The sequence below is a fragment of the Tamandua tetradactyla genome, chromosome 14, assembly GCF_023851605.1.
Source record: "Tamandua tetradactyla isolate mTamTet1 chromosome 14, mTamTet1.pri, whole genome shotgun sequence".
Taxonomy (NCBI): domain Eukaryota; kingdom Metazoa; phylum Chordata; class Mammalia; order Pilosa; family Myrmecophagidae; genus Tamandua; species Tamandua tetradactyla.
In genome coordinates this window covers 94,367,004-94,439,092 of record NC_135340.1, presented here as the reverse complement: position 1 = coordinate 94,439,092, position 72,089 = coordinate 94,367,004, and the positions used below count along the sequence as shown (strand labels likewise).

The window sequence follows — 72,089 nt, the reverse complement described above, 5'->3', positions numbered from 1 at the left end:
GAGATGAAGGAAAATGTATATTAAAGAATATTAAGAAGACACTGAGTGAACATATAAGAAGAAGTTGAAAACCTGGAATAAAACTAACAAAGGCACAATAGATGAGATTAAACATGTTAGAGGCAAACAGCAGCAGTTTTGAACAGGCAGAAGAAAGAATTAGTAAGAATTAGTTCTATAAGGCAGGACATCTGAAATAAAAATGAGAAAAAAGTAAATAGAGATAAGAATGGAAACATTTGAGCAGCATCTCTGGGAATTGGGTGATAACATGGAACTCACAAACATAGATGAAATGGGTTTTCCAGAAAGAAAAGAGAAGGGAAAAGAGGCAGAAAGGATTTTCAAGGAAATAATGGCAAAAATTATTCCCAAGCCTTATCAAAGACATAAAGATACAAATGCATTGGAATCCAAACAGAATAAACTCTACTAAACCCACTCTGAGACGCATACTAATCAGAATGTCAACTTCTAAAGATAGAGGATTTTGAAAGCAATAAGAGAAAAGCAATTCATTACATACAACAGAATTGGAATTAAATTAAATGCCAACAACTCTGTAAATAAACCCACTACTGTCCCCCATCCATGAGACATGACTTCCAATGGTATAAGCCTCTGTAGCACTGTGGGACATGACAGCCAGGGATGATCCTTGCCTTGCCCACATGAGTTGAGAGTTACTAAAAGTGGAGAAATAAATGGAATAAAATAAAGTTTCAGTAGCTAAAAAAAAAAAAAAAAATCAATGATGTTTTTTCGATTACCAGCCCATGCACTCCCCCCCAAAACAAACAAGCAAACAAAAATTCAACAAATGGTGCTACAATAACAGGATACTCACATGGAAAAGAATGAAATGTGACCCCCGCCAGACAGCATACAAAAAAAAAAAAATTAGTGGTGTTTCTATACATTAGTAATGAGCTATCCAAGGGGATCCAGAAAGTTCCATTTGCAATAGCAACTAAAATAATAAAATATCTAGAAATGAACTTAACCAATGATGTAAAGGACCCATACGCAGGAAAGGACAAAACATTGCTAAAAGAAATCAAGGAAGACCTAAATAAATGGAAACACATTCTGTGTTCATGGATTGGAATACTGAAAAAGTCATTAAGATGTCAATTCTACCCCAATTGATCTAAAGGTTCAAAGCAATACCAACCAAAATTTCAACAGCCTACTTTGCATAAATGGAAAGGCAAGTTATCAGATTTATTTGGAAGGAAGGGGACCTTGAATAGCCAAAACCCTGAAAAAGAAGAATGAAGTGGGAGGACTCATCCTTCCTCACATTAAAACATATTATAAAGCCACAGTGGTCAAAACAGCATGGTGTAGTGATCAATGGAATCAACTTTAGAGTTCAGAAATAGACCTTCAGATCTGTGGTTAGTTGATTTTTGACAGATCTCCAAAGTTTACTCAACTATGACAGAACAGTTTCTTTAATAAAGGGTTTTGGTAGAACTGGATATTCATACCCAAAAGAATGAAAAGCGACCCCTATCTTAAATCTTATATAAAAATCAACTCAAAATAGATCAAAGATCTAAATATAAGAGACAGTACTGTAAAACTACTAGAAGAAAATGTGAGGAAACATCTTCAGGATCTAGTGATAGGAGGTATTTTCCTAGACCTTACATCCAAAGCACAAGCAGTAAAATAAAAAATAGATAAATGGTACCCCCTCAAAACTGAATACTTCTGTAATTCAAAGGACTTTGTCAAAAGGCTGAAAAGGCTGCCAACTTAACGGGAAAAAATATTTGGAAACCACAAATCTGATAATGGCATGACATCCAGAATATACAGAAATCCTACAACTCAACAATAAAAAGTCAAACATCCCAATTATAAAATGGGTAAAAAATGTGAATATACATTTTTTCTAAAGAGGAAATACAAATGGCTAAAAAAGCACATGAGAAGATGCTCATCATCATGAGCTATTAGGGAAATGCAAATGAAAACCATGATTAGATATCATTTCACACATATTCGAATGGCTGCTATGAAACATACAGGAAACTACAATGTTGGAGAGGTTGCGGAGAAAGAGAAACACTTAGTCACTGCTGGTGGGAATGTAAAATGGTGCAGCTGCTGTGGAGGACAGTTTGGTGGTTCCTCAGGAAGCTAAGCATTGAGTTGCCTCATGACCTGGCAATCCCATTGCTAGGTATATACCCAGAAGAGCTGAAGCAGTGACACAGACATTTGCACACCAATGTTCATAGCAGCATTTTTCACAGTTGCCAAAAGATGGAAACAACCCGAGTGCCCATCAACAGATGAATGAATGCATACAATGTGGTCTATACGTACGATAGATATTTTTCAGCAGTCAGAAGGGATGAAGTCCTGAAGTATGTGACAGCATGGATGGACCTTGAGGGCATTATGTTGAGTGAAATAAGTGAGACACAAAAGGACAAATATTGTATGAGTTCACAAATATGAACTAATTGTAGGTGAACTCTTAGACATAAACTCTAGGATATAGGTCACCAGGAGATAGAAAGAGGTTAGAGAATGGGGAGTGGTTGTTTAATATGTGATTGTTTAACGAGCTCAAACTTTATCATGTGAAAATGAATAGAGGTGGTGGTAGCACATTCTTGTGAGTATAATTCACTGTGCTGAATTGTAGGTGAATGTAGCAGAACAGAGATGTTTAGAGTCATGACTGTCCCAGAAGGAAAGCTAGTGGTTAAAACATGCAAATGTATGCCATAGTGAATCTTGTGGTGAATGCACAAATATAAAAAAGTTCTTTCATGAACTAGAACAAATGTATGACCCTATCACAAGGAATCAATAATAGAGTGGTATATGGGAATAAAGGTGCCTTTTGCAAACTGTGCACTATAGTTAACAGTAAATCCTAATATTCTTTCATCAACAGTAACAAATATATCACATCAATAATGGTGGGAGGGGAGTGGATAAAGGGTATGGGATGATTTGGGTTTCCTTTGTTATTTCATTGTTTTGAGTAATGAAAATGTCCTAAAATTGATTGTGGTGATGAATGCACAATGAGGTGATGATACCATGAGCCATTGATTATATGCTTTGGATGGATTATTGGTGTGTGAACATATCTCAATAAAATTGCATTTAAGGAGAGGAGCCAAGATGGCGGCTTAGTGAGGTGTGGGATTCAGTTCATCCTCCAGAGCAGCTAGTAAGTAACCAGAAACACTACAGAACAACTTCTGGGGCCATGTCAGTGACCAGACACACAGTGTACCCCTGTCTGAACCAGCTGGACCGGCTGCAAGCGCCCCCAGAACCATGAGTTCCCCAAGCCACAGTGGACGGCACCCCTCCCCCACAGGCTGCCTCCCAGAAGGGAAAGGAAAGAGATTTTACTAATAGCAAGGGGCTGAGCTCACCAAGCTCTAATTGTGGAATTAATTCACAAATTCTGATTAATAAAAATAGGCCCCCAGCTCAGCTGAACCTCAAGTAAAAGCAGAGGTTTCTGGTTTTTGCCCTGGCACAGAGGGGACAGGGCTGACAGAAAAAGAAAAAAGACAGGTTTTTTGGATCTGAAAAGATCTGGGTGCTGAAGGAAAGGAGAGGGCACAGAGGACTTGGAGATACACAGAGCAACATACCAACTTAAGCTCTTGATTGGCAAATCCAAGGAACAGGGTCCTGCTCTGAAAAGGATTTTTCTTTTTCTCTTTTGTGGCTGTTTCTATGGCTTGATTACTCTTTGGATACAGCTGCAAGGCTTCTTGGGCTCCATTGCCCCAGGCATAGGCAGAAACAGGCTTGTTTGAGAGCTTCTCTGGAGTCTGTACCTTCCCAAGGAGAGGGGTGAGGCCCAGCTCAGATGGAATCCCTCCATCAAGGAGTACAGACCCCAGGGTCTGGAAAAGTGAAAGATTAAAGCCAGCCTACAACCTCTCCTGTCTTCACCATGCCCCCAGAAGGGAAAGTCTGCTGAAGTTAAAAGTACCACATCACCTTATGCTGGTGGGACCTGCAGGCAGACAAGCACCACATACTGGGCAGGATAGGAAAAGCGCACAGTTCAGAGACTTCATAGGAAAGCTTTTAATCTTCTGGGTCTCACCCTCAGGGAAAACTGATGCAGGTGACTCTTTCCTCCTGACAGGAGACCAGTTTGGTCTGGGAAAATCTGACTGGGGTCTATAATCCCTAAGCAGACCCTCCTAAGGGGTGGGGGAAAGGCACCATACAGGCAGGGCAAGAAACAGAAAAACAAGAACTGAAAAATTCTGATCTATTAAACAAAACCTAAGCTAGCAGACTAGAATAAGTGGAACTAAATGTCAAAGGACAGATAGATGACAAAGTCATCCAGCAAGAAAATACTAGGAAAAAAAAGTGAAAATCTCCAGAATAAAATAATTAAGGTAATTAAATGCCTAGAGGCCAGCAAAAAATAACAAGTCACACTAGGAAAATTGAAGAAATGGCCCAGTCAAGGGAACACACCAACAACTCAAATGAGATACAGGAGTTGAAACAATTAATTCAGAATGTTCAAACAGACATGGAAAACCACTTAAAAATCAAATCAATGAATTGAGGGAGGATATAAAGAAGGCAAGGAATGAACAAAAAGAAGAAATCGAAAGTCTGTCTGAAAAGACAAATCACAGTACATATGGGAATGAATGGCACAGTAGAAGAGATGAAAAAACAATGGAAACCTATGACATCAGATTTCAAGAGGCAGAAAATAGGATTGTGAACTGGAGGACGGGACACCTGAAATCCAACAAGCAAAAGAAAATATAGGGAAAAGAATGGGAAAATATGAGCAGGGACTCAGGGAATTGAATGACAACATGAAGCACATGAATATACGTGTTGTGGGCATCCCAGAAGGAGAAAAGAAGGGGAAAGGAGGAGAAAAACTAATGGAGGAAATTATCAGTGAAAATTTCCCAACTCTTATGAAAGACTTAAAATTACCAATCCAAGAAGTGCAGCATACCCCAAAGAGAACAGATCCAAATAGACATTCTCCAAGACACTTACTAATCAGAATGTCAGATGTCAAAGAGAAAGAGAGAATTTTGAAAGCAGCAAGAGAAAAGCAAACCATCACGTACAAAGGAAGCCCAGTAAGACTATGCATAGATTTCTCAGCAGAAATTATGGAGGCAAGAAGACAGTGGGATGATATATTTAAGATACTAAATGAGAAAAACTGCCAACCAAGAATTCTATATCCAGCAAAATTGTCCTTCAAAAGTGAGGGGGAAATTAGAACATTTACAGACAAAAATTCACTAAGAAAATTTGTGACCAGGAGACTGGCTCTGCAAGAATACTAAAGGGAGCACTAGAGACAGATAAGAAAAGACAGGAGAGAAAGGTGTGGAGAAAAGTATAGAAATGAAGACTATCAATAAAGGTGAAAAGAAAAAAAATAAGATATGACATATAAAATCCAAAAGGCAAAATGGTAGAAGTACTTCCCGTACAGAAATAACACTAAATGTTAATGAATTAAACTCTCCAATCAAAAGACATAGACTGTCAGAATGGATTAAAAAACAGGACCCATCTATATGCTGTCTACGGGAAATGGATCTTAGACCCAAGGATAAACATAGGTTGAAAGTGAAAGGTTGGGAAAAGATATTCCATGCAAATAACAATCAGAAAAGAGCAGGAGTAGTTATACTAATATCGAACAAATTAGACTTCAAATGTAAAACAGTTAAAAGAGACAAAGAAGGATGCTATGTACTAATAAAAGGAATAATTCAACAAGAAGACATAACAATCATAAATATTTATGCACCGAGCCAGAATGCTCCTAAATACATGAGGCAAACACTGAAAAGAGAAATAGACACCTCTACCATAATAGTTGGAGACTTCAATTCCCTACTCTCATCAATGGACAGAACATCTAGACAGAAGATCAATAAAGAAACAGAGAATTTGAATACTACAATAAATGAGCTAGACTTAACAGACATTTATAGAACATTACACCCCACAACAGCAAGATACACATTTTTCTCAAGTGCTCATGGATCATTCTCAAAGATAGACCTTATGCTGGGTCACAAAGCAAGTCTCAATAAATTTAAAAAGATTGAAATCATACAAAACACTTTCTCATATCATAAAGGAATTAAGCTGGAAATCAATAATAGGCAGACTGTCAGAAAATTCACAAATACACGGAGGCTCAACAACACACTCTTAAACAACCAGTGGGTCAAGGAAGAGATTACAAGAGAAATCAGTAAATATCTCCAGGCAAACGAAAGTGAAAACACAACATATCAAAATTTATGGGATGCAGCAAAGGCAGTGCTAAGAGGGAAATTTATTGCCCTAAATGCCTATATCAAAAAAGAAGAAACAGCAAAAATCAAGGGATTAGCTGTCCACTTGGAAGAACTAGAGAAAGAACAGCAAACTAACCCCAAAGGAAGCAAAAGGAAAGAAATAATGAAGATTAGAACAGAAATAAATGAAATTGAGAACATGAAAACAATCGAGAAAATCAACAAAATCAAAAGTTGGTTCTATGAAAAAATCTGTGAGATTGATGGGCCCTTAGTGAGGTTGACAAAAAGAAGAGAAAGGATGCAAATAAATAAAATCAGAAATGGAAGAGTAGACATAACCACTGACCCCACAGAAATAAAGGAAGTCATGAGAAGATACTATGAACGATTTTATGCTAATAAATCCAACAATGCAGATGAAATGGACAACTTCCTAGGAAGGCATGAACAACCAACAATGAGTTGAGAAGAAATAGACAACCTCGACAAACCAATCACAAGTAAAGAAATTGAATCAGTCATTAAGAAGCTCCCCAAAAACCGAAGTCCAGGACCAGGTGGCTTCACATGTGAATTCTACTAAGTATTCAAGAAAGAATTGGTAGCAGTACTGCTCAAACTCTTCAAAAAAATTGAAGAGGAGGGAAAGCTACCTAACTCATTCTATGAAGCCAACATCACCCCCATACCAAAGCCAGACAAAGATATTACAAGAAAAGAAAACTACAGACCAATCTCTCTAATGAATATAGATGCAAAAATCCTCAACAAAATTCTAGAAAATCTAATCCAGCAGCACATTAAAAAAATTATACACCCTGACCAAGTAAGATTCATCCCAGGTATGTAAGGATGGCTCAACATAAGAAAATCAATTAGTGTAATATACCATATCAACAAATCAAAGCAGAAAAACCACATGATCATCTTGATTGATGCAGAAAAGGCATTTGACAAAATTCAACAACCTTTCTTGTTGAAAACACTTCAAAGGATAGGAACAGAAGGGAACTTCCTCAACATAATAAAGGGAATATATGAAAAACACACAGCTAACATCATCCTCAATGGGGAAAAACCAAAAACTTTCACCCTAACATCAGGAACAATACAAGGATGTCCACTATCACCATTGTTATTCAACATTGTGTTGGAAGTTCTAGCCAGAGCAATTAGACAAGAAAAAGAAATACAAGGCATCAAAATTGGAAAGGAAGAAGTAAAACTCTCACTGTTTGCAGATGATATGATAGGTCAAAAACCCTGAAAAACCCACAGCAAAATTACTAGAGCTAATAAATGAGTACAGCAAAGTGGCAGGTTACAAGATCAACACTCAAAAATCTGTAGTGTTTCTATACACTAGTAATGAACAATCTGAGGGGAAAATCAAGAAAAAAATTCCACTTACAATTGCAACCAAAAGAATAAAATATTTAGGAATAAACTTAACTAAAGATACAAAAAACCTATACAAAGAAAACTGCAAGAAATTGTCAAAAGAAATCACAGAAGACCTAAATAAATGGAAGGGCATACTGTGTTCTTGGATTGGAAGACTAAATATAATTAAGATGTCAATTCTACCTAAATTGATTTACAGATTCAATGCAATACCAATTAAAATCCCCAAAATTTACTTTTCAGAAATAGAAAAACCAATAACCAAATTTATCTGGTGGGGCAGAGTGCCTGAATAGCTAAAAATATCCTGAGAAAGAAAAATGAAGTTGGAGGTCTCACGCTACCTGACTTTAAGGCGTATTATGAAGCTACAGTGGTCAAAACAGTATGGTACTGGCATAAAGATAGATATATTGACCAATGGAATCAAATAGAGTGTTCAGATATAGACCCTCTCATCTATGGACAGTTGATCTTTGATAAGGCAGTCAAGCCAACTCACCTGGGACAGAACAGTCTCTTCGATAAATGGTGCCTAGAGAACTGAATATCCACATGCAATAGAATGAAAGAGGATCCATATCTCACACCCTTTACAAAAATTAACTCAAAATGGATCAAAAACCTAAACATTAGATCTAAGACCATAAAACTTCTAGAAGAAAATGCAGGAAAATATCTTATCAATCTTATAATACGAGGTGGTTTCCTAGACCTTACACCTAAAGCACGAACATTGAAGAAAGAAATGGGAACTCCTCAAAATTAAAAACTTTTGTGCATCAAAGACCTTCATCAAAAAGTAAAAAGACAGTTCCAATTACCCAATATCTACTGTATTTCCATCTCCTGGTGGTCTCTGTTACCAACTGAAATTCTCCAAGTTCATTCGCTAATGTCAGTTCATATCAGTGAGACCATACAGTATTTGTCCTTTTGTTTCATGGCGAGCAGATGTCTCTACTGAACTATGTGCAGAGGACTTTGAATGCAGCTGGACAAGACGTCAGAGAATCCGTGTTTCTTCACTCTTTTCCTGAGTCAATCCATTAGTCCTAAGTAACACAGCATAAGACATGTTGGAAATAACAGCTGCAAACAAGCCTGTGACCTGGAAAGAAACCTTTAGCCAAGAGTATGCTAGGTAGATAGATGTAGAGGGAGCTGAGACTGGTCAGAAATCTCTGGAAATCTAAGGCGGTAGAGCCTGCACCAGGCTGTTTGCAGTGAGAGAAACAGGGAAGCGTTGGGTCTAAGAGACATCAAAGAATTAAAATCAGTGGAACTTGCACACACACACAAAAATTTGGAAATGATATAACAGATAAAGGTCTAGTATCCAGAATATATAAAGAGATTGTTCAACTCAGCAACAAAAAGACAGACAACTCAATTACAAAATGGGCAAAAGGTATCAACAGACACTGCTCCGAAGAGGAAATGCAAATGGCCAAATGCACATGATAAGATGCTCAACTTCCCTGGCCATTAGAGAAATGCAAATCAAAACCACAAAGAGATATCATCTCACACCCACCAGCATGGCCATTATCAATAAAACAGAAAACAACAAGTGCTGGAGAGAATGTGGAGAAAGAGGCTCACTTATCCACTGTTGGTGGGAATGTAAAATGGTACAACCACTGTGGAAGGCAGTTTGGCGGTTCCTCAGGAGTATAGAATTGCCATGTGACCCAGAAATACCATTGCTAAGTTTCTATCTACTCAGAGGACACGAGGGCAAGGACACAGACATTTGCACACCAATGTATATAGCAGCATTATTTACAATTGTGAAGAGGTGGAAACAGCCCAAATGTCCAACAACAGACGAGTGACTAAACAAACTGTGGTATATACATACGATGGAATATTATGCAACTGTTTTAAGACAGAATAAAGTCATGAAGCATGTAACAACATGGCTGGACCTTGAGGACATTATGCTGAATGAGATTAGTCAGAAACAAAAGGACAAATACTGTATGGTCTCACTGATATGAACTGACATTAGCGAATGAACTTGGAGAATTTCAGTTGGTAACAGAGACCATCAGGAGATAGAAATACAGTAGATATTGGGTAATTGAAGCTGAAGGGATACAGATTGTGCAACAGGACTAATTTTAAAAGTTCAGAAATGGACAGCACAATACTACCTAACTGTAATACAATTATGTTAGAATACTGAATGAAGCTGAATGTGAGAATGATAGAGGGAGGAGGGCTGGGGGCACAAATGAAATCAGAAGGAAAGATAGATAATAAAGACTTAGATGGTACAGTCTAGGAATGCCTAGAGTGTATAATGATAGTGACTAAATGTGCAAATTTAAAAATGTTTTTGAATGTGGAAGAACAAAGGAATGTCAATAATGCAGGGTGTTGAAAATAGTAATTAATATTTTAAAACTTTAACGTATGTGTGAGACAAGCAAAAAATGTTCATTTGGTACAAAATTTATATTTTGACTAGTGCATTTCCTAATATAACTCCTGTGGACAGCTTAATTGAACACCATCGTACTTGGAACCTTGCGTAGGGCATGAGATTTTGTAGATTTGTCCAGAGTGATGCCCTGATAAATCCCAGAGTGATTTGAACAGTGAATAGGGAAGTAGTTCCAGAGTCCCCTAGGGGGAATGGTGAGAAAGGGGGAAAATTCAACTTCCCCAAGTGGAGAATTCTTGATACTCACACAGGCAGTGGGGACAGCCAAAGCAATAGGCCGAACCCCCAATCTTGGGGTTTGTTCTTAATGAAGTTTAATCCCGCAAAGGATAGGCTAAGCCCACTTAAAATTAGGCCTAAGAGTCACCCCCCAAGAGAACCTCTTCTGTTGCTCAGATGTGGCCTCTCTTTCCCTCAGCCAACACGACAAGCAAACTCACCACCCTCCCCCTGTCTACATGGGACATGACTCCCAGGGGTGTGGACCTTCCGGGCAACGTGGGACAGAAATCCTAGAATGAGCTGAAACTCAGCATCAAGGGATTGAGAAAATCTTCTCGACCAAAAGGGGTAAGAGCGAAGTGAGACAAAATAAAGTGTCAGTGGCTGAGAGATTCCAAACGGAGTCAAGAGGTTATCCTGGAGGTTATTCTTACGCATTAAATAGATATCACCTTGTTAGTTAAGGTGTAATGGAGAGGCTGGAGGGAAATGCCTGAAAATGTGGAGCTGTGTTCCAGTAGCCATGTTTCTTGAAGATGATTGTATGATGATATGGCTATCACAGTGTGACTGTGTGGTCGTGAAAACCTTGTGTCTGATGCTCCTTTCATCTACCTTATTGATGGACAAGTAAAACATATGAATTAAAAATAAATAAATAATAGGGGAACAAAGGTTAACAAATTTAGTAGATTGAAATGCTGGTGATTGGTGAAGGGGAGGGGTAAGTGGTATGGTATGTATGAATTTTTTTCTGTCTTCTTTTTATTGCTTTTTCTGAATTGATGCAAATGTTCTAAGAAATGATCATGATGATGAATATGCAACTATGTGATGATATTGTGAATTACTGATTACATATGTAGAACGGAATGATCATAAGTTAAGAATGTTTGTGTTTCTTTCTTTTTTTTTTTTTTCCAAACACATGGAGACCAAAATGGACTGATAATTTAAAAGTATTGGTAGAGGGGGTGAATTAGTAGTTCAGTGGTAGAATGATCCCCTGCCATGTGGGAGACCCAGGTTTGATTCCCAGCCCATGTAATCCATAAAAAAAAAATCAACAAATGTGCTGTGATAATGGGATATTCACATGGAAAAGAATGAAATGTAATCCCCACCACACAGCATAAAAATAAATAAAAAATACTGGTAGAAAAATCACATGATCATCTCAATTGATGCAGAGAAGGCATTTGACAAGATTCAACATCCTTTCCTGCTGAAAACACTTCAAAGATAGGAATACAAGGGAACTTCCTTAAAATGATAGAGGGAATATATGAAAAACCCACAGCTATCATCCTCAATGGGGAAAAATTGAAAACTTTCCCCCTAAGATCAGGAACAAGACAAGGATGTCCACTATCACCACTATTATTCAACATTGTGTTGGAAGTTCTAGCCAGAGCAATTAGGCAAGAAAAAGAAATACAAGGCATCAAAATTGGAAAGGAAGAAGTAAAACTATCACTGTTTGCAGACGATATGATACTATATGTAGAAAACCCAGAAAAATCCACAACAAAATTACTAGAGTAATAAATGAGTACAGCAAAGTAGCAGGCTACAAGATCAACATTCAAAAATCTGTAGCTTTTCTATACACTAGTAATGAACAAGCTGAGGCGGAAATCAAGAAACGAATCCCATTTACAATCGCAACTAAAAGAATAAAATACCTAGGAATAAATTTAACCAAAGAGACAAAAAACCTATATAAGAAAACTACAAAAAACTGTTAAAAGAAATCACAGAAGACCTAAATAGATGGAAGGGCATACCGTGTTCATGGATTGGAAGACTAAATATAGTTAAGATGTCAATCCTACCTAAATTGATTTACAGATTCAATGCAATACCAATCAAAATCCCAACAACTTATTTTTCAGAAATAGAAAAACCAATAAGCAAATTTATCTGGAAGGGCAGGGTACCCCGAATTGCTAAAAACATCTTGAGGAAAAAAAACGAAGCTGGAGGTCTCGCGCTGCCTGACTTTAAGGCATATTATGAAGCCACAGTGGTCAAAACAGCATGGTATTGGCATAAAGATAGATATATCGACCAATGGAATCGAATAGAGTGCTCAGATATAGACCCTCTCATCTATGGACATTTGATCTTTGATAAGGCAGTCAAGCCAACTCACCTGGGACAGAACAGTCTCTTCAATAAATGGTGCTTAGAGAACTGGATATCCATATGCAAAAGAATGAAAGAAGACCCATCTCTCACACCCTATACAAAAGTTAACTCAAAATGGATCAAAGATCTAAACATTAGGTCTAAGACCATAAAACAGTTAGAGGAAAATGTTGGGAGATATCTTATGGATCTTACAACTGGAGGTGGTTTTATGGACCTTAAACCTAAAGCAAGAACACTGAAGAAGGAAATAAATAAATGGGAGCTCCTCAAAATTAAACACTTTTGTGCATCAGAGAACTTCATCAAGAAAGTAGAAAGACAGCCTACACAATGGGAGACAATATTTGGAAACGACATATCAGATAAAGGTCTAGTATCCAGAATTTATAAAGAGATTATTCAACTCAACAACAAAAAGACAGCCAACCCAATTACAAAAATGGGAAAAAGACTTAAACAGACACCTACCAGAAGAAGAAATACGGATGGCCAAGAGGCACATGAAGAGATGCTCAATGTCCCTGGCCATTAGAGAAATGCAAATCAAAACCACAATGAGATATCATCTCACACCCACCAGAATGGCCATTATCAACAAAACAGAAAATGACAAGTGCTGGAGAGGATGCGGAGAAAGAGGCACACTTATTCACTGTTGGTGGGAATGTCAAAGGGTGCAACCACTGTGGAAGGCAGTTTGGCGGTTCCTCAAAAAGCTGAATATAGAATTGCCATACGACCCAGCAATACCATTGCTAGGTATCTACTCAAAGGACTTAAGGGCAAAGACACAAACGGACATTTGCACACCAATGTTTATAGCAGCGTTATTTACAATTGCAAAGAGATGGAAACAGCCAAAATCTCCATCAACAGAAGAGTGGCTAAACAAACTGTGGTATATACATACGATGGAATATTATGCAGCTTTAAGACAAGATAAACTTATGAACCATGTAATAACATGGATGGACCTAGAGAATATTATGCTGAGTGAATCCAGCCAAAAACTAAAGGACAAATACTGTATGGTCCCACTGATGTGAACGGACATTCGAGAATAAACTTGAAATATGTCATTGGTAACAGAGTTCAGCAGGAGTTAGAAACAGGGTAAGACAATGGGTAATTGAAGCTGAAGGGATACAGACTGTGCAAAGGACTAGATACAAAAACTCAAAAATGGACAGCACAATAATACCTAATTGTAAAGTAATCATGTTAAAATACTGAATGAAGCTGCATCTGAGCTATGGGTTTTTTTTTGTTTTGTTTGCTTGTTGGTTTGTTTGTTGTTGTTGTTTTTTACTATTACTACTACTTTTATTTCTTTTCTTTATATTAACATTTTATGTCTTTTTCTGTTGTGTTGCTAGTTCCTCTAAACCGATGCAAATGTACTAAGAAACAATGATCATGCATCTATGTGATGATGTTAAGAAATACTGAGTGCATATGTAGAATGGTATGATTTCTAAATGTTGTGTTAATTTCTTTTTTTTCTTTCCGTTAATAAAAAAAAAAAAAAAAATACTGGTAGAATCCCTTGAGGAACTGGAGGAAAAATATGAACTATTAAACCTTCCCATCTGGGAAATCCCTGGTGCTCTCTCAAACATTAGGGACTGCCAAGAAAATAGGTCAAGCCCTTGATTTTGAGGTTTGCCCTTATGAAACTTATTTCTGTAGTGGAGAAGCTAAGACTACCAATAATTTTACCTAAGAGGTGCTTCCGGGAAACCTCTTTAGTTGCTCAGATGTGGTCTCTCTCTCTTAACCCAACTCTACAAGGAAAATCCTTACCCTGCCCCCTACAGGGGACATGACATCCAGGGGTGAAAGTCTCCCTGACAACGTGGGACATGACTCCCAGGGATGAGCCTGTACCTGGCACCATGGGATCAATAATACCTTTTGGACCAAAAGTGGGAAAAGAAAGGTAACAGAACAAGATATCAGTGGCTAAGAAAGTCCAGATAGAGTCGAGAAGCTATTCTGGAGGCAATTTTTTTTTCCTAATTGGTACAGGGTTTCTTTTTTCTTTTTTTCCTTTTTTTATTAATTAAAAAAATTAACAACAAACAAAAATAATAACATATCATCCCATTCTACACATACAATCAGCAATTCTCAATATCATCACATAGCTGCATATTCATCATTTCTTAGAACATTTGCATCGATTTAGAAAAAGAAATAAAAAGACAACAGAAAAAGAAATGAAACGATAACAGAAAAAAAAAGATTATACATACCATACGCCTTACCCCTCGCTTTCATTTATCACTAGCATTTCAAACTGAATTTATTTTAACTTTTGTTCCCCCTATTATTTATTTTTATTCCATAGGTTCTACTCATCTGTTGATATGGTAGATAAAAGGAGCATCAGACACAAGGTTTTCACATTCACAGAGTCACATTGTGAAAGCTATATCATTATACAATCATCATCAAGAAGCATGGCTACTGGAACACAGCACTACATTTTCAGGCAGTTCCCTCCAGCCTCTCCACTACGTCTTGAACAACAAGGTGATATCTACTTAATGCGTAAGAATAACCTCCAGGATAACCTCTCAACTCTGTTTGGAATCTCTCAGCCATTGACACTTAGTCTCATTTCACTCTTCCCTCTTTTGGTCGAGAAGGTTCTCTCAATCCCTTGATGTTAATTCTCAGCTCATTCTAGGGTTTTTCTCAGTCCCTTGATGTGAGTCTCAGCTCATTCCAGGATCTCTGTCCCACGTTGCCAGGAAGGTCCACACCCCTGGGAATCATGTCCCACGTAGAGAGGGGTAGGGTGGTGAGACTGCTCGTTGTGTTGGCTGGAGAGAGGGGCCACAACTGAGCAACAAAAGAGGCTCTCTTGGGGTGGCTCTTAGGCCTAAATTTTAAGTAGACTTGACCTATCCTTTGTGGGGTTAAGTTTCATATGAACAAACCCCAAGACTGGGGGCTCTGCCTGTAGCTTTGGTTGTCCACACTGCTTGTGAGAATATCAAGAATTCAACTTGGGGAAGTTGAATTTCTCCCCACTCTCACCACTCCCCGAAGGGGGTTTTGCAGATACTTTTCCACTCACTGATCAAATCACTCTGGGATTCATCAGGGCATCACTCTGGACAAACCAACAAAATCTCATGTCCTACCTGAGATTCCAAGTACTTATGACGTTCAATCAAACTATCTACATAAGTTATATTAGGAAATACTCTAGTCAAAATATAAATTTTGAAACAAATAAACATTTTTTGCTTTAGTCTCACACATAAGGTGACATTTAAAAATATTAATTGCCATCTATTTTCAGCACCCTGCAATAATGACATTCCTTTATTCTTCCTCATGCAAAAACATTTTTAAAATTTGTACATTGTACATTTCACTATTGTTATACACTCTAGGCATTCCTAGATTATACCATCTCAATCTTTAACATCTATCTTTCTTTCTGATTTCATTTATGTCCCCAGCCCTCCTCCATCATTCTCACATGCAGCTTCATTCAGTGTTTTAACATAATTATATTACAGTTAGGTAGTATTGTGCTGTCCATTTCTGAGTTTTTGTATCCAGTCCTGTTGCACAGTCTGTATCCCTTCAGCTCCAATTACCCAATATCTTACCCTTTTTCTATCTCCTGATTGTATTTCTTTCTTGTCATATTTAAAAAAAATTTTTTTAATTAATAAAAAAATTGAAAAAAAAAAAAAAAAAGGAGTCAAGAGGCCTGGACAATATGTTTTGCTTGCATAACCAGGAGACCTGATGTAACTGGGCCCCTGGGGAAGTGAGGTTTTCACAGAGCCCGGCAGTCAGGATCTGACCTGCCAGATTGCGGGGTGGGGGTGGCCAAGGTGGCTCCAAATGGGTTTTCTTGGGCTGCAACTGCCCCTGGAGAGGATGCGTTCGGTGGAGAAGCAGGGGACCTCTCCCTTCTCAGGCTTGGTGGTAGGAGACCGCCGCTGATGCAGCAGCCCGGGTCAGCAGCAGGGCAGCGAGCCTGTGTCACCACTAGCCATGCTGGGGCAGTTCAGCGGCCAGCTCACAATCTGTCTCCCAGGTTGGAGGTTGGCAGTGTGCAGCTTACAACCAACCCATGGACAGGTCTGTTCGGTGGACATGGTATTAACACTTCTTAACCAAACATTTGCTGATATTTTAAAATTAGGGGGTTTTGCTTAAAATCCAGATTTCTGCTTCCTTTTTAAATAGAGTGAGAAAATCTGGGGGTCCTGGGCTTGTGTGCGTTGCAGTGACTGTCCCTTCACATCAGGTCCAAGTACTCCAGCCTCAGGGCGTACCCCGGAGCCGTCGGCCAGGACGAGACAGTCAGTGGCAGACTGGGAGTGGGGGCCTTACAGCCATATTTAAATCCTTTCTCAGCCAAACAAGAAATGCTTTTCATAAGCCCCAGAAAATGAAAAGTCACGCCAGGACCTTGTCACCTGACTGTGGCATAAGAGTAAAAGCGGACGCTGGTGCCAGGCTGCCTTTCATTCTTCCAGCTCTGCCGTGCATTAGCTATGTGACGTTGTCCAAGTTACTCAACCTCTCTGTGCCTCTGTTTCCTTATCCGTATGATGATGATAATACCACCACCTCCTTCCCAGGGTTGTCGTGAGGCTTACACTACAGACTTAGGAGAGCACCTGGGACGTGACAAACGAGAAGGGGTCCTGGAAGACATGACTGTGGTAGGGGTAATTGGAGGCTTAGAAAGCGTCCAGGCCTGCGGTGAAGGCCAGCTCTGCCACTTGTTACCTGTGAGGTCTGTGAGGCCCAGCCGGGTCTACTGAAGTGCCTCCACAGATCAGTGCCGCCACAAATGGCAGCTCTTCCCACTAAGTGCTGGCTAAATGTCTTGGCTTGTTTCCTCTGCTCTCACCAGCACCTCTGCCTTCCACCCTCCCTTAAGAATTGGAGGATGAGTACGATCTGGAAGACAGCTGGGAAGAATAGAGCCTCTGCCAGGCCCAGTGGCTCCACCATGCATGGCTGAGGCTCGGTCTCCTTCCTCTCCTTCCATCCTGCAGGGGCAGGGCTGCCCTTTGGGGGCTGGATGGGAATGGCCGGGGATCCCACCCAAAGTTCTGCAAACTGGTTAGAGGACAGGCAAAGAGTCACAGGGCACCAAAGGAGGGGCTTCCCTGAAGGATCCTTCTTATGTGGATGGAGAGTCTGGGGGCAGGAGAGAGAAAGAGACTTGCTGACATTCAGCAAGACAGGAGCTGAGCAGGGACTGGAGCCCAAGTGTGGGGGGAGGGGGAGCCCTACGAGACCCAGTTGCCCAGGCCTTACATTTCTAAGAGCATTTTACACATGTGATCTTTTCTTCAGATGAAACTGATATTCTCTCACTGAATACACTAAGATGCAAAAAGCAGATGTTCATGTTGCAACTTAAACATTTAAGATATATCTCAAGTGTTATCATCTTGATTTAGTGTTATTATTTTTCCTCCTACTTTTCCTCCTCCTTCTTCTTCATAACAACTTTATTGAGATATAATTCACATACCATAAAATTTACCCTTTTAAACTGTACAATTCGGTGGTTTTTAAAAGCTCACAGAGATGTGTAACCAGTACCTGATTTTAGAACATTTTCATCAATCCAGAAAGACACCTACACCTTTTAACAGTCACTACCAATTCCTTCCTCTCGTCAACCTTTGGCCATCATTAATCCACCTTCTGTCTGTATGGATTTGCCTATTCTGAACATTTGTATGTACAAAATCATATATTATGGGATCTTTTGTGATAGCTTGTTTCACTTAGCAAAATATTTTGAAGGTTCATCCATGTTGTAGCATGTGTCAATACTTCACTTCTTTTTATTGCCAAATAATGTTCCATTATATGAATATACCATTCAGACAATATACAATTCACCCATCTTTATCCATTCATCAGTAGATGGACATTTGGGTTGTTTCCAGCTTGTAGCTATTATGAATAATGCTGCTATGAATATTTGTGTATAGGTTTTTGGATGGACATGTTTTTCGTTTCTCTTAGGTTTATACCCAAAAGTGGAATTGCTGGATCACAGGGTTACCAAATGCTTAAAATATTGTGGAAATGACAAACTGTTCTTGAAAGTTGCAATACCATTCCACATATCCTTTAGCAATTTATGAGGGTTCCAATTTTTGCACATCCTTACCAACGCTTGATATCATTTTGTAACCAGTGCCTGGCTGGCAATGGTGCCAGCTGAGCCCCCATCCAGATTCGGGGGGTCTCACCACTAAAGGAATTCAGACAAATGAGAGGGCCAGTAGGAACAAGTAGTAAAGTTTATTAAAGAGAACCAGAGAGAGCACACGTTAAAGAGGGTAATGAGGACGTGCCCCAGGAAGGGACATGCGCTGATTGGAGGGGGCCAGCTTGTTTTATAGGAAAGTTTTGTTGGTAGCAGGTTTCCATGGTAACCTTTGAGCTCCAGGTGTCTTCTTTGTGCAGGTTCCCATGGGGGCCTTTGGGTGCCAGACTTCTTCTTTCTAGGAGACAACCGGTGGAATTTGTGGTTTGTTGTCACATACATAAAACCTGTCTTTGGGCAGATGGTTAGCAATCTTTATGGCCTCGTGCTTCCTATCATTAACAGAGAATTTGCTTTGGGCTCAGGTTTTTATAAGTTTTTATGGTTTGGGGAGGTTTCAGTGGTTTTGGGAAGTCTCAGGGCTTTAGGGAAATTCTCGTTCCAGGAAGTTTGCAGCTGAAATCTGTAGCTCTGGACGAACTCTTTCGAAGCTGACTAGAAGACCAGGGACTACAGTCTTGATGTCTGTTCTCTCCTGCCTCAGTCTCTCCGCTGAAAGAGTAGAACACCTTTAATCTTAAGGGGTGCTGAGGGGCGAAGGGCCATCTTCTGAAATTTCTTCCTACCGTTTGAAGGGCTGCAGACCCTGCAAGGGTGTAAAACTCTCCCTATTCTAGCAAAGGTGGGGAGAGGCTGACCCTGTTTGGAAGGGCTTCATATCTGTAGGGGAGCATGGGCTTAGTGGGGAACACTTGCAGCCTGTTGGAAACAACTTCGACAGGTAGGTTAACTGTACCTGGGCCAAGCATCAGGATGAGAAGAAAAGGAATGAAAGGACCCAGAAGAGGGAGAATCCAGGTACTCAGATTAGCAAATGTGCAAAAGGATTCCAGTCACTGCCAGCATTGTTTTCAATTCACTGGGACTGTTCCCAAAGGGCCCATGTGTTTTCTTGAATGTCACCCTAGTGGTTGACATAAAAGCAGCACTCTTCTTGTAAGAAGAGGCAAGCTCCCCCTTGGGCTGCAATGAGTGCACCTTGGAGCACTACAGCTGCGGGGACTCTATTTGGGTCTAGGAGGCAGCCTAGAGCTCGTGCAGTGGGTTCTACCCTACGTGTGAGCTCTAAGGACAGGCTGTGGTAGAACTGGTGGCTGGTAACACGTCCTCCCACACCAAGCCCAGTGGCTGCAAGTGCGGGCCCAGGAAAACAGGGATTAGGAGAGGAAGTGCACGCTGTGGTTGGGAAAGCACTGAAAGGAGGGGAAGGAACTGGGTTAGAGCCTGGTAATTAGGATAGTTCTGGACTAAAGGTCAAAGAGCAAGAACCAGTCCAATAGCTGGGTAAAGTTAGGTAGGTTTATTTCCACAGAGAAAGAACAATCCTTCCTCAGATTTGAGGGTGACACCAGAGTGCCGAGTAACTAGATGCCTGCAGGGTGAAGTAATACAGCTGCTGCTTGCTCAGAATCGATTTGGGTTACTCCACAGGTGTTTTTTCCATCATCTGCCTCAGGGGCGTGAAAGCATATTTTGGAAAGACTCATTCGAATGGCAGTTATGGGTGAAAGAAGGGGTGATGATGCTTTAGGGTGTTCATAGAAAAGAACGCCAGGTGGCTTTTGATTTTGCCAGGTCATATTAATGCAGGGGACTGCCACTCTGGGGTCTACTTTACAGCACTCTGGCTGTTGAGCAGTCGTTTTTAGAAAAAACTTGGGTTTGGCCTGTTTTGGCAGAATTGAGTTTTGTTTCAAGAGTTAGTTAAGGATTGGTTTAAGAAAATAGCTGCTGCTTCATCTGACTTAGCAGTGAGGAAATGGTTGGGGTTGTTGCAGGAAGCAGGGCTTCCTGGGGTTTCCCTCGGACTTGGTTTTTGGGGCTTGTGGCTATTACTTCGGGTTCCAAGTTCATCCATTTGAGTGGACGTAAATTATGGATTTGCATAAGTTAGGTGGTATTTCTCCTGAGGATGGACCCATGGTAGAGTTTGATTGGTGCAAAAAGAGACTTTGGTGTTGGGCTCTTAGGTCTTGGATAAGATTTGTGGGGCTCTGAGGGAAGTGAAGTACTTGGTCAGATTATGGATTTCTGGATCCAACACCAAATCCTAGGTTAAAAATGGTCTCCCATACATCATTTCAAAGGACTTCAGCTGGAGGGGTCTTTAGGTACTAAATACATCCTGACAAGCGCGAAGAGAAGATTTGGTACTCACGGTGGATGGGTCTCTTGACATCAGTTTGCTCATGGTTGTTTCAAGGTTCAGGTTGTCTATTTTGCCTTCCAGGAGGATTGTGGTCTCCAGGCGCAATGGAGATATTTTATGCCACAAGCTGTTGCTCTCCTGAGTTATGTGGCTAACAAAGACCAGCCAATTGACACTTAGAAGGAAATGGGCAACCCAAATCTAGGAACAATTTCTTTAAGGAGAAGCTTAAAGACTGCATTGACTGTTTCTGTTTGAGAAGGAACAATTTCTATCCGCCCTGTGAGTGCATCTACAAAGACCAGTAGGTATTTGAACCCTTGGCAGGGTGACATGTGGGTGAAGCTGACTTGCCAGTCTCCTCCTGGGCACACTCCTTGCACTCAACTGGGGGTGTTAGGGCTGGTGGCCGGGCAAGTTGCTAGAATTTGGGTTGTTATAGCACACAGAGCACAACTTTGAGTAACTTTCCTCATGGTTTTGGCCAAATTTTTCCCCTCAACTGCTTTTCATGCTAAGGTGGTAAGAGCCTGTCTGCCTAAGTGGGGGGCTTGGTGGAGAACTTGGAGAACTTTCCACTGAGCTTCACTAGGCAGGAAAATTTTTCCTTCTTTAGTAAACCATCCATTCGCTTCACACGTATACCCTGATCCCTTTGCTAGTTTTTCTTCCTTCTGTATGTAAACAGGAGTAGTAGGGGAGAGAGAAAGGTCGGGGCTAACATTAGCAGAGAGATTGGGTTCTTGGCAGCCTCTTTAGTGGCTGTTTACCTGTCATTTCCTTTGGCCCCTAGAGAGTTAGACTTTCGGTTGCAGTTAGAATTACTGCAACCACTTGGGGAGAAATACAGCTTCTAGCAGGTTGAGAATTTCCCGTCTGTGCTTGACGGAGTTTATCATTAGAGAGCAGCCCTCTCCCTCCAGATCGCTGAGTGGGAATGCAGCACAAGAAAGGTCAGTATAGTGATCTTTCTAACTGCTGATGTTAAACCCCCAGTGAGGACTATGAGCTCGGCCTTTTAGGCTGAGATCTCAGGGCGTAGCGGCTTTGCCCGTATGACCTCCTGCAGGGAGACAATAGCATATTCTGTTTTTTATTCCTTCTTTCACAAAACTGCTTCCATCCATGCATCATTCTACTCTGGGTTATCTACTCTGGCCTGCTAGAACAATTCTGAGCTCGTGTCTCTGTGCCCGAGTGCTTGAGGGGTGCCCTTTCCTGATCTGAACTTACAGACAACAGGGTAGCGGGTTCAGGGGGGCAGAGACTTGGATCTGAACCTCTGGTGTGTCTGAGAGCTCGGCTTGACCTTCTGGGAGTCTGTTGTTAGAAAACCACAGATGTCCTCTTGCCTCCAGGGTGTCTCTGACCTGGTGGGAGGTATACACTGTTAGAGTTTGTCCCCGCGTCAGCTTGGGGCTTGTTCTATAAGTAACAAGGTGGTGGCCCCGACTGCTCTAGGCAGGGCGGCCGTCCCTGGGCTGCGGCATTTAATGGCTTTGAAAAATGCACCACAGGATGGGGATGTTTACAAGCTTTTGAACTAAGAGTCTTAATGTTCTTTCTTTCTTTTCAGTTGCATGCAGACGAAAGGGCTTGTCTAAGTTTGGCAGGCCCAGGGCAGGCAGGCTGGTATGAGTGCCCTTGAGACCAGGGAAGGCAGTCACCTGCTCTGCTCCCCTCTCTAAGGGGGCACTAGCTAGTCCCCGATGGCTTTACACAGAGGCGGGGCCCTCTCTCCAAATGGGGTACCCACTCTCAGCCATATCCTCCCGTCCCCAGGAAAGCTCCTAATTGCTTCTTTTTCTCAGGGGGTGGCACCACCGAGAGTAAAGCTTGGACTCTCTCAGATGACAAGGAGAGCTCCCCTGGGGTGAGGACACACCCAAGGTAGAGAACTTTTTTTAAGGCAGTTTGAGCTTTAGAAGGTGAAATTCGGCACCCTCGTCCAGCTAGGAAATTAAGGGTGGCAGTGGTGTCAGTGAGGGGGTTTTCCTCATAGGAGCGCATGTTAGTAATCACCCACATGCCAAAGAAGGGAGCTAGACTCCAAATGCAGGAGGGCCAGGTCCTGTGCTAGCGCATTCCCAAAAAGTGAGGATTGTCCCCATGGCCTTGGGGTGGGCTGTCCAGGTGAGCTGGGTTGGGACTGTGTCCCCTTGCCACTGCAAGGCCAGTAGAAATGGAGAATCTGGGTATAAAGGTGTGCAGGAGAAAGCATCTTTTAAATCAGGAACTGAATCCCACAGGGAGGAGTGAGGGATTTTATTGTAGAGGATGTAAAGGTTAGGTACATATAGGGTGGACGGGAAAGAATTGTTTACAGCCCTAAGATCTTACATTAGCAGGCAGAACCCCTTTGGCTTTTTAACAAGACTGGGAGTGTTACAGGAGGAATGCAAGGCATGAGAAGAACTGTTTTAGGGATTTTTGGATGAGAGGTTGAATACCTATAATGTCTCCTGCTTCAGGGGATACTTTTTTTCCCCTGGGGAAAGACAGGAGGTCCCTTCTGTATTGGATTATAGAAGGAGGGACAGGATATGAATTGCTTTCCCAGGCAAGAATGTCGTCCAGACTTCTGGGTCCATGTGACGTTTTAACTCTACCGGGAGAGACTCTAGAGTGTTTTCAGTCCCAGTTAACAGCATACCTAATGCAACTATATATATATATATATATTTTTTTTTTTTTTAATTTTTTATTGTATTGTTTGACATGGGCAGGCACTGGGAATCGAACCCGGGTCTCCAGCACAGCAGGCAAGAACTCTGCCATTGAGCCCCCATGGCCCGCCCCTAATGCAACAATATTCTCAATGTGGCTTTCGGTTTCCTGCCTTGGATTTGGGCACCTAATGCCCTTCCAGGTCCCTTCCTAGAAGCGGGGTGGGACATTCTGGTATTGAAAACTGATGAAAGGATACTACCAATTCGGCAGGGGAGAGGTGGGGTGAAGGCTGGAGCCCAAGACTTCCCATCTCCTCCCACTACAGGGCAGGTTTTAGTGTAGAGAGGGCTGGAGTGAAAGGATAAGACACAACAATTAAATTGTTAACAGGTCTTACCCACCACATCTAGAGACCCCCGAGGCTCTGTGATTTCAATATTCTTCCGTACATCCAGGGGACCACTGGCCCCGGGCCCTGCCGTCGTGGTCAGGGGCGGTCAGCAGGGCTTTTGCAGAGGCTCGGCTACCCCTTGGGGGCTTGACGCACTCTCGGGCCCAGCGCCCAGCCTTCCCACCTGGTAGACAGGGCCCTGGAGGCTCTCTCCGTCTTCGGGGCTCCTCTGGTCTTTGGAGGGTATATGTGCCGATTTGAAAGAATGGATGTACCCTAGAAAAGCCATGTTTTCATCCTAATCCCATTTTGTAAAGGGAGCTATTTCTTCTAATCCCTATTCAGTACTGTATGTTGGAAATTTAGATAATTTCCCTGGAGATGTGACTCTATCAAGAGTGATTGTCAAACTGGATTAGGTGGAGACATGTCTCCACCCATTTGGATGGGTCTTGATTAGTTTATTGGGATCCTATAAAAGAGGAAGCATTTTGGAGAAAGCTTGAGAATCTGAGAGAGCAGAGACTGCCACAGCACCATGAGGCAGAAAGTCCACCAGCCAGCGACTTTGGGAGATGAAGAAGGAAAATGCTTCCCAGAGAGCCGGAGAGGAAGCTAGCAGATGACACCCTGTCCACCATGTGTCCTTCCAGCTGAGAGAGAAACCCTGTGTTCACCATGTGCCTTCTCACTTGAGAGAGAAACCCTGATCTTTCATTTATTAACTCCCCCTTAACATAACACACTTTAGAAGCTCCCCTCATGGCCTTGTCCTGCTAGAGAGCCATAAAAAGCTGGACAGAAGGAATTCCAGACCATTTCCCTTCCCTTTTTGCAATAAAGATGCCTTTGGAGAATGGTGTTAAAGCCAAGAGTGCCATCTCGTGGGAAGCCTTCTCCACCTCCCAATTTATATGGAGGCCAAGCAACTTTATAATACATTAATTTTTTTCTCAGTTTAGTGGATGGCAGGTTATTCCAATTTTTCAGTACACAGCCCAGGGAGCTGTCAATCGAGATGCTGGACACATTGCAAGGGGAGAGAGATAGATAGAGGGATCCCTTATTCACTGGGGTCCTGCTGCTGAAACGCCTTCTCACCTCAGGGGATTCCCCTAAGGGAAAAGACCTTAGACTTAGGAGACAAGGCGGTCTGGCTTCACCCCTTGACTCCCAAGCCAGACCCAGAGGGCTGGTGAGCTAGATTTCTCACCCAGGCAGCTCTGGGCCAGTCTCAGAGAGCTTGTGGGTTAAATTCCTTACCCCAGCAGCTCTACTCCTTTCCCACCTCGAGGGGCAGCACGTTTCTTGGTAAACTTCGTGCATAACGCAAACCAAAAGCCACCACAAACAGAGAACTTGAAGGGACGGTGGTCCCGTTCTCCTTTGGGAGGAGAAGGCTGATGTTACAAAGAGTGCCTGAGGGTTGTTTACAGAATCAGACACGGGCCACATGCCAAGGAGGTGACCAAGAACCTCCTGGAGAATTTCCCTTGGGAAAAGGGAAAGGGAAAGGAGGGGCACGGCCAGGAACGAATATCCCTAAGAGGCTATAAGAAGGGTTCCTTGGGAAATCCACAGCCTTAGCACCATAGGAAGTCTCCCAAGAAAAACCTTACTGCAGACCCAGCATCAAGTTTGCATGAAGGATGAAGAACAGCAGAGGATGTAAAGGAAGGAAGAAGGCCAGAAAGAAGAGAGAGTGCGCCTGAATTAGGGAAGGAAGGGAAGGGACCTTGGGGAGGAATTCATGCTTAGCAGCCTATCCAGATGGGAGAAGGCAGAGACGAATGAGAGTGACAAGAATGAGGAGTACAGTGCCCAGGAAAACGTAGATAAGGAGAAAGGGCCAGGCAGAATAGCAAGAACTGGCACTGAGGGGCTCGACTTAGGAAATGCAGGTCTCAAGAACTGGTGTCTTACACGGAAGATGCTGCTCTCCTGGGATCTTTTGGAATCACTCTTGCTGGACTTGCCAGAATATGTAACCAGTGCCCAGCTGGCAATGGTGCCAGCTGAGCCCCCATCCAGATTCGGGGGGTCTCGCCACTAAAGGAATTCAGACAAATGAGAGGGCCAGTAGGAACAAGTAGTAAAGTTTATTAAAGAGAACCAGAGAGAGCACACGTTAAAGAGGGTAATGAGGACGTGCCCCAGGGAAGGGACATGCGCTGATTGGAGGGGGCCAGCTTGTTTTATAGGAAAGTTTTGTTGGTAGCAGGTTTCCATAGTAACCTTTGAGCTCCAGGTGTCTTCTTTGTGCAGGTTCCCATGGGGGCCTTTGGGTGCCAGACTTCTTCTTTCTAGGAGACAACCGGTGGAATTTGTGGTTTGTTGTCACATACATAAAACCTGTCTTTGGGCAGATGGTTAGCAATCTTTATGGCCTCGTGCTTCCTATCATTAACAGAGAATTTGCTTTGGGCTCAGGTTTTTATAAGCTTTTATGGTTTGGGGAGGTTTCAGTGGTTTTGGGAAGTCTCAGGGCTTTAGGGAAATTCTTGTTCCAGGAAGTTTGCTGCTGAAATCTGTAGCTCTGGACGAACTCTTTCGAAGCTGACTAGAAGACCAGGGACTACAGTCTTGATGCCTCTTTTCTATCCTGCCTCAACTTGTCTTGCTGATTTTTGCTATCCCCCTGGATGTGAATAGTATTTCATTGTGGTTCATGGTTTTGATTTTCATTTTCCCGATGGCTAACCATGTTGAACATCTTTTCATGGGCTTACTGGTCATCTGTATATCTTCTTTGGAGAAATGTCTGTTGAAATCCTTTTTCCATTTTTTAAATTAAATTGCCTCTTCATTGTTGGATTGTAGGAGTTCTTCATATATTCTCAGTACAAGTCCCCTATCAGACATACAATTTGTAAATCTTTACTCCCTTTCCAGAGAAATGTATTTGCACTTTCTTGATGGTGTCCTTTGAAGCACGAATCTTTAAAAATGTGAAAGTCCAATTTATCTATGTTTTCTTTTGTCACTGCGCTTTTGGTGTCATATGTAAGAAATCATTGTCTATCTTAGGGCCATGAAAACCTACTCCTATATTTTCTTCCAAGCATTTTCTAGTTCTAGCCCCTGCATTTAGTACGTAAGTCTATGATGTAGTTAGTGTTCAGTTTTGTATCGGGTAGGAGTCCAGCTTCACTGCTCTGCATGTAGATATCCATTTGTCCCAGTACTATCTGTTGAAAAGGCTATTCTTTCCCCCATGGAATTGTCTTGGCTCCTTTGAGGAGAGTCAGTTGACTATAAATGTAAATGTCCATTTGTAGACCCTCTAGTCTATTCAGTTGGTCTACATTTCTATCCTTATGCCAGTACCATACAGTCTTCATTCCTGCAGCATAGTAGGTTTTGAAATTGGCGAGTGTGAGTTCTCCTTTTCAAGATTGTTCTTTCTTTCAAGATTGTTTGATTATTCTGGGTCTCTTGCATTTGCACATGAATTTTAGGATCAGCTTGTAAAAATCTGCCTAAAAAAGGTCGCTTGGATTTGATGGGGATTATGCTGTACGTCTAGTCAATTTTGGGAGGGAAGCCACGTTAACAGTATTAAGTTTTCCAATTCATGAACATGGGCTGTCTTTCCATGTATTTAGGTCTTCTTTAATTAATTTCAGTAAGATTTTGTAGTTTTCAGTGTACAGGTCTTGCACTTCTTTTGTTATACTTATTCCTAAGCATTTTATTTTTGATGTTGTTGTAAGCAGAACTTTATTTTCATATTGTTCATTACCAGTATATAAAAATTCAATTGATTTTTGTATATTTCATGGATTCTGCTACTCAAATCATTTTTAGTGGATTTATTAGGGTTTTCTATATTCAAGATTATGTCATCTGAGAATAGAGATAATTTTATTCCTTCCTTTCCAATCTGGATGCCTTGTCTTCTCTCTCCCTCCTTCCCTTTCTTTCTTTTTTTGACCATTTCCCCTGGCCTGAACCTTTAGTACAATGTGGAGTAGAAATGGCAAGAGTGGACATCTTTGTCTTGTTCCTGGTTTTAGGAGGAAAGCTTTCAGTCTTTCACTATTAAGTATGTTAGCTGTGGATTTTTGTAGATACCCTTTATCAGATTGAGGAAGTTGCTTTCTATTCCTAGTTTGATGCATGTTTTTATCATGAAAGGGTGTTGGACTTTTTCAAATGTTTTTTTCTGTGTCTATTGAGATGATCATGTGTTTTTTGTCCTTTATTCTATTACTATGGTATATTACATTGCTTTTCAGATACTAAAACAACTTTTTATTCCTGAGATAAATCCCACTAGGTCATGATGTATAATCCTTTTTATATGTTACAGATTCTGTTTACTACTATTTTGATGAGAATTTTTGTGTCTATACTCATAAGGGATATCGGTCTGTAGTTTCTTTTTTGGGATGTCTTTGTTTTTGACATTGGGCAATCCTGGGCTTATAGTGTATGTTGGGAGGTGTCCCCTTATCTATATTTTGGGAGAGTTTGGGAAGGAGGCATTTCTTTAGTCATTGGTACTTGAGAGATATTAATTAATCAGGCATTCTCCAATCCAACCAACTAGCTGAGATCAGGGAGTTGAGTAAATTGGATTTTGTATGGGAGAGTGATAGGGATGGATTTTGGAATCTGGAGACTGGCTGGGGAGAGTAGAACAGCTGAGTGCTGGGGCATGTTAGACAGGAGAATATGTTACCAGGAAATAGAAGACAAACATCTCTGCTTTCACACGTTTGCCCCCTTGGGTCCTGCCTAAACCCCTAGGAGATGCTGTCGTTATGCAGTCCCTCTGCAGGTGCCAGGAACCTAAAGCCTTGGGGTCCTGGGATACAGCAGCCTATTTTCCCACACGCTGTAGGAAGCAATGCTTCCCACTCCCTTCCTTGCTGGAGGCCCACAGTAAGGACAATGGTTTCTTTCTCTTCTGTTATCTCAGTTTGCTGGCAACGTGCGTTTGAGCAATGTGTGGCCTCTCTGCCTTTCCGGCTGCTGCCGCCACAGTTCCCACCTCCACGATGCCCAAGAAGTGCCCCTCGCCTACAATCAGGCCTTGTGTGACTTATAATCCTGTCTCCTTGATAGGAGTGGGGCAGATGGAAGAAAACACGTGGCATGTAGCTAGTCACTTAATTGGCACCCATCAAGGGTGGAAGATGAGGCCCTTGTCTGGCCAAGCCCACTGACTGGTGGGGAAGTCAAGTGCTCTACATGCCAGGCAGCAGATACCACGCATGTCCTTTCCTTCAGCTTTCCCAATAGCCCTATGAGGTCAGTAGCCAGTTTTCAAAATCACATGATTAATGGCTGATCCAGTTGGGATGTGGTCTGGTCAGAGTGCTTTTACGCTTCACCTCTGAATTGCAGAAGAGCAGAACTGAGCCAGAAGGCAGTGCCATGGTCTGCAGGTGTTCCAAGGAGAGCATGTAAGCCATACTGGTAGGCTTCCTGGAGGAAGTACTCCCTGGTCAATCGGGGTCTTCCAGGTTAAAGGGAAAGTGAGAGTGTGGGAGGACAAACACTGCAGCTAAAGGAGAAGTGTACTTGACATCCCGGAGGCTTGAAAGTACATGGCTTTGCTCTTTTCGGCTGCTCAGTATGGCTGGAGTATGAGGTGCAGGTGGGGGTTGGCACTCAACGAGGCTGAAGCTAGTCCAGGCAAGGCCTGTATATTAGTCGGGGTTCTTTAGAGAAACAGAACCAACAGGAGATATCTGTAAATATGAGATCTGTAAAATTGTCTCATGCAACCATGGGGATGTAAAAGTCCAAGATCCATAGGGCAGGCTGCAAGCTGGAAGCTCCTATGAAGGTCCTCAATGAACTCCCAGGAGAGGCTGGCTGGCTAAAGCAAAAAAGAGAGATTCTCTCTTCTGAATTCTCCTTGAAAGCCTTCAGGTGATTAGATTAAGTGTCACTCATTACAGAGGGGTCTCCCCTTACGGGACTGCAGATGTAACCAGCCATGGATGCAATGAAAGTGCTCATGATTTAAGTCCACAAAATGTCCTCATAGTAACAGATAGGCCAGTGCTTGCTTGACCAGACAACTGGGCACCATCGCCTGGCCAAGCTGACACATGAACTGGACCCTACAGCCTGATAGGCCTGTTAAGGAGTTTGGGCTTTGGACTTCACCCTGCTGTCCACCTTGGAGAGATTTACAGGAAGTGCCAGAAGGACCGTGCTTACTGCAGAGGTCTCCCCAGAGAGAGAAGCCTGATTTAGCTGTGGCTGGCATACAGTGGAGTAGGAAAGAAGACAGGAATACAAAGTGCCCTTGATATTTATCTCAGCTGTCTGTGTGGTGACACTAGAAGATGCTGTAATTCCTGCAAATGAAATTTCCTTACTTGAAATTTCAGGTGTTTTTGTGTTTCAGGTTGGCTTATGTCCTGGCTTTGCCTTCTCCATGAACACAGAACGTAGCACTGGAAAGGAGCAGAGGAAGGAAACGCTGGGGTGAGACCACTAGAGACAAAGGAGCTCCAGCTGTGCCACCAGCCTGTGCAACCTTGGCCACCCATCTCCAGTCCTCCATCCCCAGGCCTCCCCAGGTCTGAAACCTGGCAGAAATCAAATTGTGCCTCTTGGGAAGAAGAGGGGCTTTTCCCCTTGTACTCACAGAGAGAGGCTTTAAAGAGAGGACCACTACTTTGGTTTAGAGTCTAGATGGTTACCAACACATGAGGACTTAGAGTCCTCAGATATTTCCTGAAATCCTCCCTCCTCTTATACCCATCGTCACTATGACATTTTGCAGATGCAAAAACAGATCTGCTTTATGGAAGTGACTTGCATGAAGGCTAAAATTCCAAAGGAACAAGAATTCAGGTCTCTTTGGTCCTAGCACTTTTGTTTCTGAATAACAGTGTTTGTATAGATCTGTCTCTTTCTGATCTTAGAGTTGGTTTGGTTTAAATGGTTTACTCTTAAGGACTCTATGAATTTCATAACTGATCAACATTTCCTTTCTGCCTTGACTGCTAGAAACTTCTGACTAGATCTGTAATTCACTTCTACAGAAGAGGTATCCGGATCTTCTGGGTTCTCATTTCTGTATTCCTCATTGTTGGTCACATTTTAAAGTCCTCCTCTTGCTTTTCTTTCTCATCTACTTCTTAAAAATAACCCTTATATTATTACAGAAGTATATATATATGCATTATAGAAAGTTAGAAAATAAAGACAAGAAAAAAAAGGAAAAACTTAATATTCTCACCATACAGGTATTAACTATTAATACTGCTGCATGTCCTTTTTACTAAAACGGGAGGTTACATTTTATTCTGCAATCTGCTGATTTTCAGTCAGCCATCTCCATTCTTCCACTGCAGTCAAGTTCTATCTTATCTAATATTCAGTCTATATTGAAATTTCCCCAAAATCTCTTTTATGGCTGGTTTGTCCACAACAGTTTCCAATCCAGGACAAGGTTTTGCATCTGATTATAATGGTCCTTGTGCCTCTTTGAACCCAGCAAAGGTAATTTTAAAAATATAAATACTTGTTGAAGACAGGAGGTCGGCAGTCCTGAAGAGTTTCCCACCTTCTGATTTTGTCTTATGCTTCTTTGTGGTGTCATGCATCTTGTTCCTCTAAACCTTCAAATTTCCTGTGAACTGGAATTAACACCTAAAAGTTGCTAAATACAAGTAAAGCTTTTTTTTTTTACTAGAATATATTACCATTGACCTTGTGTACTTGATATTGCATCATTAACGACTATCTTGTTGACGATGAATAAACAGTGAAGCTCAGATTGTCATTTTGATTAATGATCCATCAGATTGACTTCTCTGCTGACAGCCTAATCCCTGCATTATGCACTTAGCTTGTCCACCTTGCATCTAGGAAGTAGCCTGTGTGGTGCTACTTTGGCCCTATGAGAATGTCCAGTTCTCCATCAGCTATTAATCTAAAGTTTTTGAACCACAACTGATCTTCTTTGTTCATAAGGGTTTGCCAAGTTGTGTTTTCTAAATCCTACTTTTTTTCTTCTTGTTCTGCAAAGCAGAGCTTTCCTTCATCAACTGGAGCTGTTTGATTATTGAGCAATATTTTAGTTCCCACTGGAAAAGCAGAATGCATTCCTAATTCTCTCATTTTAACTGGGGGAAGCTTGGTGTAGTGGACCCTTCTCACGCTGAAGCGCTGTCCGTCTGTAGGATAAATATTTTTACCTTCTAGTTTCTGCGGTGTCAGGCAAACCTCACACGGGCCTTGCGATGGAGACTGCTTCAGCTCCTGCGTGTTCTTCGGTGTCCGCGGCACGGCCTAGCCGGGGCGCGCTGCCGAGAGACCCCGGCGATCTCCGGCACCCAGCGCCGGCGGGGCCCGCGAGCCCTCGGCTGCACTTTCCCTTCCGAGCTTCCTGGGAGTGGAAGGGGCGGCACTTCCCTGGACCTGCTCCGGGCTGCAGGGCGCTGGGCCTCCACGAGCCGGGGCTTTCCGGAAAGCCGGGGCGCCCCTGCCCTCCTCGTGCGCTGGGCCGAGGGGGCACCCGCTCCACGCGCTTGAAGAAGCTGGAGGCTGCTGAGCTGCAGGGCCGCTTATGCTCTAGGAGGCAGCGCACGGGCACGGAGCGGAAACTAGATCCAGTTTTAGGGCAGCAGGAAACTTCAAGGAAAAAAAAGAATTAAAGTTTGATTCGTTCTAAAGCGTAGATCTTGGAACAGTAACAGAGGTTCTTCCTTTGAAAGGCGCCGAGAAAGCGCCGCCCGGCAGCGGCCCGGCTAGCTCAGTCGGCAGAGCATGGGACTCTTAATCCCAGGGTCGTGGGTTCGAGCCCCACGTTGGGCGCTTCCTTTTACTCCCGCGGCCGGTCCCGCTGCTCGTCCGCGGCGATGAAGCCACCCCACTTCCCGTCTGCGGTCACGCCGACCCCGGCGCGGGTTCCGGCCTTTAAACGGGGAAAAACAATCCACCCGACCGGCCGGCAGGAACCGAGAGCTGTGGGAGTCGGACGCGACGGCCGCGGAGGGACCCGAGGCCCGCGGGAAGGGCAGTGGGGTGCCCGGGCTGTGGGGGCCAGACGGCGTGGGACGGGGTGGACACGCGTGGGGCCGCAGAGCCGGTGCACGCTGCCCGCCGCGCGCCCAGAGGTTGGCCGGGGGCGTGGGTGGGGCCGGTCAGGCCTGGCGCGCCCGGGGGTCACTTCTTCGAATTCCGCGAAGTCCATGCACTCACTGGGGCCACCGGGAAGGGCTGCCGTTACGGCGGGGCTCGGGTCTGCGACCGCGGTGACAGTGTTTCCGTGGCGCGCTAGTAACGAGCGGTTGTGGAGAGACCCTTAGCACTTTTTGAAATCCTTAACAATTTTTTTTTTGATTTAGGGCTCCAAATTGAAAACTTTCCTTCAGCCATTTTGGAGTCTCAAAACAAACCTCCAAGCAAATGGAACTCGTAGTTTCCTAAAAGAGCTCACTTTCTTAGGCTAAAACAGTGCTTATGACATCGGTAAATTCTTTGTCTTAAATATTTTCAAGTCACTCTCAGCAGTTCTCCAACATTCGCCGCGATATTTGTATGTTACTTAATCATCAATTCAAAGTACAATTTCATACCCCAGAGGCAAAACATGAAAAGTTTCAGCATCAGGAATGAAAATCCCTGAAGGCCCCACTGCAGCACAGGACCACTCAGCTGTGTAATGAATGGGGCTGGGGGAGCAGGGGTTGTTGGGGGAAAAGGGGTTTTCCAGAGAAGCAAACCTGGTAGAGAAAATGCAAACTAGTCAATTCATGAGGAGTCAATGAAAATATCAAATCATGCAGCCATTTAAAATTTAAGATCAGCATTCCAGGTAATTTTGATTTTAAGTTTATTTTATTATGCCTTATATGATTGCCACCATCTTCAGTCTCTAAAGCCTTTCCTGAAAGTATTGGTTTGTTTGGATTGCGACCCAAGTTCAGGTCAGGAGGACGTCAGCCTCACAGCTCCTTCAGAAATGACACATGAAAATGAGCTTCATCTCAGGGGATGTTTTCTTCTTACTGTTGGTTGATGTTTCATTACTATTTGCGCTAAAAGAATATTGTCAAACATATACCAAATAAAACACATTTTATTCTTCCATGGAACTCATATTTGAAGATTTTAAGTTCACTGAATTCATAAATGCAGCATCTAAGAAAGTGTGCTAGTTCTCTGTGGTCTGCTTTCTTAACTAATAAGTAGCAAATAAAAGAAACACAGACCATGACATCTCACGTGTATGCAATGTGTGGCCCTCGTATGGATCCTGATTTGAACCAGCCGATCATTAAAAAAAGCATGGATGAAACACTTGGGGACAGCTGGGTGCTGACTGCCCACATGAAGATATTAAGGAATTCTTTATTTTTTAATAAGTTTTTTTTGGGGGGTGGGGTGGGGGCTGCATGGTCCAGGAATCGAACCTGGGTCTCCCGCATGGAAGATGGTATTCTGCCACTGAACCACCTGTGCACCCCAAGGAATTATTAATTTTTAAATTTAATAATGGTATTGTGTTAAAAAGGGATACTTGTATTTTAGAGAGACATACTAAGTTATTTATGAATTAAATAGATATGGCAGCTGGGATTTGTGTGCATGTATTGCTGGGGCTGCGGCAAGGAGAGGAGGGATGAGGGGTAAGAATGAAACAAGATGGGCTGTGTGTTGATAACACAGAAGCTGAGTGATAGAAGGAGCAGGATTCACCGTATTATACCCTCAACTTTTGTACATGTTTAAACATTTCCATAAAATTAAATGTCATTTGATTATGCAAAACCAAAGAGGCTTTAAGCTTCTCAACCCAGTGATCAAACTTAGCATCCCTAAAAGTGAGACATCCAGACATTATGTGCCTGCTGATGCCACGGAATGAAAAGTGGGTAGCATCACCTATAACATACTCTCGTCAAAAACTTTCAGCTTGAATCTAATCAACACTTTAGATCTCACTTTAAGTTTATAGGAACAGGAAAGAAGAAAAAAAGGTAAGGTAAACATTACTGACCGTGAGTAAATAATCAGGCAAATCCAGAATGTCAGATATTAAAATAGCCAATGTCATGAACAAATACTAATTCTAATACTAATGCTAATACTAATCCCAATGCTAATCCTAATGAAGATGTGTCATTTAGAGAGACTGACCCCTGGCAGTCTGCTAATGCCAATGTACTCTTTCTTAGAAATCTGTTTTTAAATGCAGAAAGAAAAAAAGCCCACATAGGTGTATAGAAGGTAAAATATTACATTGAAGTACAGTTATCAAAATATTTTTAGAATGCGATATGCTGGTGTTTATGCCTCAATATTAATGAATTAAATGACAACATCTAGTGGCATGCCTAATAATTCCAGTAATTTCAAAGTAGTGATGAATGTAAATATATTTTAAATATCTGCAAGAACTTTAACATGATATAAAAATATCTGCAATTTCTACTGGCGACAAAGTCCAGGGTGCTGCTAATGCTAATGTAGTTGTTACCTTCATTTTTAATGAAGGGAAATGCTATATTTCAACTAGAGTCAATAAAGAAGTAAATTTTTTCCTATTCAACCTTTGAATTTTCCTACTCACCTTTTGAATTGCATTCATAGACTCCGGTTAAGAATCTTTGGCCTAGTTGTAAAAAGATGTAGGGGATTTAACAACCAAATGTCATTTAATGGATCCTGTTTTGAAAAAACAAATATGAAAATATTTTAGGGATAATAGTGGAAATTTTAGTATGGAGTACTGTATGATTTTAGGGCATTACTGTTAATTGTTTTGTATGTAATAATGGCACTGCGGCATGTACAAGAATGCCTTTATATTTCGGAAATGCATACTGAAGAAGTCAGGCTTCAAGAAATCATGATGTGTACACACACGCACACACATAGATGGGAAGATGTTCACAATTGTTGAATTTAGATGGCATATATTATTATTCCATTTTCCTGTTTGAATTTTTCATAGTTAAAAGAAAAAAGTGATTTAAGATGCTTTTATTGAGGAATAATGCAGATATGGTGATATGAATTAATTGTAAATGTATGGCTTGATGAATTTTTACCTAAGGAAGCATTCATATAACTATACCAGATCAAGTTATAAAATATTTCCAGCACCTCAAAAGTTCCCTGTCCCCCTTTCCCAGTTAAACTCCCCTTCCATTTCAGTTAACCACTTCTCTGATTCTGATCACCATTGAGAAAGTGTCTGGTTTTTTTTGCACAATGTTGTAGTTTGCTGGCTGCCAGAATGCAATATACCAGAAACGGAATGGCTTTTAAAAGGAGAATTTAATAAGTTGCAAGTTTACAGTTCTAAGGCCGAGAAAATTAAGCTTCTGAATTAAGCAAGTCTATTGAAATGTCCAATCTAAGGCATCCAGGGAAAGATAACTTTGGTTCAAGGAGGCTGATGAAGTTCACAGTTTCTCTCTCAAGTGAGAAGGCACGTGGTGAACACAGTCAGAGTTTCTCTCTCGGCTGGAAGGGCACGTGGTGAACACAGAGTCATCTGCTAGCTTCTTCTCCTGGCTTCCTGTTTCATAAAGCTCCCCGGGAGGCATTTTCCTTCTTCGTCTCCAAAGGTCGCTGGCTGGTGGACTCTGCTTCTCGTGGCTATGTCGTCCTGCTCTATTGTCTTTGAATCACTTCATTCTCCAAAATGTTTCCTCTTTCATAGGACTCCAGAAATTTATCAAGACCCACTCAAATAGATGGAGACATGTCGTCACCTAACCCAGCTTAACAACCACTCTTGATTAAATCACAGCTCCAAGGAGACAATCTGATTACAGTTTCAAACACATAGTATTCAGTAGGGATTAGAAGAAACAGCTGCCTTTACAAAATGGGATTAGGATTAAAACTTCGCTTTTCTAGGGGATGCACATCCTTTCAAACCAGCACATGCAACATGACTTACCGACATAGTAAAACAAACTTCTAGAGATCGATAATACCATGTTTGGCAAGGATGTGGGAAAATAAGCCCTTTCTCAAATTACTGGTTGAAATGTAAATTGGTGAAGCCTATCATAGGGCAGTTTAAAATGCCCACACTCTGACTTAGATATTCTATATGCAGGGAACCTAAAAAAAAAAAAAAAAGAAAAAGAAAAGAAATGTGCATAAAGATGGAGGCTCAAACATATAGGTCTCTAATAGTGAAAAGATGGAATTAGCCTAATTGTCCAGCTACACAAGCGAGATTAATTCTGGTATATTTATAATATGTCATGAACTATTAAAAATGTGACTTAGATGGGTATGTGACTGGAATGATCACTAGGCCATATCATTAAGTTAAAAAAGAAGACACAGAACACATGAACAGCCCATTCATGGTAAGAAAAAAAAAACATAGGAAAGGGCTGAAAAAGATATACATACCAAGCAGTACAAAGGCAAATGGGGGAAATCAAAGGAGTTCCTTGAGTTTTGCCCTGCATGCTGAACTTCTGAGTTGCTGCATCAGATACAACCCACACACTCAAGTATTGCTTGTGTCACTAAAACGTAAAGGTAAAAACTATTTTAACTTTAATGTAAATAATAGACAAAATGCTAGGATAAAGAAACGGCACGGATACATAGGCGACTTTTGTTCCCAGGGGAACTAGAACAGAAATGACAAGGAGACTTTCCACTATCTCTGTTTTTATAATATTTAATTAAAACAAGATTTTTAAGGATTACGTATTCAAAAATTTGAAAAATGCATATGGAGTAGTTTTGTGGGGGGAGGGAGTCACAGAGGCCCTGGCCCCTTTCTTCGTGTGGTTAATAGCACAGTTGTGCCAAAGGAGTTGTAGAGACAAGATGATCCGTAATCAGCTGGAATAAAGAGCTCGGGTTACTTGTGGGTTTCTGTGATAGAACAAAGGTCGTGTAGGAGAGGGGGCTTGGAGGAGAAACAGGAGTCAGACAGACGGAGAGGGGCTTGGAGAAGCCACGGAGACCAGGGTGGACGGAGGAGCGTGGGAGGGCGGGTGGGGGCTGCAGACGCGTGCAAAGCCCAGGCGGAGGGATTAATCCTCGGGTTCACGTTGGTTGAGCTTTCAGCCCGTTAAGACACCACGCTAAGCCTTTAACACGAAGTCCTCACAGTACACCCCAGGAAGGGGCTACCAGCCCCATTTGGCAGCAGAGCAAACCGAGGACTTTGCGGTCAGGGTGGCGGGACGAGGACCTGGGAAGGCCGTTCGCGGCGACCGTGCGCGCATCCACGAGACCAGCTCAGCCCGCGACAAAAGCCTCCGGCCGGCGTCGCTGCCGTCTGTGCACACCACCGGTGCCTTCCCACGGGCGGTCCTCTGCCCTCCAGCGGCCGAGCTCCACCCCCAGACCGCGTCCCGCTTCGACCGCAGCTCCACCCTCCCGGCCGCAGGGCCGAGGCCGGAGAAGGAGGGTCGGCGCAGGAGACAACCGACCACCAAGCAGTTTGGGAGGGAGTTGGCCGCCGCACGAAGCTTCCGGTCGGGGACCCTATCTCCCACCGCCTTCCGGCCAGACTGCAGCCCCCAAAGCTTTCCTACGCACCCCCGACTGGGGACCTGCCACGGAAAGCGGGCTCACCGGCAGCCCTGACCCCTCCCCCGCCCCGCGGCGTCCCCATTTTGGAACTACCGTTCCCGGCGTGCCCCGGGGCGGCGCGGACGGAAGGGCGCCTGCGCGGCGGGCAACCGACGGCTGGAACTGAGGCTGCGCGGGTCGCGGGGCTGTGACGTCTGCGGGCGCTGGCAAATCGGGCGCGGGATGTAGAGTTGGCAGAGCCTGACGGCGCGGCTGACGCTGAGTTGGGTGGGGTAGAGAGTAGGGGGCGGTAGTCGGGGGTGGTGGGAGAAGGAGGAGGCGGCGGCGAATCACTTATAAATGGCGCCGAAGCAGGACCCGAAGCCTAAATTCCAGGAGGGTGAGTCCGGACGCGGGAGAGAGGCACTCAGCGGCGCAGGCGGGGGAGGCGGGCTCGGGGTGGGTGAGGTCTGGGGGCCGGGGGCGGCGTGGGCTGCGCCCCGAGAGGGCGGCGGGTGGCGCTTTGTGGGGACAGCGCATTGCGGAGGGGAGTCTCACTGCGTCATGGGGAGAAAACGCCGTGGGAAGCGGCAGCGCTAGGCAGGCGGTGAGAACTGCAGAGGGAGCGTCTTGCGCGTGGCGGACCTCGGCCGAGTGTTTGTTATTGTTCTGAAGAAGGGGGCGCGGAGAACGCAGCCTATTGTAGGGAGGCGACTGGGACGCCATGGCGGCGGGTAGGGGAAGTGATGTGGCGCGGGGGGAGGGGAGGCAGCGGCGGCTGTTTCGGGCGCCGGGGCGGGGTCGCCCGGCCTCGCCGACGGCCGGCTTCTAGCGGTCGAGGGCCGCCTGCAGCTCCCGGGTGGCCGCGTGCGGTGTAGACGCCCGGGTGCGCCGCGGGGGTGGGTGAGCGCCCCAGGGCGGGAGAACTGCGTTGTAAAATGGCCGCCGCAAGATGGCGGCCCCGCCGGGGCTGCCGGCGTCGCGGCCTCGGGCGGCAGACGTAGCTTCGGGGCGGATGCAGCGCCCCCCTCGTCGCGACCGCGCGTTTACCTCCGAAAGGCGGGTGGGACGAAAAAGACAGCCGGGAGCGGTGCCGCCGGCCTCGGGCTGCCTGAAGGCCTCTGGTCTTGCGCTCCGAGAGCGGAGCGCCGAGGTTTCCGTGAGGAGTGCGCGCTTCCTGCTGTGCGGCTCCTCGTGAAAAGGAAAGAAAAAAGCAGTGGCTCGTGTCTCCATTTCGAAGTCCTGTTGCCCGGATGTTAGGCTAACTGCAATTAGAATATGACGAAGAGTGATTTGAGAGCTCAATTGGCTTTTATTAGTTGCCTCTGGGTCAGATGTTTCGGCTGGCGTTAGCAGTGGGTGCTCGTGGAAGATGGGGCCTCCACGCGCGAGGAGGAAGTAAATCCTCTAGCCGAAAGGAACGCTTTCACGCCGGCCAGTTTTCATAAATGCGGATGTCCATACGCCCTGTATAAAACTTTTGTTTCAGGAATGTTCTCACATCGGTATGCGTTCGAATTACTTTTGGAGTCATGTAGCCAAAATCCAAGGGTATTATGTTTTTATGGAGTATTTAAGGGGTTTCCAAAGGTATTCTGGATAATGGTTCTTTTTAAATTGCTTTTAAAAGACTCTGTGACCGTGCTGTCATTTTTTGTTGTTAAAAAGTGTGGGTTTACAGAAAAATGATGCTTAAGATGCAAGATAACGTTTGTTATCATTGATGAAAGCACATTTTTATAATTGTACTATTGACTGTAGTCCGTGGTTTAACTTAGCCGTCACTGTGTTGTGCAGTTCGTTTTGGTTTTTTTTTAATTTTAGTAACATGTACACCCAGAAAATACTTAATACCTCCTGTGTCCCACTTGGAGAGATTGCGACTTTATCGTACGTCCTGTGGCTTCATTATCTTACTAGGTGCTTTAGACCAGGGATCCTTAATGTAGGGTCATTAGACAGAATTCAAAGGGTCCGGTGAACTTGGACGAAATTCTGTGTTTCAGTTATGATTGTAAGCCAAATAAAAACAGTCCACAGTAATATTAGCAGTACTGTGATTGTCGCCAGCAAAAATCAGTTATTTCCATATCGACATTGTGGTTACTGAATGCTCTTCATTACCTCAAAATGATAGTTATTGCATCAGCAGTTAAATCTTAACTAAGGAGCATGTGTAATACCATAGGAAATTGTACTTCAATGTTTTGACAACTACTATTTCAGTTACAGTTGGTTTTATTTGTATTTCAGAACATTCTAAGAGGAGGCCCATAGGCTTTAACAGGCTGTCAAGGGTCCATGATACAAAAAATTAATCCCTAATATAGGATATCAAAGCAGGAAAATCACTGGCATCTGAAACCATTTTACTCATGGCTTCCTGGAGGAAGTGTTTTATTTAGTTCTGAACTAGAGAGATGTAGAGTGAGGTGGGTAGAAGTAAATGAGAGTCCATGTGCTGCTATCCATAGTGGTTTGAGGAAGCAAGGTAGGGGTAAATTTTTGAAAGGTTTGCAAGAATCTCTTAACATCGTTTTCCGTGTGTGTTTTCTACTTTCGTATGAATACTGAATTCTCTAGCCATCTTTAGTAAATTACAGGTATTTATAAAATACATTCAGAATCTTTTGTAAGGAGGAAAGGAATATTCTGTTAATGCGAGAAGAATCATCTTGAAACACGATAGAAGAGTATATAATGATAGGGATATGAAATAACAAAATGAGGAGATAGCATTTTTTGCTGTTTATGATTCCTTTAAATTTTAAAGTTTTTCTCATAAAAATTTTAAGTGTAGTAACTGCTTTGCACTGGACTTGGTCTTACACTTGAACTTTTATTGAAAGTAAAGAGAACTTTTGGCTATCTAGCCCAATAATGAAGGTCTTCTGCCTTATCAGGAATTAAGAGACTGACTGATGCTGGCCTTCATGTTCCTAGTTAACACAATCCAGTGGGAGCATGGGGGAATTGGGAGCTCCTCATCCTTGGATTTTCTGAGTATTTAGGCAGCATTACTCCAGTAATTTGACACCTGAAAGGATTAAGAGTGGAGAATGTATAAGAAAATCATCTGTGATATGGTGGTTTGCTCTTTCCCCCGATTATCAGTCTTTCCTCTTCCCATGAGAAACAGTCATTCGTTATCCTGGGTAATACTCCTCTGCCAGCTGTAGATATTTTTTTTCCAACAGAATTAGGGTTAGATCACTACAATGGTGTTCAAAGACTTTCAGTCTCACTGCAGTTATTTTTGACAGCATTGGTAGCCCCCGCCGAAAAAAAAGTGGTAGGCAGGCTATTTTTAGAGTACTGTTAACATGTACGTGGAGATTGTAATTAGACACAGGTATGCTCTTTGCTGATGCTCTGTAGCTTACCTGTATCCCCAGCATTACTCACATTATTTAATGGTGACTTCATCCCAGCTCTGCTTAGCTCCAGACCTATGTACCTAATTAGATACTACATGTCTGTTTTGGGATGTGCTGTAACCACTAACCAAGAACAAAATTGCTCTTAGTTCCCTCTGTCCTTATCCTGTTGTAGTTATGATAAGCCTAGGAGTCATAAACCCTTTGTACTTTTATCTGTACTGTGTTTGGGTTTTGTTCAGACTCATTTCAGTTCTAAATATGGAGCTGTTAAAAAACTTTGGTTTCCCTGTTTCCAGTCCCCATTCTGAGCTCTACATAGGCTCAGCAACCTCTGGCAGTCCTTCAGATTGGGCGACTGCACGGGAATTACATAGAAAACTTTTATTTAAATGTGAGGGGTTGGGTTCTACCCTAGGTAATTCTAATAAATTCAAACCTCTGGTGAGGTTTGAAAATGCATAGTTTTAGAGCAGTCAACAGTACTCAGTGGCAGAGTTTTCGCCTGCCGTGCTGGAGACCCGGGTTTGGTTCCTGGTGCCTCCCCATGTTAAAAATAAATAAATTCTGTGGACCGTAAACGGGGATTGTTGGCAGTTAAATGAGTATAGCTCTTGAAAAAAAAAAAAATAAATTAATTAAAAAGCATAGTTTTAAAAACTACATTAGTAGTTTCTCAGGTTTGGAAATTCCTTGGTATGGGATAAGGGATATTGGTGAACTACTTAAATTAGTTCTCTATGTTGGTCTCTCTTTTGCTTATGTGGTTGTATACACAATTCCTTCTAACTCTGGACCCTTCCTTCCCTGTGACCCATCCAAGTAGCTTGTCATTTCTTTCCTTATTGCTAATTTACAAAGATAGTGACAACATGAAATCCAGGAAATTGCTCAAAACTCCTTGCTCATCTGAAAAAGTGCTTAGCATAATCAGGTACAGGAAAGCACTGGATAAATATTTTGTTAAAAGATGATAGACCAGTTTGCTGTGAAACAATCATTTCAGGTTGAAGGCGTCTCTATAAATTGTGGCCAGTTTTGAAAACTGTTTTAAAAGCAAAAGTAACTTTAAAAAATGGTGAAACCTATATTGTCTGATGTTTGCTTTAAGATTTGAGCTAGTACGCTATTCTTACCTAATTTTAGAGTTAAGAGAGCTGATCTTGTTGGGATTCTTACTTCTTTTAGTGCTGGGACTTTTGAAACCAAGTGGGCTGAAAATTTCTACCACAATAAAACATAATCCAAAGTATTGCCAAGAATTTCCTGCTTGATTTGTCTAATGAGGAAATTTGGAACAGCGTTTGCTTGGCAAAGTGCAGGGTGTATTTCTTACCTCAAGCAAGGGTGTTATTCCAGGGCTTATTCCAGTCTCTGATTTTTTTTTTAGTGTTTTATTTTTTCTTTCAAACACACCAACACCCAGAAATATACCACATTGAAGAAATAAATATAGTGGGACCAAAAAAATCCAGCCATCGCTGGTGCACATTGCAGTTTTAAAGTATAGAATATTTTCCTAACTTAATTAGTAAAAGGGTTGTTAACAGGGAAATAAGTGGAGAATAGGAAAAAGTCCTCACTTGAAAAACACTTGGGCAGAAACATTTTTAAAAACCATAGCGGTAGAAAACAGTACAAAACAAACGCTGCTGGGCAGGTAGGTAGCTACAGTGCATTTTATTTGCTTAGCAGGTAGGTGATAGGATGACTTGGCAATTTAAATAGATGGATGTTCTAGTAAATTGTTTTTTTTTGTTGGTTACATCAGATACTAAAAATATTTGCGTTTTAGGGTAGGGTTGAAAGTGAAGAAAAGAAAAGATGAGGAAAGATAAGAATTTATATTTGAAATGTCCATGTATAAATTTTACTTGGAATATGATCGTGAAAGTGTGATGTCTATCACAGATGGGAATCTTTTTATATTGGGAGGAGGATTGCAATTAATCCCATACCTTTTTACCTTTACAGGTGAGCGAGTGCTGTGCTTTCATGGGCCTCTGCTTTATGAAGCGAAGGTATGAGAACTGTTTTCCTTTGACAAGTTGACCAAACTATCTCTAGTTAAATCTGACTTTTCAGTTTCAAATTTCAGTGTTTTGTTGCTTTATCAAGAGAGTTGTGTTGCCTTTTTTTCTTTGTTCATAGATTTCCTCTTTTTTAGGTTTCTTACTGCTTGCTTAGCAGGTCAAATGAAAGCATTGCTCCTCATTTCTGACTTTGCCATTCATCTTACTGACTTGATAAAGGCTGAGTAGTTGGAAGGAGCTTTTGACTGTTTGTGAGAGTAAATAACATTGTCTAGAAGACTTGGGAGAAAGCACTGCAAAATCACTTTTCTATAAAAAAAATAAAAAATCGAAGTAAGCACTGAGCTAATTATGTTAAAGGTAAAAATTAACACGAGTATATTTAACCTTTGGTTATTTGTTGGTTTGTCTAGCAGAGTTTGAATCCTGGATGGTTTCCTTTCCTCTTTATCAGGATATGCTCAGGTTATAAAAACGGATTTTACAGTTAACCAAAGATAAACAGCATAATGCATTTTAAAGTTAAATGGTTTTAATAAGATTTGACTATTAACAATTGTAATTTTTAAAATGAGCATATTATAAAAATACAAAACGGTATAATTACTTTAATTGCAAGCAGTGTATAATTCTTGTTGAATAGCTTGTATATTTCTGTGAAAATAGTCTTGTATCTGTAAAGTTTTGGGCAGTGTGATTAAAAAACTTTTTTCACTACTTTTTTACTGGTATTTTGAAATTTAAGTTCGAAAATGGCTAAATTTGTGGTCACTTTCAGGGACTTTAAATGTATGTGTATATATACATTTAATTGGTATAATGTTTATAAAATTTATCAGTAAGTTAAGAATCCTGTTGATTGTTTATATCCGTGCGTGTTTTTTGTTTTATCATCTTCCAGTAAACTCTACTAAACTGATAGGTTTTCTCTTCTGGCAGTAAAACAATAGGGTGAACAATTTTAAATGGCTGTTGGAATAGATGACACTATTGGGTTCTCCTCTTTGCTTCTGAAAATGTTTAAATCCCAAACCATTAACTGTTGTTAATGATTTCCTCTAATAATTCTGATTTGACTGCTTTTGAGAACATAAAATGTTTTTAATCCCTTTATTATTTAAGCTGATTTTCTACAGCAGATCATCTTAATTGCTTTTTGTATGCTAATGGAATCCTTTATATTATATATTGTTTTTTTTTTTTTTTCTTTACACGGGAAGGCACCGGGAAAAGAACCCGGCTCCTCTGGCATGGCAGGCAAGTGTTCTTGCCTGCTGAGCCACCGTGGCATGCCTTATATATTGTTCTTGAGCTGAATTTGGTTTTGAAATGAATGCAGCTCCTGGCTAGTAAGATTTTCAGAAAGAATAGGCAAATGGGTTTCGTTAGCTGGTCACTTGTACAGCTTATGTAACCTATTGATAGTGAGGTTTAAGGTGACCTTTTATGCTTATGGTTCTTCAGCTTTGTTGAATCTTTTGTTGCTAATTGCAGAAATTTATAGCTCTTGATTGACATTGTCAAAAGGCTTAGTGTTCTTTTAGAAAGTCAAATTTTATTTTGTTCATTTTTGGCCACTCAAAAGAGTTTTAAGCTCGAGCGTGTCTTTGAAAGATTTGATGTTTTAAAATCAGTCAGGTTGTCTTTTTTTTTTTTTAAGCTATATTTCTAAGTGAATTTTTTCTTCTTTATTTCAGTGTGTAAAGGTTGCCATAAAGGACAAACAAGTGAAATACTTCATACATTACAGTGGTTGGAATAAAAAGTGAGTATTAGATCTTTAAAAGCAAAACATCATAATTAACAATGTAGTGTATGTTACAGATGGGCAAAACAGGCACATGTGGGGTTTTAATATAGTATATACTGAAAAAGTCCCCTGTTCAAGTGATTAACCCATTTAATTTTATTTCTTTGTTAGGAAGTCATTTTCACATATGAAATGTTATCTAAGAAATAAACCTTTAACAAGTCTTTTCCATTATTAGCAATCATTTATGGAAAGGTGGAAATTTAAAATGGATAAAAACGCACATTCTGTCGTGATTTTTTTTTTCCCCTCAGTTTTGTAAAAGGATTTCTGATAGGTAATTCATTTACTCAGAGTAACCTTGTGGACTTAAATTTTAAATATTGAGAAATTGGAACTTATGGAGAAAATATCGTTGGTCTTTCGCAAGTAAATATGCTTTTTTTTCCCCCATGGGCAGGCACTGGAAATTGAACCTGGGTCTCTGGCATGGTAGGCGAGAACTCTGCCTGCTGAGCCACCGTGGCCCACCCAGTAAATATGCTTTTAAGTGTTATTCTGACACAAAGAGAATCTTTACAGGAAATAGAATACCTTATTTGTGCCTATTATGAATGGGTAGGTTAAATAAGTTCAAACAAGATGTCAAAGAAAAACGAAGAACAAATTCGTGTTCCCTCTCCCACATACGTTTTCAGAGAGTTCTTAGAATTTCACCTTCATAGGTGTGAATGTGGTTTTTATGCTTGATTCTTTCACATATAATGGGTATTTTGTGTAAAATTACAAACAAATATGTACATCTTAGAGATTGGATTTTTTTTTTTTAATTTACAAACCAAAGCAACATACAAGCACGAATATTCTTAAGATACAAATATTCCATACATGGTGTACAATTAATGGCTCAAAATGTCATTATACAGTAGTATGTTCATTACCATGATCATTTTTAGAACATTTGCATCATTTTTAGAACATTTGCATCACTCCAGAAAAAGAAATAAAAAGAAAAAAACTCATACATACCATACCCCTTAACCCTCCCTCTTATTGATCGCTAGTATTTCCATCTACCCAATACATTTTAACTTTTGTTCCCCTATTTTTTTCTATACCCCTTGCCACTCCCTTTCATTGATCACTTGTATTTTAATCTATTCAATTTATTTTAACATTTGTTCCCCCAATTATTGATTGATTGATTGCATGGGCAGACACTGGGAATTGAACCCAGTTCTCTGGCATGGCAGGTGAGAATTCTGCCTGCTGAGCCACATTGCACCACCCTATTTATTTTTAATCCGTATTTTTTACTCATCTGCTCATAGCTTAGATAAAAGGAGCATCAGACACAAGGTTTTCACAATCACATAGTCACACTGTAAAAGCTGTATCATTATACATCCATCTTCAAGAAACATGGCTGCTGGAACACAGCTTTACAGTTTCAGGTGCTACCCTGTAGCCTCCCTAATGCACCTTAAACTAAAAAGATATCTGTATAATGCATAAGAATAAACTCCGGGATAACCTCTCGACTCTGTTTGAAATCTCTCAGCCACTGATGCTTTGTTTTGTCTCATTTTTCTCTTTCCCTTTTCAGTCGAGGTTTTCTTAATCCCTTGATGCTGAATCCCAGCTCGCTGTAGGATTTCTGTTCCACATTGCCAGGGAGGTTTATACCCCTGCGAGTCATGTCCCTGGTAGAGAGGGTGAAGGCAGTGAGTTTGCTTGCCATGTTGGCTAAGAGAGATAGGCCGCATCTGAGCAACAAAAGAGGTTCTTTGGCGTGACTATTAGGCCTAATTTAAGTAGGCTTAGTCTGTCCTTTGTGGGGATAAGTTTCATATGGACAAACCCTCAGATTCAGGGCTTCGCGTATTGATTTGGTTGTCCCCATTTCTTGCAAGCATATCAGGAGTTCTCCAAATAGGAAAGTTGAATTTTCCCCCTTTCTCACCATTCACCCAAGGGGATTTTGCAGATACTTTTTTGTTCACTGTTCAAATCCCTCTGGGATTTATCAGGACGTCACTCTGGACAAACCTACAAAATCTCATGGTGTTCAATCAAACAAGTTATATTAGGAAATGCATTAGTCAAAATACAAATTTTGTACCAAATAAACATTTTTTGTTTTAGTCTCACCCAGGACTTGAAATTTTAAAATATGAATGACCATCTATTTTCAGCACTCTGCAATATTAACATTCCTTTGTTCTTCCTCATGCAAAAAGCATTTTTTAATTTGTACATTTTGACACTCAAGGCATTCCTAGATTATACCATCTCAGTCTTTATCATCTTTCTTTCCTTCTGGTTTCATATGTGCCCCCAGCCCTCCTCCCTTTTTCCTTCATTCAGTGTACTTAAATTATTGTGCTGCAATCAGGAAGTATTGTGCTATCCATTTCTGAATTTTACAATCAATAGTGTTGCACAGTCTGTATCCCTTCAGCTCCAGTTACCCAATATCTGCCCTATTTCTGTCTCTTGATGACTGCTGTTTTTAACTGAAATTCTCCAAGTTCATTCATTAATGTTAGTTCATATAAGTGAGACCATACAGTATTTGTCCTTTTGTTTCTGGTTGGTCTCACTCAGCATGATGTCCTTAAGGTCCATCCATGTTGTTACATGCTTCATGACTTTATTCTGTCTTAAAACAGCTGCATAATATTTCATCGTATGTGTGTACTACAGCTTGTTTAGCCACTTGTCTGTTGATGGACATTTGGGCTGTTTCCATCTCTTGGCAATTGTAAATAATGCTGCTATAGACAGTAGTGTTCAAATGTCCATCTGGGTCCTTGTCCTCATATCCTCAGAGACTGATTTTAAGTGGCACTTGTAGTTTGTCGGGAATTGTAGAACTATCAAATGCTTGTTTTTTTCTTTATTGCTTTAAAATTAGTAAACTTTTACTTTGGTGTTAGGGACCAGAAATAAGCAAATGATAGGCTTTTGTATATTTTGTTTTATTTTTCGTTTTCAGCCGTTTTATGAATTACTCTTTGAAAAAAAATCAGGAAAAAAATGGCAGTAAATATTAGAGATCTTTATTGTCTTTAAAACTAAACTATTTAAAAAATATTAATATATCAAATGTCTTTTTTTAACTGTGGGTTTACAAAATGACTATACATAAGGTACACGATTACCATACACCCACCTACAAACACAAATGTTTGTGAAACACCTTTTTTTTTTTTAAAGACATAGATAAGGAAGGAAGGAAGGAAGATACGGAAACATCTTTAAACATTTTCTTGTTTTTATTGTATCTGTTTCTCCGTTTTTTGTTACATGGGCTGGGGCCGGGAATCGAACCGAGGTCCTCCGGCATAGCAGGCAAGCACTTTGCCCGCTGCGCCACCGCGGCCCGCCCTGAAACACCTTTTTTAATGATGATAGCTCTTTTTTTTTTTAGGGTGCAAGGTCTGGGAATCAAACCCAGGTCTGATGATAGCATTTTTTAAAAACAACTTTTTTTTTTTTTAACAGTAGTTACATTTGTCACAATTGATGAAAGATCATTAAAGTCTGTCATCCATAATTTATATATATATTTAGTATCATACATTAGTTAAAGTTAATGAAAGAACCTTCTTATACTTGTAATAATAACTATAGTCCATTGTTGGCAATAGGGTTCATTGTGTCATACAGTTCTTTGTTTTATCTTTTAATTTTCTAGTCGTACTGTCTAGTTTCCTTTTTAAACTACATTCACCTCTGTAGTTCACTGCTATTAATTATACTCATAGTACTGTACTACTCTCACTACCATCAGCTTCTACACCTTTACCATTAGCTGAATAGAAATTCTGTACAAGTTTAAGCATTGGCTCCTTATTCTCTAACCCCAGTCTAATTCCTGGTAACCTTTATTCTAGATTGTTTTGTGGTCGGATTGGTATGTAGATGAATATAGATTAATTTTGACAAAATTGATCTTTCCTTAAGTATTCAGAGAAGGAGCCTTTAAATAACTCCATTTTGAAAGGGAAAGGTGTTATTCAAATGCCTACTGAATGTGTATTTATGTAGGGCTGTATAAGTAATACCGATATGTAGGGCTGTATAAGTAATACCGATGGATCAGACTATGGGAGTTAGTTACAGGCTACTTTAGAAAACTTATGAGAAATGTCTTGACCAATATAGAAGAATTTCTGATTGTCCTTCACCTTACTACTTGAGTAGTGTGATATTTCTCATAGCAAAAGATATATTTCATTTTTGTTTGGTTCAGCAAGGATTTTCAGCTCCTGATATATATATAAAAAACTATAGCAGCAACTTTTTAAATCAAGGTGTATATCTAGACACATTTGGAAACATTTCATGAGGTTTTATATTAGGAAGGAGGAGGAATTTGCAAGGTGCTAAAATAGAAATTTGTGATAATTTAAAAATGGTTCTTTCTCTTTGATTTGAAAGAGAATTGGAATAGGTGCATAAGTAGGCATAAATAAAATGAGATCCTCATTTTGGGAAATTGGTTTGTAGGTTTACCTTACTTTAAAGAAATCTTAAACAAAAGCTCAAACCCCAACTTGGAATTTTATTAAAATATAATCGCTATTCATCTTTCAAAAGCATGATAAGTATTAACATACTTACAAATTTTCAGAAGCCTTATTGGAATTTGTTGACATAGGCGTTTAAATATTCCATTTGTAAATCTTAAAGCTTAAGCTAAATTCTGCACCTAGTTACTGAGATTACTTTGTACTATGCTGTCTGTATCAGAAGTGCTGTGAGGCCCAGGCGCTCTGAAAAAACTTTGAAGACACGTGAGGATATTGTAGCCCCTTTTCCTGTTCCTGAAGGAGCTCCCTCAGTACACCACCCCCTCCTGACCTCTAGGTAAATGCATGTTTTAAAGTTTTCTCTAGGAAATCATGTTGAGAATTGCTCTCTTCTCCCCACTGGCTATTTTTTCTAAGAGGTCAAAGGTGGGAAATCATAATTAAAAGACTGTTTTGAGGATACATGTAATTGTGTTACTAAAGGAGCTCCATCAGCAGGAGAAGAGGCTTACTTCACACAAAAAGTTCAACATTCACAGAGAAATCTTGTTTTATCCCTCTTTGAAAAAAGATGTCAGAAAATCTTGTTTTGGAGTAGCTTTTAGAAGTGCCAGAATACCTTAGTACCTGAGGCATTTTAAGGGAGTGGCTGTCTACCTTTTGATGTTTAGAAAGCCAGCTTTCTGGTCAACCTTGAAAGTGTTGTATATTCATTTGTTAGTTAAAAAAGTTTGAAAATCATTTGGTATTTATGTGGTGGTAGTTGAGTATTGTAGACCTTGTAATATGTTTCCTACGTAACTTGTGTGATCGTCTTTCTATAGGTCAGTTGTTCTCAAGTGTTTACCATGCATTACTTAATTCTCAACAATCCTGTGAGATAGGTACTGTGTTATCTGCTATGACAACACAGCTAAGTAGTCGATTTGTTTTGTTTTTTTAAGAAGAAGTTTATTATGGTCCCTTGTGTTTCATTTTTGGTATTTAAAATTCTTTAAGGTATTTTCATACCATGAGGCTAAATATTTTGGGATGCTTATGTTAAATTCAGTACTTTACTCATATGCCATTTCTAAAAATGATTTGAATAATCTACTTTTGGACTCTGGCCGTTTAGTTTTATAGTGCAGCTTCTGGGAATATGCTATCTTCGTTCTTTACAGGACAGAAACTTTAATTAGATGTTCATTTTAATTGACAATGCATTTGTAGTGCTAGACTAGTTCATCAAATTGATTCAGAGAAATGCAGTCTTGCCTCTTAGATCTCTAAAATATAATTGGAGGAAAGAACCAGAACAGCATTGAAAAGATGTTTGGATAATATTTTAACTTTTCTCTTTCTCAGCTGGGATGAGTGGGTTCCAGAAAGCAGAGTACTCAAATATGTGGACACCAATCTGCAGAAACAGAGAGAACTTCAAAAAGCCAATCAGTAAGTTAGTTTTACAAAATGAATATTAGGAAATGGCTGTAAATTAATTTGTGGACATGTAATGAAAAATAAGAATGGGTAGGGCTGTCTTCATATAATTATGATCATACTGAGTACCTGTCAGCTGTTGAGTTATGGCTCAAGCTTAATCAGATAAGCCTTTCTCAAAAGTAAAGGAAGTGTAGCTTACTTCTCATTTCTCAAGTCTGTCTTTAGAGCTAAGTAGAAAACAGGGAGGGATGTTGGAAATTGCTGTATTTGGAATTGCATTGTTATATTCTGTTTTCTCTCCTGGGCTGGAAGGTATACTTGGAGGAAAACAAAAAAGTAAGGAAGGATACATCTCCATTCAGTTTGAAAACACTTGGAGAAAAGGGAGCCTGAGAGATTATGTGATTTATGAAGTTATTTATATTTTCATTTCAGTGCTGAAATGTGTATCTCAAGAAAATAATGGCATTAAATAACAGCTTAAGTGAGAAAACTTTGGGTTTAGTGAATTCCAAAACAGCAATGGAATTTTCATTTGTATGAAATATAACCTCCTGTCACCTTTTATTACATTTATTTTAATTTTGGTGTGTGTATATATATATATATATATGAGAACCAAATCTTAAGCCTTTAGTCTTTCTTTCTTTGGGGTTCTTTGTTTGCTCTTTGTAAATTATCTTGTGCAGCTTGTTAAAAATTTTGTGCTAAATGTTATAGACAAGAGAATTAATGTTAAAATAGGCACCTTAAATTCCTGCCCGCCGTTTTCTTTGTTTTTTTTTTTTGCAATCGTGAAAAGCCATGTTTTAATCCTGATCCGGTCATATGGGGGCAGCTGTTTCTTTTAATCCTGATTCAATCTGTAGGGGGAAAACTTAATTTTTTTTAGTATTTTTATTGACAAATCTTCACAAACATACAGTCCATACATGGTATACAATCAGTGGCTCACAATATCAACACATAGTTATGTATACTTCACCATAATCATTTTTTTATGAAACATAACCACATACAGACACACACGTTATTATCATATCTTTCCGTTCTTGTTATATAATCAGTAAGTCAGAAAATCATGACATAGTTGTATATTTATCATCATGATCATTTCTTAGAACATTTGCATCAATTCAGAAAAATAAAAACAGAAAAAATTCATATATACCATACTCCTTACCCCTTTCATTGATCACTAGCATTTCATTGATCACTAGCATTTCAATCTACTAAATTTATTTTGACATTTGTTCCCCCTATTATGTATTTATAATCCATATATTCCACTTGTCTGTTGATAAGTACTTAAAAGGAGCATCAGGTACAAGGTTTTCGTAATCATATAGTCACATTGCAAAATCTATATCATTATGCAATCATCTTCAAGAAACATGGGTACTGGAACACAGCTCTACATTTTCAGGCAGTTCCCTCCAGCCTCTCCATTACACCTCAGCTAAACAGGTGATATCTATTTAATGGGTAAGAATAACCTCCAGGATAACCTCTTGACTCTGTTTCAGCCATTGACACTTTATTTTGTCTATTTTTCTCTTCCCCCTTTTGGTCGAGAAGGTTTCTCAGTCCCTTGATGTTGAGTCCCAGCTCATTCTAGACTCTGTCCCGTGTTGCCAGAAAGGTCCACACCCCTGGGAGTCATGTCCCACATAGAGAGGGGGAGGGCAGTGATTTTGCTTGTCATGTTGACTGAGAGAGAGGCCACATCTGAGCAACAGAAGAGGCTCTCTTGGGGGGTGACTCTTAGGCCTAATTTTAAGTAGGCTTAGCGTATCCTTTGTGGGGTTAAGTTTCTGATGAACAAATCCCAAGATTGGGGACTAAGCCTATTGCTTTAGTTGTCCCTACTGCTTGTGAGAATATCAAGAATTCTCCACCTGGGGAAGTTGAATTTTCCCCCTTTCTCACCATTCCCCCAAGGGGACTTTGTAAATGGTTTTTTGTTCACTGTTTAAATCACTCTAAATTCCCCAGTTTTTCATAAATATCATTTTAAATATAAATTTGTAGATAGAAAAATGTTGGCACAATTTATTTTTCCAAAGAAGTATTCAGAATATAATGATTTGTTCATAATTATTTTTGAAGGGAGCAATATGCAGAGGGGAAGATGAGAGGGGCTGCCCCAGGAAAGAAGACATCTGGTCTGCAGCAGAAAAATGTTGAAGTGTAAGATGCGCTATCTTTTTGTAATTCACGCAGTTGAGATTCATACTTGATAACTGATTATCGTGTGTTAGACTTCATTGAAATTGGAAACTTTGGAAACATTGTTGGAGCTTGAAAAATGTCAGTGATGTCTCATTCTTCAGTGTCATTAGTTCGCTGAAGTCATTAAAAGTACATATTAATTCCTTAATTTTCTTTGGCAGGTTTTCTTACTCTGTTTTAAATTGTATGTATAAATATATATGCATGTAGTGTCTTCCCTTACAAAGGTAATATTGAATTATCAGTAGGACACAAGGTTTTGAGAAATTTTTGCTAAGGTTTACTTTTTTAGTAGTATTAAAAAGGTATATTTAATTTTCCCATTGAAATCCATTTCAAGAGATGTATGATATTACAGTTTCAAATACCCAACAGATTTCCCCAAAAAGAAAACTATGTACTTGTTAACGCTTTAGATTTTAGAACATTTTGGCAAAAAGCGTGGGGTATGGAAATTATAAAGTTAAAAAGTACTTGAAAGTGGGTGTGGGAATGGTAACTAAATATTCTTAAGTATTAGCTAATGTAAGAATCAAACATAAAGGTCTTAACTCTTATTAAAAGATGATTTTCTTTCTTGCCACTCTAGATCAGAGAAATATTTTCATTAAGGAAGAAAATAAGATTTGAGATCTGTGGTCATGTTTTTGTCAAAGGATCAAAAGTAACATGCTCTAAATATGATTTAGCTAAGAGAAGTTTTTATACTTTTCCTTAGAGCTAATAAGATATTTATGCTCTTGCTTTTATAATTACTGGTTTGATTTTCTATTTAAAAGTGAAAGTGTTCGTGATGAAATTAATTTTGCATTTGAAACTTAAGCTGTTAAGTGAGAAGAATTACTGTTTTGGTGAGAAGAGAATTTGGGAAGTATTAGGTGTGAGCATTTGAGCGGCTCAGATGGTCGAGTTCTTTGGAAAACAGCTCATGGTATTCATGAAGATTTAATAGTCTTAAAAGGCAGCAATTCTTGTGGTTATATAGAAAAGCATGATGGGTTTAAAGTAGTATTTGGATTTTTGACTAGTTATTCATTATTATTACATACTAAAATTTAACCTGGGTGGTAGTTTGCCTTAAAATTATTTTTATTTGAATGTGAAGTGTGTGGTGCAGTTTCAGCTATAAAAGTAATAGCTGAGTAAATACATTAAAGCCATTTAAAACTCAAATTTCCAATCCTTGGACAGTGGGAGCCTCTTGAAATTGGCTTCCTGGGCTTTTAAAGGATTCTAAGTCTTTGGGGACTTTCTTGCAGTAGCTAATGATAAGATGTTTCAGGCTCATTGAGTGCATTTTCTGCCACACTCAGGGAATCTGATCTTTCTCCAGGGAGCTCTCCTTTTAGTGAGAAAAGTGGCAGTTTGATAAGATGAGAATCTGAGTTAAAGGTCATTATTTTAAAGTAATTTTAAGTACTCTATTCCCTGGGAGATTAGGAGTTTGTTTTAAAATAAAAATACTGGGTTATGTAAACTTGGTTATTTTTATTTATGAGGTTTTAATGTGATTTTTATGTTTACCCTATTCCATGGTTAGTGTTTGATAATTATCCTGTAGCTTTTTCTAAATATGCCTATGTAAAAGTGTTCTGATATGAAAGTATAAGAACCAGATGTACATCACTTTGTCGACGCTTAAGTCCTTAACTATATTAGTGAACACATGCATTTTGTTGGCACTTTGGCTTCAAAGGCTGTGCTTTGGTTTATTATTTAGTTAATGCCCTTCCTTAAAGAATGACTTGACACTTCATTCTTCGAGGTAGGTTGAATGTAACAGATTATTTTGACTATATAATGTTTATTCATTGAGGCTTAGAAATAGGAATACAGGCTGAACACCCATTTTATTGTTAGAAATCCATTGAACAGTTTGAGAAAACAGCTTGTATGGGTAACAAGCAAGAATGTCTAAGAGTCCTTAGTAACGGAATTCATTATAGCGTAGTTCATTGGTCTTTATCTTTAGATCGAGGTCTGTTTTAATTTTATCATTTATTATGTATTTTTTTTTAATTTTATTTTAATGGTATAGAAAAAAGTAAAGAAGAGTGTAAGGACTAGTGGCTTCTCTTGGCTCCACGTATTATTGAAGACGCATACAAATGTTTGTAATATACAAATTATCTTAGATGTGCAGGAAAATACCTGTATTTCATGTGGCTAACTTATAGTGTTTTTGAGTTGTAAAATGAACTATAAGCCCTACATTAGAGTACAGTTAATAATACTTTTTAAAGAACTTTTTTTGTAAATATTATTTTAAAGTAACAGAAAAGTAAAAATGTTAAGGTTTTCTGGTATGTTCTACCAAAAGTAATCCATAATTCTGGACTTCATAAATTGCTTTCTTTTTATTATAGCAATAATTAAGTAAAAAAAAACTAACTGGTAATGTCTAGACATTAAGTTGCTATTAAATGTTGATAACCAAGAGGAAGAAGACATTAGCTGTGTCTCACATGGATCTGGGACAATAGGGCATGTATTGAAACAAGGGGATATAGTTTGGAAAAGAAATGAAGTGAAACTGTGGACCAGTGAGAATGGAGTAACAGACTGATCTTAAAGAATATTTAAATCTAAAACTGAATGATGCCAGTACTAAAGTAATTAGGGGAAAATATTTTAACTTTTGGAACTTTTTTGTTTTGTTGGTAGGCCTCATGACTAGGATAATCCTGGAAGGAAGCCTCCTTAGCTTATTTTTGTTAATGTGATGGAGGTGTGAATTTAACTACTTTGCAGTAAAAGTCCTTGTGTCTGAGCAGGAAACTATATTTACTACCTTATCTTACCCAAGGCATTGTTTCTCTACAAACAACTGTGGTAAAGGGGAATTGAAACAAAGGTAGTTTTAGTTGCAATAATTTATTTTTCTCTCTTTTCGCTCCCCTCATTTCAGGAAAACAAAAAAGAACAAACAGAAAAGTAAGAATATTAACTTTCTTAAAACTAATTTATTTTGTCTTTATAATGTTCACATTTTATATTCACTGTTAAATTGAATGTTGTGTTTTCGGAATACTTGGGTTTTTTTTATATACTTAAATATGAGTCTCATGGCAATATTAATTTAAGATAGGTGGAGTTAGGTAAGTGGTGGTGACTTCTAAGTCTTATATTCTTTTACTGTGGAGAAATACGTAAACATTTACTTTCATCTTCTTGAGTCTTAATGACTCTTCTTGTGGTTAATGAAAGATTATAATATTATTAAGTGTTTGTTGCCTTGTGCTCAATGTTTGGTAGAGCTGTTTAGAAGTTATATTTGGTAGGATTTTGATTCTTTCTTGGATTGAAGTAACACCTAGTTAATGGGAAAAGAATGAAAGGAGGTTTATCAAAAGGGTATTTTCCTTAAAGTTTTCTTATTTAATTAGATAAAAAGTATTGTTTTACCCTCTTGAATTTTTATAGCTCCTGGAAATGGAGATGGTGGCAGTACCAGTGAGACACCGCAGCCTCCTCGGAAGAAAAGGGCCCGAGTAGACCCCACGGTTGAAAACGTCAGTTTTTCCTTGAATTTAAATTGCATGTTAGAATTTTTTATCTCATCCATGAGTTACAACAGAATTAGGAAACTCGGATTCTGAAAAGCATTGCTCCATCGTATACAATGGAAATGAAAATTTTACCCTTTTTTGGTTAAATGATAGATTCATATACATCCTTTTTTACTTGTAGCTCTAGATTTGTCCATCTGCACCCCCAACTCATTATCACGTAATTGTTGTATAAGTCGCTGTCTCTGCTTATAAGACAATGTTTTTTGGTGTTAGATTGGAAAGATTTATGAGGTCATATTAAGTGGTTTACTTAATCCATAAAAAATACCATAAAACCTTTCAGTTTACACGTGTGTATATAGGTACAGTAGTTGAGAATTCTTACGTGATGATGTATCTTATTTCTCACTTACTGTATTTCCCAAGTTATTAATTTTAAAATACTTTTAATTAACATAGTTTCCATTTTTGAGGGTGAAGTTATAAAGCCAAAATATGTTGAACATTGTTCTGTTCTAAAAATTGACACCTTTGGGCAGTTATTGAAGACTTACTCAGAACTGAATGTCTTTAATTACTTTTGTACATTTAAGGTGTAGTTTTTTGTTGTTTATGTTATGTCTGGGATAGTCGTATATGAAAATAAGTTAAAATATACCAAGTCATGTTGATTTCCACAAGAAAAGGAAATTTGTATAGGATTTTTGCTTTCACATGAACATGTGTTGAACTGTATTTCATGAGAAGCTCTTTCCTCTCCCATCAGCTATCTGTATGGTCATTTTATTTAGGATTTGTGAAACAACAATTCCAACTTTGTATTTTGAGAATTTAAAACCGGTACCCAAACCCTCTAAAGGTTAAGAAAAATAGTCCTTTAGAGTTGTTATTCGGTATGTAAATATACTTCCTTCTATTTAGGAGGAGACATTCATGAACAGAGTTGAAGTTAAAGTAAAGATTCCTGAAGAACTAAAACCATGGCTTGTTGATGACTGGGACTTAATTACCAGACAAAAACAGGTAAATTGAAAACTACACAGATTGATTGTAAGCTGTGTAATAGTATGACCAATAAATACTGTTTTAATTCAGAGACTGAACAATTTGACCATCAGGAAGGAAAGGAATGAAAGATGTAAAAGTCCATAAGTTTATAATGATACTGAAAAAAAAACAGTAAATCATTTTTGGAGGTTGTTAGAATGCCAGCTCATTTTGAAAATTCGTGGTTTTCCAGTCTTTCCTATAGAGATGAACTGATTTCAGAGTAACTGAGATGAACTGATTTCAGAGTAACTAACTGATGAGAAAATGTTCTTCATTTACAGAAGAATTCTGGCTTATAAATGCCAAAGGAAAGGCAATGTCATAAATGTTGTAACAAATGGTGGATATAGGCAATGATTGTTGATGGCTGCTAAAACTATTAGGTGAAAGGTTTGGGAGAGCTTTATGGATGGATCAGGCTGACAACTGCTGGACACTAATGAATATTGTCCTTATTGAAAATGGAACGTCACCCATTATGACCCCGTGCCTGCTAATGGAATGTAATAGGAAGTGCACATCACAATCTGAGGTATTTGTGGCTCAAAAAGGAACCTCAGTCATATTTAGCTCATAGATCTAATCATTAGTTTATAGGAAATGGGGACATTGAGAAATAATCAGGAGGGTACAATCATTGAAATCCAGAAAGAGAAATTCTGTAGGGCAAAGGAACCAGTTTCTTTTAATAAACAAATGGCATGGTTGGGGTGGGGAGAGTAGTGACTGCTTGGAGGATTAAGAGATTTAAGGGATTTATTAGTATATACAGGATAGGACTTCAGATCCTGGTTTGGCTCTGGAGCTAAATTTAGAGGTTTCCAAACCTTACTGTCTGATCTTGGACAGGTTACTAAGCCTTTTTGTGCTTTAGTTTAAACAATTAGTGGATTAGTAGTACCTAGCTCCAAGTGTTTATATAAGGATGAAATGAGATATAAAGATGAAACAGATAGTAAATGCTGACCTAATATTATCATAGAGGTACATTCATGGATGATGTAATTGTGTGACAGTGTTTTTAGAGCTGTGCTGTCCAGTGAAGTAGCCACTAGCCACATTTGGCTGTAAAAATTAAGTAAAATAAAACTTTTAGTTCTTTAGTCATATTAGCCATATTTTGAGTCCTGAATAGCCACATACGAATAGTTGTTTCTGTATCAGACAGCATAATAGAATAGCTCCTGCATCACAGAAATTTATATGGTTTAATTGCTATGTTTGTTTTTTCCAGTTTTGGAATACTATTAGGTGATCTTTTGTTACATATTGAAGTATATTTGTTTCTGTAGCTCTTTTATCTTCCTGCCAAGAAGAATGTGGACTCCATTCTAGAGGATTATGCAAATTACAAGAAATCTCGAGGAAACACCGATAATAAGTAAGAATATCTGCACCCTTCAGATGTACCCAAAAATAGTTTTCCAACATCTACATCATCTAAATTGTGTAAATTAATACCATCAGAAACTAGCAAAATAGAATTCCGTTTGCTTGATACAGGGCTTGCCTGACAAATAGTTTCATACAGGCTAAAAGGCAAAATTTATTCTGTAGATGTTTGTGTAACTTTTTAAAATGTAAGTATTTGAAAATGTCAAAGCCATTCTTAGATTGCAGGCTATAATTTGCCAACTCCTAGTTTAGCATATTTTTGAAATTTATTTCTTGTAACGTTAAATCATTCTTAAATTTAATCTGTTGGTGTGCAGTTCATTGTTTAAGTTCATCTTTAAACTTAATCTGATGTTGGTGGAATTAATACTTGTCTCTATATTATTTTCATTGACGAGCTTTGAAAGTAAATTTTTTTGTTCATTTATTAGGGAATATGCTGTTAATGAAGTTGTAGCAGGGATAAAAGAATACTTCAATGTGATGTTGGGCACTCAGTTGCTCTACAAATTTGAGAGACCACAGTATGCTGAAATCCTTGCTGATCACCCTGATGCACCCATGTCCCAGGTGTATGGAGCGCCACACCTTCTGAGATTATTTGGTAATATGCCATTAGAAAGCACAATTCAACTTTTTTTCTTTGGGCCTTTAGTAATCTAATTTTTTTAATCTAAGTGAGTGAGAGATAAATAATTTTCTAAAACGTGACTCCGTTTTCATTTTTTTAATGCAGTTTTATTGAGATATGTATTCATATACCATATTACCATCCATTATACACGATCAGTTCACAGTACAAGTGTATAGCTGTGTATTTGTCATCACATTTGATTTTAGAACATTTTTAATTTCTCTTAAAACAATAAAAATAATAAAAATAAAAGTAAAAATGAATGCCCAAAACAATCCCATACCCCCAATTTTTTAATTTATTTTTTCTTACTCAACTGTCTGTACACTGGATAAAGTGTCATTCAAAAGGTTTTAAAAATCACACAGTCACACCTTTTAAAAGCTATGTAGTTACACAGTCATCTTTAGGAATCAAAGCTATTGCATTAAAAATACATATTGAATAGATGGAAATGCTAGTGGTAAATGAAAGGGAGGGGTAAGGGGTATGGTATGTATGAGTTTTTTTCTTTTCTTTCTTTTTCTGGAGTGATGCAAATGTTCTAATAAATGATCATAGTGATATATATATACAACTGTGTGATGATATTGTGAGCCATTGATTGTATACCATGTATGGAATGTTTGAATGTTAAGAATGTATGTTTGTGTGTTTTATCAATAAAAATTAAAAAAAAAAAAGATTTCCAACAAAAAAAAGCTGTTACATTACAATTGTAAGCAGTTTCAGGTATTTCCCTCTCCAATTGCGTTAATTGGAATTGATGTAATTCTAATACATCAAAAACTGAGAAGAAATATCTATATATTGCATAAGGATAACCTCCAGAATGACCTCTTGCCTCTACTTGAAATCTCTCAGCCACTGAAACTTTATTTTGTTCCATTTCTCTGCCCCATTTTGGTCAAGAAGCCTTCCTCAATCCCACAGTGCCAGGGCCAGGCTCATTCCTGGGAGTCATGTCCCTTGTAGGGGGGAGGTCAGTGAGTTCACCTGCTGAGTTGGCTTACAGAGAGAGGCCACATCTGAGCAACAAGAGGTTATCTGGGGGTGATTTTTAGGCGTAATTATAAGTAGACTTAGCTTCTGTTTCACAGGAATAAGTTTCATAAGGGTAAGCCTCAAGATTGAAGGCATGGCCCATCAACTTGGCAGTTGCCAATGCTCATGAGAATATCAGGTCTTTGCCAGGTGGGGAAGTTTAATATTTCCAGATTTTTCCCCAGTCCCCCAAGGCAACTTTGCAAATACTTTATCTTCTGCCCATATTACTCAGGGTTGTATTGGGGCCTCACACTAACCTGTACCAACCAACAAGGTCTCATTCCCTATTCAAGATTCCATGTAATTATGGTGTTCAAATAAACTGACCATACTAGTTAAATATTATATTACAACAAATACAAATTTTGCACCAAGTATCTCTTCCTTTGGTCTCAAGAAGCTGAAGTTTTAAAAATGCAATCAATATCATTCTTTACCCTTTATTCTGATTTACCTTAGTCCTAATCGAATCACCTTTGTTCATATCTCTAATTGAATTCTGACCACTTTTTCAGAAGTGTTTTTAGCAGTTGCTGCATAGGGTAATGCTGACTTTCACAGCTGCAGAACTCTTGAGTCTGAGATTTCACACAGATACTGAAGTTCCAGGGAATGGCCAGGTTATATAAGAAGAGCTCAGCATCTCAGAACTTAGAAATAACAGTTACAGCTCAGAAGTAAATGTGACTGCTGTAAGAACTTATAATCTAGGCATCTTTACAATAAGCCTTCCCCTAATTACCTTTGCTTTTCAAATTTAATTCTCAGAGTTTGCACATACTTTATTAGTGAGGCATTATAATACCTGTCTTTTCATTTCTGGCTGGTTTCACTCAACATACTGTCCTCAAGTTTCATTTACCTAGTTGCATGCTTCACCATCCATTTTAAGTTGAACTTGAATCTAAAATGTTAAATACCAAAATCTGACAATTCTCTTCTTTAAATAGTACGAATTGGAGCAATGTTGGCCTATACACCTCTGGATGAGAAGAGCCTTGCTTTATTACTGAACTATCTTCATGATTTCCTAAAGTAAGTGTAAGAGTGGGCCCGAAATTATAAACATGAGTGAGTATAGAATACTGAAAACTATTCTAATACTAAAAATAAAACAGGGTTTGATGTTAATACAAAAGTAGATAGTTGGTCATTGGAATAATAGAAATACATGCAAATAAATGGTAAATTCACAAATGATAGAAATGGCATATTAGTGCAGTAGGAGGAGAAGATGGAATATTTAGTAGATGGTGGTGGGACAGTTGACTTGTCATTTGGAAGAAAACAAGCTAGATCCATGCTTGTTAAATCTTGTATACCAAAATTCTAGATAAATCAAAAACTGTAAAAATTAAAACTTAATGCAGGGAAAAAACTTGGGGTGATTTAAAAATAATTTTCTGGTGAGAAAGACTTTTCTACAAATTAGACTCAGAGTACATGATTGCTAAATTGAACTGTAAGTATTCTGTGGGCAAGTCAAAAGATGAAAGGGATAGGTGGGCCTGATATCTTTAATACATAAAGAGAGAATCTTAATAAGTTGAACAAACCAGTGAAATGTTGAACATGGGAAATTAGAGATGGCAGTACCGTTAAAATATTAAACATGTTCATAAGTTAATAATACAAAATAAAGTGTCAGTCTTATTGGCTAAGATTTGAGAGTAAGAGAATGGGGAAAAGAATCTGGTCACTGCTGGAGAAGATAGTAGGTATACCTCTTTGGAGGGCATTTTTACAGTAGTGTTAAATATGTTCACACTTTGGATACTTAACACTTCTGTGAATTTATCCTGTGGAAATTCTTAAATGTACAAAAAGTTTTGGTGCATGTTTATTTGCATTGTTTTTTTATAGTAGTTCAGAATTTGAAATAACCAAATATCTTAAAAGGGGAAAGGTAGCTCTAAATCTGCAGGCTTGGGAAGATGGTCATACTGTATTAATTGAAGGAAAAAGAAATTGTATTAATGGTTATGATTCCCCTTATTTGTAGAGAAAAACATTGAATCTCTGTTAAAAAGTCTGGAAAGGTGTGGATCATTCTTGAGCATGGTGTGGTTAGGGTGGAGAGTTGGGTTTTTCTACTTTGTAAGTTTCTACTTCATAAGTTCTGCATTTGGATTTTCTTAAAATGGCCACGTTTTATAATGTTTAAAATTTCTTCATGGGCTTGGCCAATACAATTTTTTTTTAACGTTTTTGTTGTATAACATATATACAAAGCAAAGAAATAAAAAAGCTATAGTTTTCGAAACCCTCTACAGCAAGTAGTTATAGGACAGATCCTAAAGTTTGCCATGGGCTACCATACCATCCTCTCAGATTTTTCCTTCTAGCTGCCCCAGAATATAGGAAGCTAGAAGGCTTAAATATTTTCTTATCACAATCAACTTATTTTCCTTCTCTTTTTGTGCAGTACATTCTTGTTTCGTAAAGGTAGTCTTAAGTTCTCAAGATGGTGTTCTGAGGTCAAAATTCTTCTTTGTTTTGCAGTAAAGTGGCGAGTAACATTGAACTTCATATGGATATTGTTGTCTGGAATGCATAACCTTACTTACTTGGGTTATATTGAATGGTGGTTGTTTTTTTTGAGCATGGGCAGGCACCGGTGATTGAACCCGGGTCTTTGGCATAGCATGCGAGAGCTCTGCCTGCTAAGCCACCGTGGCGCGCCCTATTGAATGGTTTTTAACTGTAATGATTATCCTAATGTATTTCAGGGAAGTATTTTTATGTGGCTTAAAGGTAAGGTTTTTTGGTGGATTTTTTTTTTTAATCTTTGTACTTAACATTTTATCTTTAGGTATCTGGCAAAGAATTCTGCAACTTTGTTTAGTGCCAGTGATTATGAAGTGGCTCCTCCCGAGTACCATCGGAAAGCCGTGTGAGACTGCTGACACTCACTCGCGTTTGAATCTCTGTTAACACAGTTTTGTTCCTAGTCCTTCTCTTGTACAAATGATGTACTTTGAAAATGTTAGCGTATAACAGAATTGATGTATGTTTGTTTTCTGTTTAATTTTAAACAGAAAATAAAAGGGGTTATGCTCCTTTTTACTTTTCTCTTCCTTTTTTTTTTTTTTTCATTTCAAAATTGCTGCCAGTGTATTCAGTGATGGACAACAGAGAGACATGCTGTGGAGTGTTTTATGGCCTAATTGACAAAGCTGCTTTTGAATGCTGGTGGTTCTATTCCTTTGACACTACGCACTTTTATAATATGTGTTAATGCTATATGAGAAAATGCTCTGATTAGTGCCAAAGGTTCAATTCAGTGTATATAACTGAACACACTCATCCATTTGTGCTCTTTTTTCTTTCTTTTCTTTTTTTTTTTTTTATGGTGCTTAGAGTAAAGAGCCCATCCTTTGCAAGTCATCCATGTTGTTCCTTAGGCATTTTATCTTTGCTCAGATTGATGAAGAATGGTGGCTCGTCTCATGGTTTTTGTATTTGTGTCTAATGCACGTTTTAACATGATAGACGCAATGCATTGTGTAGCTACAGTTTTCTGGAGAAGTCAGTCTTTTAGGAATTGTTTTTCAGATCTTCAATAAATTTTTTCTTTAAATTTCAAAGAGCACTGTGCCTGTGTGGATACATTACAAAAATCTTTGTCTATTGTGTAATTCTTCTTGTATTGAGACACTGGTTTTTCAAGTGGGTGTTTACTTTCTGTTTTGACCTTTATGGAATGAGAAACTTGAACCTCTTGACCTAACTTAAATCTATAGCAGCTTTGGCAGATTGCCCACTTAAGTCCCACATAAAGCTCTGGAGATCCATACTCTCTAATTCTCTGTTTTTCCCTAATTTGTTGTTATTAATTTTGAGATTTAAAGGCATTTTTCCTGTGTGACAACTTGCTTTTTGTCAGTAATTATTTTAAGGTGTAACACTTTAGAAACATGAACTAAAAACAGCAATGTGTACTACAAAATATTTATAAAGGGCAACATTTCTTCCCTTTGACAGAGATACCAGAGAGGTCTGGACTTGAGAGGTGATGCTCATTAACAGTTAAAATGCAGAGCAGCAGTCAGTTCAGATATCGAGCTGTGGAAGTACAAAGAGAGGAAACATGAGTTCAGAAGAAGGGTAATCAAGGTTAAGCTCCAGAGATGCAATTAAACTTGCTGTAGGCATTTAAGGGGAACTATACCTAGCTCCAGGAATCGAACTCGGGTCTCTGGTATGGCAGGCAAGAATTCTGTCACTGAACCACTGTTGGACCACCCCATCCCTACCCTTTTTAAAAAACAAACTTTTTAAATTGTATAATATAACATATATAGAAGAAAAGAAAGAAATAGCCAATAGTTTTCAAAGCACTTTTCAGCAAGTAGTTCTAGGACAGATCCCAAGAGTTTGCCATGGGCTACCACACCATCCTCTCAGATTTTTCCTTCTAGTTGCTCCAGGATACAGGAAGCTAGAAGAAATTTTTTTTTCATCGTTGTACTCAAGTTTTTTCCCCTTTTTTTTGTGAAAAATAATATATATATGCAAAACAAAAAATTTCAAAGCACAGCACAAAGTTTAGTTGTAAGACAGGTTTTAGAGTTAGGTATGGGCTACGGTTCCGCAATTCTAAGTTTTTACCTGTAGCTGCTCCAAGACACTTCAGACCAAAAGAAACATCAATTTAATGATTCAGCAGTTATATTCGTTTGTTAAGCCCCACTTTCTCTGCACTACACCATCACCTTTGAATTTTCTCTCCCACTCTTTAGGGGTATTTGGACTAGGGCCATTCTAACTTTTCATGTTAGAAGGGGCTGTCAGTAATACAGGTAGGGAGATGGGACTAGTTGATGTTCTGGAGAGGCTGGGCCCTCTAGGTTTCAGGACTTCTCCAGTCCAGGGACCCATCTGGTGGTTGTAGGTTTCTGAAAAGTTACCCTAGTGCATGGAACCTTTGTAGAATCTTATATGTTGCCCTAGATGTGCTTTAGGACGGGCTGGAATGGTTTAGGTTGGGGTTGAACAAGTTATGACAGGTAAAATGTCTAACTGGATTTTCCATTTAAGAGTGACCTCTGGAGTAGCCTCTTCACTCTATTTGAACTCTCTCAGCCATTGATACCTTATTAGTTGCACTTATTTTCCCCCTTTTGGTAAGGTTGGAATTATTGATCCCATGGTGCCCAGGCTGAACTCATCCCTGGAAGTCATCTCCCATACCGCCAGGAAGACTTTTACCCTTGAGTGTCACATCCCACATGGAGGGGGAGGGCAGTGATTTCACTTGCAGAGTTGGGCTTAAAAACAGTGAGGCCACGTCTGAGCAACAACAGAGGTCCTTCAGAAGTAACTTTTAGGCATACGTACAGATAGGCTAAACTTCTCTACTACATACATAAGCTTCACAAGAGTAAGCCTCAAGATCAAGGGCGTGGCCTATTGGTTTGGGTGTCCCTGATGTTTGACACAGTATCGGGATTCCCTGATGATAAAATTCCATATTTTTTCTTCCATCACTTAAGGGACTTTGCCAATACCTTTTGATTATCTGTTTAATATATTCTAGGTTCTATCTAGGCATTAAATTAAGCTCTACAGGATTAAAGGCCTTTATTCTTATTCTGGGCTCTCTGTGTTTCGGTTGTTTAAATAAGCTATCCAGACAGGTTGAGTAAGATTATGTGCTACAGAAAATTTAGGTTCCAGACAAAATAAACCTTTCTTACTTTGGTCTCAAAAAGAGTACGTGCGGTTCTAAAATACAGAAAGTGTTTTCGTTACCCCTGTGTTCTGAATTACCCTAATCCCAACCTGATCGACTTTGTTCTTACCTCTGAATACCAGGTTATACACATAAAACTGCCTCTCAGTATCCAGAAATAGTAATAGCCATCGGGACTAATAGGACTGCTGTAAGAGCTTACAATTTAGGCCCTTGTTTTCTTATAAGCATTTTCTAAAGGAGACCATGCAATAATTGTTCTTTTGTTTCTAGCTTATCTTGCCTCACCAAATGTCCCATAGCTTCATTTACATCGTTGCATGCTTCACGATTTCGTTCCTTTTTATAGCAGCACTATATTCGATCACAAGTATCCACCATCATTCGCCAATCTACTTCTCAGTCAGTGTATCCTTCAGCCACCTACATTCATGATGCATCATGTAGAATGCCCAAAGTGTTCCCAAGAGAAAGATAATAAACACACCCTTACCAAATAGGAAATCTCAACCTCCCCTTAACTCTTCTCCCTTTCCCCATTATCTACCCCTGTTGTTACAATGGTACTGCTGTTTTCCTCTTACACACACATAGCCCATAGCATGCAACAGCAGTGTTCCCCTGTACCCTGGACTTAAACACTCGTTGTACATGAATCATACCTTTGAAGTAGTACTTGCAAGAACTTATTTATATTTCTAGTTTTAATCAGTGGGACATAGAGGTCTGTACAACCCTTGTCATGTTCACCTTCAATATGGTAATAATACTTACAGACCCACCAGAGAACTGCTCTCACTTCTATCTATTCCCTTACATTTGAGTTCAACCTCATTAGCTAACTGATCACCCATCTCTACCTTCTATGTCTGTCCAAGTCCCCTATAGTCTGTATTGTAAGCCCCTGATTTTAGCTCTACCATGATCATAAAAGTGGAGATATACAGTAGCTGTCCTTTTGTGTATGGCTTATTTCACTCAGGTCAACCATCTTGTCATGTGCTTCAGGATGTCATTTCATGTTACTGCTGCTTAATACTCCATCGTATGTATATACCACATTTTGTTAACACACTTGTCTGTTGATGGGCATTTTGATTGTTTCTATCTTGGCAGTTGTGAATAATGCTGCTATGAGCGTCAGTGTGCAAATATTTGTGTCACTGTTTTCAGCTCTTCTGGGTTTTTGAATATTGGTGTTACTCGCTTAGGTATTTAAAGATTTGCTTCTACTTTTAGCCCGGAATGTTGTTTTTTCTGTATTCAAATGCCTATAGAATGCTGTTCTTCATCACGGTGATAGTGTGTTTTTTACTCAGCCAAAATTGCCTTTGTCCACCTATTTAATGTGCAAAATTTATATAAGTTTGAAACAAAACATTTTCTGTAAGAGCAGTTGGCTTAAGCCATTTTGGTTTCAGGACCTTTTTACGATGTTAAGAATTACTGAAATCTCTAAAGAGCTTTTGTTTATGTGAGTCATATTTTTCAGTATTTACCAAGTTAGAAATTAAGTCAAGTATTTATTTAAAACGTGGGTGTGAATAAGAACATATATTCCAGTAGGTGTCAGAGTGGTAATACCAAATACCACTCATCATGTAATCTCTGGAAAACTCCATGTTTGCTCAAGTACAAAAAAAGTCAGTTTTTTTAGTATTTTAAAATTTTCTTTAACCTCACAGATTACCTGAAAGCATCTCAGGGACAGCAGAACCCTCATTTTTTCCCTCAAAGAGAGAACTCTTCCTTCAGCAGTTGGAGATTATAGCAATAATTTTTTTGTTTTGTATTCAATAATTTTAGCATTTATTAGTCACAAAACCCCTACCTCCCCAATCAGGATTTTCTTTATTGTTCATTATGATGCTCATCCCCCTGTAATTTAAATATATAGTTAAAATAGAGCATTGAAAGTTTAGTGTGATGATTCTATAGAAGATACTAATCTTCCTTGGACATTAAATCTATAAAATGTTTTTTGAGTATTTTTGCATTTACTAGTAATTCTTATTTAATGCATCTTCAGAATATCTTGTGCATTAATGTTAGAGTAGTTTGAATTATATAGTGTCAGGATAATTCTGAACTGAAGATTACGGTTAATGTTACAAAAAATTATGCCAGACATACCAGATGAGTCATAGCATTATTAAAGCCATTTGATTTTAAATCTTTTTTTGTTTTTTAACTTAGGTCTTTATTTGAAACAATCATTTAACCAGCTTAAAGAAGTTACTGGTGATGGGAAGATATATTTAAACTAATATCTGTATCCTTTCCTTTTTACTACTGTAGTTCAGCTAATAAGTAATGCATGATATTAAAAGTTTACTCCATAACTGTCTTACTCTTGGTTTCTGAAACTTTGTATTAACTATTTTCAAATCACTTTTAGTTAAAATGACAAATGGTATGTAACACTTTTCAGGTACATTCTTAGAATTCAGTATACATAATTGTAGAAAAATACAGACTTATAGTTGTGTTCTGTGGGTAGGATATACTTATGAAATAGTTGTTTAACTTTCTTGGCACATCAATGACATTTGCCATTATTAGTTCCCTGGTTCTTTGCATTTTAAGCACTTTGCGTATTAATGCATTAGCTGTGATATTTTTTAAGATTTCAAATGGTTTCCTTAAAATTGAGATACTTTTGCTCTTATCTCCTCCTTCCCTCTTTTTTTGTGAGCTTTTGTAATAATTTGTAATAGTAATTGCTACCTTTTGTGGAATGTGTCTCAGTAGACAAACATATGCCAAGTTCTTTATCATCTCACTTAATCCTCCCTTACATCAACCTTGTAAAATTAGGTTTTACAAATGAAATCTAAGTAGGTTACAGAGGTTAACCCTTGCCCATGGTATGTAGCTAAAATCAACACCTTGTTCTTCAGGACACACCGCATCCATTCCATCACTGTTCTATCAAATATTTCCGGCTCCCTCTTTCACATCTTTTATAGTGTGTGTAGTTTAGTAGTTTTTCAGTGTTAAGCATCTGCTTCTATCTCCCACCCCACACACATTCTGCTGCAAGTAATAGTGTTGCTCCTCTCCTTACAACCAGTGGCTTCTGCTTTGGTTTGCTGATGCTACCAGAATGCAGTATAGAAGAAGTGGAATGGCTTTTGTAAAGGGAATTGATTGCAAGTTTACAATTCTAAGGCCATAAAAATGTCCATGTGCTAAGGCATCCTAAGATACCTTGACTCGGGGAAGGCCGATGTCTCATGGGAAGCCATGCAGCTGGTGTCTGCTGGTAGTTGTTCCCAGTTTCATTGCTTCCAGCTTCTGGCGCCAGTGGTTTCCTCTCTGAGCATCTATGAGCCTTCACTTAGGTCCTCCGGGACACAACTCTGAGTTCTGGCTTGCGTAGCATTTCATGGGATGGCACATGGCGATGTCTGCATTTCTGTCAGCTCAGGAGCAACTGTTCTCCAAGCATCTGAGCTTTCTCAAAATTGTTTCCTCTTTTAAAGGACTCCAGTCACATAATCAAGACCCACCTTAAATGGACAGAGTTACATTTCCATCTGCTCAAAAGGTAGTTAGGTGTGGTACATCTCTGTGGAAACAATCCAAAGTTTCCACCCTAAGTCTGCCCCCAAAGATTGGATTAGAAGAAAACATGGCTTTTTTGGGGGTATGTAACAATTTCAAACTAGCACTGCTTCCTATTAGATAGTGTTTGAATCAAGGGAGTTATGCTGGTTTAGGTTAAGGTCTAGACTAACACTGCTTCTGTCTTCACTTCACCATGTTATGTTTGAATCAGTTTTTTGTTTGTTTTGTCCCTAGACCTGCTTTCCCATGTTCTGGAATGAAAAAAGCAAGTTGGGGAACAATATTACTACATGAATGTACATTTCTAGGGGTGTGTATATATGGTTTCTAAAGGTTTGGGGATTGTTTTGGAGCAATGTAGTGTACAGACTTTTTACTACAGTATACCTAGAAATGCAAGATAAAGTAGAACTTTTTCTTAAGTGCATAGATGAAGTGACGGACTAAAAATCTGAAATCCCTCAAAGTTATGACTGCTCTGAATCTAGATAGCATTGGGATACTCATAAAGTAAGTTTGGAATATTTAAAGAAAATAGAATTTACAAACAGGAAGGAATAAGATACACCAGTAGAGACAAGTAAAAGTAATGACAGACTTGGTAATTCAGACAAACAGAAAATAAGCAGAAGTATTTTTAAAAAGCATCTGCTTGAAGGCATAGAAGATCTAAGATGCTAAATGAGACAAGATTGGAGGAGGACAGACTCACAGGTTGCATTTTGTTTGCCAATGGCGGAGGGATGCCTGATAGACCAACTAGTGCTTTTGCAAATCCTACTTGCAATAAAGTTCATGAATTGAAGTCTGGAGCCTACCAAGAAATTAAGGGTGGACTAGATGTAGACTGGTCCTTGCAGGAGTTAGTTGCAGCTCTGCTTCCAACCATCTCAGTCCCCGAAATTAAATTAAAACAATCCCAGATTGCTAGTGGCCCTAGTTGCTTGGCCGAAGTAATCCTAAATCCAGGTGTATGATAGCTTCATCCTAACCCTCAAAATATTTCTTCAAACAATTTTCAATTATATTAACCAGCAAATAATAAATGACAGGCTTAGGCATGAGGGAAGGAAAAAAAGCCTCAAGAACTGAGTTATAGACTCAGAATGTATAGACTTAGATTCAGTCTACTTTAACAAATAACAAAAGTGTACAATCAGTAGTTCACAGTATCATCATTCATCATCACAGATTTTTGAACATTGTCATTACTCCAAAAACAGTAAAAATAAGAATTAAAAAAAAAATTCCATACGTTCCATCCCT

The 72,089-nt window shown here is 39.5% G+C and overlaps 1 protein-coding gene and 1 non-coding gene across 3 annotated transcripts; both read left to right on the top strand.

Moving 5' to 3' along the window:
* The first annotated feature begins 32,801 nt into the window (after positions 1-32,801).
* On the top strand, positions 32,802-32,874 carry TRNAK-CUU (transfer RNA lysine (anticodon CUU)). The gene has a single exon. It is a non-coding gene; the product is annotated as a tRNA-Lys (tRNA).
* Positions 32,875-38,327: 5,453 nt separating this feature from the next.
* Positions 38,328-65,145, top strand: MORF4L1 (mortality factor 4 like 1). Of its 2 annotated transcripts, XM_077128557.1 has the most exons (13): positions 38,328-38,965; positions 43,917-43,963; positions 45,673-45,740; positions 50,484-50,600; positions 51,611-51,697; positions 53,798-53,878; positions 56,829-56,854; positions 57,344-57,432; positions 58,354-58,455; positions 59,775-59,863; positions 60,309-60,481; positions 62,509-62,593; positions 64,371-65,145. In XM_077128557.1, exons 1-13 carry the CDS (start codon positions 38,926-38,928, stop codon positions 64,453-64,455), a joined length of 1,089 nt encoding a protein of 362 aa, XP_076984672.1. In that variant the 5' UTR covers positions 38,328-38,925; the 3' UTR covers positions 64,456-65,145. The 2 variants fall into 2 exon arrangements, with proteins under 2 accessions (XP_076984672.1, XP_076984673.1); XM_077128558.1 differs by lacking the exon at positions 50,484-50,600 and having other exon boundaries at positions 38,332-38,965.
* The last annotated feature ends 6,944 nt before the right edge of the window (positions 65,146-72,089 follow it).

Coding starts and splice junctions, on each gene's coding strand:
- MORF4L1 (XM_077128557.1), top strand. CDS start 38,926: ATGGCGCCGAAGCAGGACCCGAAGCCTAAATTCCAGGAGG. Junction 51,698..53,797: donor GAACTTCAAAAAGCCAATCA/GTAAGTTAGTTT, acceptor TTATTTTTGAAG/GGAGCAATATGCAGAGGGGA. Junction 58,456..59,774: donor TAATTACCAGACAAAAACAG/GTAAATTGAAAA, acceptor TTGTTTCTGTAG/CTCTTTTATCTTCCTGCCAA.